This window comes from Trichoderma evansii (genome assembly GCF_050947405.1).
Source record: "Trichoderma evansii strain SZMC 28006 chromosome Unknown GGI43scaffold_2, whole genome shotgun sequence".
In the NCBI taxonomy this organism is placed as follows: domain Eukaryota; kingdom Fungi; phylum Ascomycota; class Sordariomycetes; order Hypocreales; family Hypocreaceae; genus Trichoderma; species Trichoderma evansii.
Window position 1 is genome coordinate 3306341 of NW_028145204.1, and position 56291 is coordinate 3362631.

Sequence of the window (56291 nt, forward strand, 5' to 3'; positions counted from 1 at the left end):
AGGGAAATATAAAAGATCGAGACACAGTACCAAGCTCTCTATAATGGGTAGCTGGAATAATATACAATACATAAAAGGGTGCCATGTATTCTATGGAAATATAAGCCCAACACTGGCAGAGGGGTCAATATAAGGATATCTAATAACCAATATAACAATAATAGGGCTCTAGGGTAATTTGAGAAAGGTTGAAGTTCTTTTTTATTACTTTTAATAGGCTCAGTGATAGAGAGAGATTTACCAAGGGGTCCTAGAGTGGGGCACATGGGAAATGGTGCTTGCGATAATAGTACTGATGAACAAGCCATTTTAAGTATTTCAACGAGATTAATATTTTCCAGTACGAATTTGGGTTAGCTAAATATAAATACATTATTTATATTTATCCTCCTCACTTCTCTAGTATATACTATAATTGATATATATATATGTAAAAAGCTATTAAATGCTAACAATTGGTTCCGATGTTTACCTAATCAAGGCACTGGGAGTAGTAGTCGTTTTGCTGTTTACAGGTGGCTGGGGGCTGACAAGCTGTAGGCCCTGTCCACCCAACGCCTCCACACTGGCCATAGAGCGATTGTGTCCCACTGCCGGTTGGTGCTGACGATGTTGATGTGGATGGTGGCCGGCTTGAGCTGCTACCAGGTGGCGGAGCCGAGCCAGAGTCGCCCAGACCAACAGGCGTGGGATCCGTCTCTTGCTGTCCGACACAGAGGCAGGTTCCCCAGTCGGAATTGGCCTGACCTGGGCAAGCGACTGGCTCGAAATCAACAACCACATTGTCTCCAAAAATTTCACTCTGTGCCATAATGTCGAAATGGTAGCTATAGCCGTATTGGTTGGTACCTCCGACTGTTGGGCACCACTGCGCGTTTCCATTGTTAGGACACAGGTTTGTCACCATTACAATGATGCTTTGGCCCGCAACGCCACCCGTACCGCAAGAGGAGCAGGGCGCCTGTCCCGTCGAGGTCAAGTTATAGCATTTGCCGCAGCCCGCGCCACACCACGACGCACCAGCCGTGTCGTAGAGAGCCTGGGAGCCGGCAGCCGTGTAGACCCCGCTACTAATGCCAAGCTACCGACAGAATGCAAATTAGAAACACAAGGATTATTACGGAGTAGTGTAGGCCTAGATAGGGCGAAGTCTCACCTGCCAGGGGAAATTGGCGCCATTCGCAACGCCGCAGCCGCATGCACCCTCCTGCCCATCGAAATAGCGCTAGACTTCCAGTTAGTTGTTGTTAGACATGACTTATAAAAAAGTGTACTTGCAGTGGTCGTAGCCTTAAACGCGGCAGCAGAGCCCGCTATAATGGAGCCGGCAAGCAGAGAGGCCTTCATGTTCAATAGCTGGAACTAAACTGCAATTGAGAGACAGAATGTATTATTAGAGCGTATGGTCTTGCAACATTCGAGACAGGCAACATTAACAAAAGGTTGCTCAATAATTTATATAGATCAATTGATAAATAGGGGCCATGCACACCACCCCTTTTCTAATTTCCCGAGAGTGCTGGCTCCGGGCGGTAATTTATATATAGCATAATATTCCGGCTGCAATATACTCAAAACTACTTGCATCCTTTATATATTTAAATATAATTGAAAATAGTAAAAAGCTCTACTTCTTTTTTTACTCTATGTAAGAAGTATAAATTAGGTACTAGAATAAATGGAACTACCTTGTTGAACATGCGGAGGAATACTACCAGTTATCTACTGAAGAGATTAGCGGTGTAAGGGTATTTCACCGCTAGTCACAGAATCATAAGGTATATGCGCTCATTTTCATCTATTTCGAATGAATATACGGAGTATTTAGTATAATATATTGAGTAGGCCGCTCCCTCTCATTTTCTTAATTGTAAACACCAAACCAAAAATTTAATATATTTAAGTTATATATCGAATCTTACTACTCCTTAATTTGTTCAGTTATAGCTTATTTTTTTTTTAGAGGTTTTATGTAAATACATCTTAGCCTGTAATCCTTCGGCTGTATTGTGGCAGGCTGTATTGTGTCAGCCGGTACGGAGATTTGCCGCGGCTGTATGCTCTCAGGCTATATAAACCCCGGCTATATATATTTTAAGGATTGCAGGTTCTTAAGCGGCTCTAATAAATCATACGCTTCATACCTATATTATTTAATACGTAGTCCTAGCATTACTATGCCATTTACACCAAGAGAACTCGATGCGTAAAATATTAAGTTTTCTATACTTAATAATAGTTTGAGCATATCGTTTGACAGCCATTAAAGTTTAGGAACACACTAACATGTTGGTAAATCTTTAGCCACCGAAATAGTGCAATGAAATACCGAGTAAATGCTTGGATAATTAATGATGCGCTTCAGTATCTGCATCCTTGCATGTTATCTATGGAAATGTGCTATATAACTAAATAATAACTCGCAACTCCGAAGAAATAACTACTTCTACCGATTTGACAGCGATTTCATGAATTAGATCCCTAATATTGACGTGCAAACTCCGTCAAGAAATTCTCTAAGCTGTTTCAAGTCATAAGAATCCGACCCGGAAATTTCGAGAGACCAGTGATCCTTTGCGGGCTTAACAATGATAAAAATGTCATTTGTATGTACCAGGCCAGGTTTAGCAACGACATTGAGCTGCGGCCCATGACCGGAGAAGAGAGCAGGGCTTTCATCGATATTCTGAAACTGAACAATGCAGTTGTATCGCCGTAAGCTTGGGGTCCAATCTGTGCAGTTCTGTAGAAGATTTTTAGACCCTGCAGCTTCATATGCAACACTGCGATGACGTTGGCTCTGAACCTGACTGATGATATCTTCCAGCAATGTGTCTTGCTGGATCTTTGCCCTAATGGGAACTATATTCAAGCATGGCCCCATAATATCTTTTAGCTCTGCGCTGAGAGATGAGCGACCTGAAACAATAAGCCCAAATATCAGATCCATTGAATGTGTAAATTTAGCTAGAGCATGTGCACATGCAGCGATGAATACCGTAGCGGAAGTCGTACGATCAATTCTCCCTGGTGCTGGGATAGTCCGGCTCAGCCGCAACACCTTTCCCGTGGAATGTTCTAAATTACGGGGCGTGGGCATTTGTAAGGGCTGGGAATTTTCGAGAAAGCTTTTCCAAAATGGGAAAGACTTCTCCTCTAGGTATTGGATATGCTTGATGTATCGCGAGAATTGTGGAATCAACGGTGGAAGTTGATGAGACAAGAGAGCTGAGAGGGCGGCGAGTAGCGGACCAAGACTCAGTCCGTCGTATTGTGCGTGGGCTATTCTTATTGTCAGTCGAACAGGACCATGAGCCGATCTCTGGACATGAAACATAGTGAAAGGTCTTCCGAGTTGCAATGGTTGCGAGAGTATTCTTGAATGAAGCTGTGAAGATTCGAGGTCTTTTTCTATTGGATGGATACACATAGGGACTTCTATCGCATCTGAGATGACGTGGAAGAAGGCGCCCTCATGCCGAATAAAAATGGCGCGGAGAATATCGAATCTGTCCCATAGTATTGAACACGCCGTGACTAGCTCCACATCTGTCATATCGCCGGGGAGATTAAAATACATCGCTGCACAGCTCAGGGGATTTTTTCGCATTGCCATTTCGATGAAGTCCGCTTGAACAGTAGTGACGGGATATACATCCGTAAATGATATGATATCAGGGTCTAAAAGTTTCGGAACAGTTTCTAGCAGGGTACTGATAGAAGGTGAGCTGCCATCACCGAGAAGTGAAAATGGTAATGGGGCTGTATCATTAGCAATACTGCTATCATCCTCTTCATCCGAACTTTCCAAATGGATAAGCTCAGAGAGGCTCGATGACGCCAAGATGTCTGTAATAGTAAGCGACAGACCCTGTTCTCGTGCCGCCACCACCAGCCTCATTGCCTGGATAGAATCGCCGCCGACTGTATAAAAACTGTCATCGAGGTATATATTAGATGCATCGACATCTAAAATTGACGCCCATAGGTTTTGCATTTGCTTTTCTGCAACTGTGGTAGGTAGACGCTGTTGTTGGCTCCTCTTTGGGTCAAGTGCTGCCAGCTCTTCCGTTGTGAGAGCACTCCCGACTGTTTTGAGCGCCTTGCGGTCTATTTTCCCTGTTACGGTTGTAGGGATGGCATCAATAGGTATAAAGACCGAAGGAATCATATATGACGGAACTAGTTTAGCCAAACTTTGCCTTATTTTGCTTGCTATATCGGCAGCTTGTGCTTGCGGTTGATTAGTCTCAGGTATGCTGATAAATATCGCTAGTATAGCGCTGCTTTCGCGTGGATTTATTATCTCAGCGACAATTCGAACGTCTTGATCTTTAGGAAGCAATTGTTGAACGTGATGCTCAACCTCACCAAGTTCCAGTCGCTGGCCGTGGATTTTTGCTTGTGAGTCCTTACGGCCAACAAAAGTTAGAGTACCATCTGGCTGATAGCGTACTATATCCCCTGTCTTGTAAAGGCGCCCCCTTCGACCAGATATTCCCAATTCTGGTAACCCCTTGAGTAGCCAAGATGGGTCATGAATAAAGGCAGCCGAAGTGCGTTCCTCATCATTGAGATAACCTTGACCAACCAATGGACCCTCTAACCATAACTCTCCTTCGACCCCAATAGGAACAAGGTAGCTGCCATTGCTGGGATCGACCACCCAAGTTCTTTGCCCGATACCTTTGCCAATTGGAACGGCAGAGCCTGAAATAAACTGATTAACGTTGGCAGCTGTCGCACAAATAGAACACTCTGAGGGTCCATATGCATTCAATAGCGTGGGTATCCCCTTAAAAAGGCTGATATCGGACGGAGACATTGCTTCACCAGCCAATAACAAAACATCTAGTCCTGACATTGCTACTGGATCTATAGTCCGAGCAACTGAAGGGGTCAAAGAGACGTGTGAAATTTGATATCGACGGAAACAGCCTGCCAAATCGTTTCGCATTTCTGCCTGAGAGCCTACACAAAGACAGCCTCCATTGCAAAGAGCGAACAGCATACAGGACCAAGACATGTCGAACGCATAAGACGCGAAATCCAGTACTCGACTTGTCGGGTTAAAGCCCAGGCCTTCCGTCTGATGTCGTATTGCACTAGCGAAATTTTGGTGCGATACTGTAGCTCCCTTAGGTGTTCCGGTACTACCAGAGGTGAATACAACATAGAGTAAATCCGTTGGTTTTGTTTTTGTTGTTGCATGCGGTAGTTGAAGGTTATTGTTACCAAGAATGTCATCAAAAAATCTTGTGACATCTAATAGCTGTATTCCAGCAACAGCTTCCTGCAGTCGGTAGGCCAGTGCTTTATTCGCAGCAGATGAGAGTATCGCCTTTGGCCGTATCTGTCGTACAATCGACTGAAGCCGGTCTTCTGGCTGGTTGGTATCTACCAAGAAGCAAGCTGCGCCTGTCTTCCAGACGGCGTACGCAGTAACTGCTGTCCACATTGACTTTTCAAAACAAAGAGGCACTATTACATTTGGCCCAATGCCCATTATTGTTAAACGGAGGGATAGACTGTATGCCAATGACTCCAATTCCATATAAGTAAGTTCACCATCCCAAGCGCATATTGCCGGCGCGTATGGCTGTTTTTGCGCTATATCTGAAATTATGTCATGTATACAGACTTTGACTGTTTCTGGCACAGATGCGTTCCAATTCCAAACAGTTTCCAGATCGCTTTGGTCAATTAAACTCAAATCTCGAAACAAAGTCTTTTTGTGGGCTTCCTCGCATAAAAGTCGGAGGATATGCTCAAACTGGTCTTGCATTCTTGCAATTTTTTTATTGTCTATCACGTTGGAATCATAGATGAGCTTTATAGATAGTCCGTGAGGATTGAGGTCGCAGACCACCTCTAGAGCATAGGTGGATGACACGTCAGCTTCTTGCTGGGTCCGAGGATTTTCAAGGGATTTGAAGATGCTGGCCTGACCATCTAAGTTTGCTGGCTGCACAACGAGCAAAGTTTGAAATTCGCAGCTGTTCTCTGCATCTTTGTTCATTCTGCGGATATTTTGAAGACCCATTTGCTCAAAAGGTATCGAATCTATACTCTGTTGCTGTATTTGTGCTTGCAACTCTTCGACAGTCATGTCTGATTCCTCTGGAAACTTTATCCGTACTGGCACTGTAGCTACGGTTGGACCAGCAATATGTTCTGCTCCTGGTATTGCGGCTTGTCGGCCAGTAACAGTGCAACCAAAGACGACGTCATTTGAGCTCGTGTGTAATGCTTGCAGTAGTGCCCACGCAGTCCGAATGAGTGTGGCTGGCGTTATGTCCGTATCTGGCCACGTTATATTATTGATTGCTGCGTAATGTATTTTATCCGTTGAAGGAGCATATCTTGGCAAGGGCAGCTGAGGAAAGACAGCTGCTTGGGATCCATCAAAGTATTCTTTCCAGAAATCGATAGCAGCTGATCTACCTATATCATGAATATACGAGATAAATCGTTGGAATGGAACATATTTTGCTCTTTGTTCATCACGATATGCCTTGTCAATTGCATCTAGTACCATTGAAACAAGGATGTTATCGTATAATGCGTGATGTATGGTCCACGAAAAGAGAACGCCATATTTATCATCTCTCAATAATCTGAACCGGCTGAGTCTTGTTCCTAGTCCCATGATACCTGAAGCTGAGAATCCGGATAAGTCATCCAAACTGTTTTCATCTTCCCATTGTACTGGCTCGTCGACGATGGACTGAACAAGCCCCTGCCCAGGAAGGTTAATAACTCGTGTCCGAAGTATCGACATTTCTGTTGATATAGCTTCACAAGCCTGAATAAATCTTCCTAGATCTATGTCAGATTGAAGTATAAACTGAATATGTGCAATGTAATTGCCACTTCGCTTCTGTGCCATTGCCAAGAGCCCTTCTTGCAGCGGCGTGCATGGTAATACATCCTCGATTTGACTACTTGAAACGTCACATAGCGACGCTGCTTGTAGCTGAACAAACTCAGCCGTCATTCCATCTTTGAGAAGAGAAAAAGGAGCTATTATTTCCTCCTTAAAGGTTTTGTTATTCCACTTCAAATGCTTGGCTTGGTCACATAATCGGGGGTGCTTAAAAATATCAGCTACAGTCAGAAGCATGCCCTGTTCTCTTGCTATTGCGACAAGCCTCATAGCTTGAATTGAATCGCCAATACGGAGAAAGCTGGTGTTTGCATCAATAAGAATAGAATCAATACTTAATACCGATGCCCATAGTTGACGCAGACGTCTTTCTCCGGAAGTAAGCGGCGCTTTTGTCTCTTCCGGCTGTTGTGATATGTGTAATGCCGCGATATCTTCCATAGACAGTCTGTTTCCCATTTCGCGCAGTGCCTTTCTATCAGTTTTCCCAGTTGCTGTCATAGGAATAGCAGTAAGTGGCATAAATGCAGCTGGGATCATATAAGACGGAATCTTATCTGCAAGTCGGCTGTCCAAATTCGCTAATGTTGTTGGTAGATCTATAATTTCTTGGCTAGAAGACTTTAGATGGATAAATGCAATCAATATCTTCCCGGTCGAATTATAAGGAGTAACCACTTCAGCTATAACATGAATATCGTCATCGCTTGGAAGTAGCTTCTTAACGTGGTACTCAACCTCTGTAAGTTCCACGCGCTGGCCTCGGATTTTCGCCTGAGAGTCTTTTCGTCCAATAAAAATAAGCTCTCCGCTTGCGTTATATCGCACTAAATCCCTTGTTTTATATAGACGGCCGCGCCTCCCCGGTACTCTTCCCGAGCCTTGTAATAGCCAAGTAGGATCTTCAATGAATGCCGATGAGGTCTGTCCGCTCTGATCATTAAAATACCCACGACCCACTAGTGGACCTTCAAGCCATAGCTCTCCTTCAATACCGATAGGCACTAAGCGGCTTCCTGTTTCTTGGTCGACAACCCATGTTCTTAATCCACGGCCCCTACCAATTGGGGGCTCGGTCTTGTTGTCAGCAGTTATAAGTGAAACTGTACTACAGGGAGTACATTCTGCAGGTCCATAAATATTCACAATCTGCACGTTATCCAGTGAACAGAAATACTCGGCATCAGTCAGACTCAGAGCTTCTCCAGCTAGAGCAAGCACGCTAAGGTTTGACAGGCTTCGTAAGTCAACCGACCGTGCAAGAGATGGAGTTAGCTGGACATAGCTAACTTTGTATTTCTGAATACAAGCTGTAAGGTCATTATGCATCTCTTCTTGTGAGCCAATACAGAGGCATCCACCAGTATAAAGAGTGAATATGAAGTTGAACCAAGACATATCGAAAGCATAAGAGGCAAAATCAAGTACCCTACTGCGAGGCTTGAAGCCGAGTGTCTCTACTTCTTCTTTTATGGTAGAAGCAATATTTTGATGAGATATCAAGACACCTTTTGGTAAGCCTGTACTGCCTGATGTGAATACAGCATATAACAAGTTAGAGGGCCGGATAGCCGTATGTTCTAAACTCTGAGGCTGAGAGGTTTTTGTGTTCATCAAATCATTTAGGAATGCTGTGGTGATGATCTCTACTTTGGTAGATGGTTCAGCTAGCTCCAAAGCGATCTCTTTATTTGTTGCAGATGCGAGAATAACTTTGGCTTGGACCTGCTGTACTATGCTTCGTAGTCGATCCTTTGGTTGATTGATATCCAAAGCAACAGAAGCAGCTCCAAGCTTCATAACCGCAAGCATAGCAACTGGTGTGAGGACCGATTTCTCGAAGCAAAGTGGTATTACAGTACTAGGTGTAACGCCCTCTCTCATTAGGTGCGCTGCAAATCGCGATGACAGTAAATCAAGCTCTCCGTATGAAAGCTGCCCATCCCACGCATGTATGGCAGGCGCATTAGGCTGTTTGCGCGCTGTTTCAACCAACAGGTCATGAACACACATCTCATTTGGAGACGAAACAACAGAATTCCACTTCCAAATATCTTCCATGTCTTGCTCACTGGTAATTTGAATCTCGTTCAATTTTATCTCCTGCTGGCTTGAAGTGCACACTAAGCGCAATATGTGCTCAAATTGATTCAGTATTCGCTTAGCTTCTTGCGTTTTGACTATTCTTGAATCAAAATTTAACATAATAGCAAGGCCTTCATCCTGTAAGATGCAAACAAGTTCCAGTGCATATGTAGAAAATGCACTGGCTTGTCTGCCGCCTTGTTCGGTCATGTCAACAGGCTTGAATATCGCATTCGAAATCTGCTCTATTTCCGATGGTTGGATGACAAGCAACGTTTGGAAGTCACATCCTTGCTGTGCTTCTGGGCTGACCTTGCGTATCTCTTGAAGGCCAATATGCTCATATGGTGTGGAATCAATCGACTGTCTCTGCATCTCTTCTAAAAGACGTGATACATGGACATTCTGATCTAGCACAGCGCGCACAGGCACTGTTGCAATGAGGGGCGCTGCGATTTGCTCCACGCCTGCAACTGGTATTTGCCTTCCCGTTACAGTAGCACCAAACACGACATCATCCGAATTGGTAAAGATTCCCTGGACCAAAGCCCAAGCAGTCTTAATTGCAGTAGAAGCTGTGATATTAGTTTTAGGAAAGCTCAAATGTGTAATTTCGCGTCGAAGGAGACTATCTGCTCGAGGTATAGTCTCTAGGGATGAGAAATGCGGAAATATAGCTGGGCGAGAACCTTCGAACTGACATCTCCAGAAGTGAATTGCCGCAGTACTATCCGTCTCCTGGATATATTGAATATATCTCTGAAGTGGAACCGTTGTTAGATCTTGTTCTCCATTATATGCCTTCAAGATTGCATTTAACATGATGGCGAATGACCAGCCGTCGTACAAGGCATGGTGAATTGTCCATAAAAATTGCGTATTGGTACCTTCATGATGTAATCCAAATGAATTGAGCTTTGTGCCAAGTCCTATATGATCTTGTTGCGAATTCCATTGTATATGTTCGTCCACTACTACCTGGACAAGTCCCTCTCCTGGTAGGTCGATGATTCGCGTTCGAAGAATCGGCAAGGAATCCACCACACTCTCACAAGCGTTCTTAAATCTTTCTGTATCTATTTCGGGCTCAAGTTTATAAACGTTTTGAGAGATATAGTCCCCCGAATGTTTCTCAGTCATGGCTAGAAGTCCTTCTTGCAACGGCGTGCACGGAAATATGTCTTGAATCTGCTCAGTCTGCACCTTACAAAGAGATGCTGCTTGCTGCGCGAGCGTGAAGCGATTGGCACTTTCACTGAGAAGTGAGAAAGGTGGGACGTCTGTGGTGATAAGTTCGTCTTGTTCCTTCATTAATTGCGCCAAGTCGGATAGCTCAGGCTGTTCGAAAATATCCGCTACTGTCAAGGCCAAACCTTGTTCTCTGGCTGCAGCAACAAGTCGCATTGCTTGGATTGAGTCTCCTCCGATTCTCAGAAAACTATCATCTGCACTGATGCTTGCTGCATCAATTCCAAGAACTATTGACCATAAAGCTTGGAGCCTCTTTTCTGACATCGATTGAGGCTCTCTATACGACTTCCGCCTTTGTGGTTGCAATACCGCAAGCTCTTCAAGAGTTAGCTTACTAGCAATCTCTCGCAATGCCCTTCTATCTGTCTTTCCAGTTCCTGTCATAGGCATCGTTTCAACTGGGATAAAAGCTGATGGAACCATGTATGATGGTATTTTCTTCGATAACTGCTCTTGTAACGGCCCCGCTAAAGCTGAAATTTCTTTTTTTAGTCTTTCATCTGTTCCTACCGCCATGCCAAAGTCTCGAAGGCAGATGAACATGACCAACAGAGCATTGTCACTAAATTTTGGAAATACTATTTCGGCAATAATGCGTATATCCTCACCGTTCTGGAGGAGGTGTTGTTGCGCGTGGTATTCCACTTCACTGAGCTCGACCCGCTGGCCTCTTATTTTAACTTGGGAATCTTTGCGGCCACAAAAGATTAGTGTGCCATCAGAATCGTACCTTACTAGATCTCCAGTCTTGTAGAGCCGTCCTCGCCGGCCAGGTACACCAGGTGCCCCGCTTAATAGCCAAACTGGATCTTCCTCGTATGTAGCTAGTGTTTGTCTGTTATCAAGATACCCTTGGCCGACCAGAGGACCTTCAAGCCAGAGTTCTCCTTCAGCTCCAATAGGAACCAATTTTTGGCCGCTTTTTGGATCAACAATCCAAGTACACTGTCCATGCCCCTTGCCAATCTGTGGCGTTATTTTGTAGTCCGTAATAATAGCCGCTGTGCTGCAGGGAGTACACTCCGAAGGACCGTAGATATTCACGATTCTACTTACACCAGCACAACGGGTAACGTCAGAAAGTAACAACCCTTCCCCCCCAAAGGCCAGAACATCTAATTGAGAAAGGACTGCTGGGTCAATAGTCCTCGCCAGCGAAGGTGTGAGGAACGCGTATGAGATTCGGTATCTTTGCAGACAGCCGGTTAAATCATTTTGTATTTCGCTCTTTGGCCTAATGCAAAGACACCCTCCCGCATAAAAAGTAAAGAGATAGTTTGTCCATAGCATATCAAAGGCATATGATGCAAAGTCAATTACGCGGCTTGTCGAGTTGAAACCAAAAACTTTCATTTGGTGTTTCATGGCGCTTGCAAAGCTTTTATGCGACACTCTCGCCCCTTTAGGTACGCCTGTGCTACCTGAAGTAAATATAATATATAGTGAATGAAATGGACGCACTAAGCTTTTCCAAGCTTGTAAGTCTGCAGTGCTTCCCGCAGTAGGATATAAAAGTTCAATCATCTCTTTGCAGACAATGGTTACTTGTATTGCCATTTCACCTAGCTGAGATGCTAGTGTTGCATTAGAGGTCGAAGAAAGGATAATTTTTGGCTGAACTTGGCGGATGATAGCTTTAAGTCTCTCTTCTGGCTGACTGCTGTCCAATGCAACTGAAGTTGCCCCAGCTTTCAAAACACCAAGGATGCTCACGGGCATCCACATAGATTTCTCGAATAATAGAGGTACGGGCATATTTGGCTCAATTCCAGCCTGGATGAGCTTAATCGCTACCAAATTAGAGAAGTGGTCAAGCTCTTTATATGTTAATGTTCCATCCCATGCGTCGACTGCTAAAGAGTTGGGATGTTTAGCTATTGTTTCAGCTACAAGGTCGTGGACACATGCTTCCAGAGTCTCCGGAACTGTTGCGTTCCACTTCCAGATGTCTTGTAAATCTTGTTTAGTTATAAAATCGATGGCATCGAGCTTTGTTTTTGTTTGCTCTTCCGCGCATACCAGCCGTAAGACATGTTCAAACTGCTCTGCTATCCTCTGCACACGATCGGCCCCCACGACTGTTGAATCGAAACTCAGGCGTATTTTAACACCTTGGTCGTGAAGCTCACAGATAATGAGCAGAGGGTATGTACTCAAATTATTTAACCAAGCTTCATTATCATGTATTGTCTCAAACAGTTTGGTCTGTAATTGACTTTGACCTTCTGGCTGGATAACAAGTAAGGTGGAAAAGTCGCAGGCATATTGTGATTCCTGACTCACTCGACGAATTTCTTGGAGGCCCATTTGCTCATAAGACAAGTAATCTATTGCCTGCTGTTGTACTTGGCGTAGAAATTCGCCCACTGTCTGTACACTGGGGTTTAGGGCTATTCGCACTGGAACTGTAGCAATAGTTGGTCCTGCTATCTGTTCAATACCAAGGACTGGAAGCTGTCGGCCAAGAGCAATAGTACCGAATAAAATGTCGTTTGAACCTGAGCAATAGCCTTGTACGAGAGCCCAAGCCGCACGAATTGCTGTAGGCGCTGTGATATTAGTGTCAGGCCACTGAATGTCAATGATTTCTTGGTCAATAACAGCAGCGATTCGAGGTTGCCGTACTGAAGGGCGAGGTGGGAAAGGTGATGAACGAAGGCCCTTAAACTGAGCTTGCCAGAAATCACTCGCTGCTCTTCTGTCTGTATTTTGGAGATGGCGGATAAATGCTTGAAATGGCGTAGTCGAGAATTGCGTTTTGCCCTCATATGCACTGGCGATAGCGTTGAGCAAAATGGGGAATGTCCAGCCATCATAAAGAGCATGATGAATCTCCCACGAAAAGCGGATGAAAAAGTCTTCGTCGATGGTTAGATGAAATTGCGTGAGCTTCTTCCCCAGCCCAGTGTTTCTCATTTTATTAGTCTGCCACTCCATAGTTTCTTCAACAATTACTTGTACTAGCCCTTGGTCAGGTAAATCCACGATACGAGTTCGTAAAATAGGAAATGCACCAAAAACAGTTTCGCATGCCTTCTTAAATCTGTCTATATCTGTGCCTGGTCGTAAAATATATTCGTTTTGAGAGACATAGTCACCGAATTCCTTTTCAGTTAAAGCTAAAAGCCCCTCTTGCAGTGGTGTACAGGGGAACACGTCTTGGATTCGAACCGATTCAACTCCACATAATAATGCTGCAGCGTGTCGAATTTCATCCTCGCGGAGCCCCGTGCTGAGCAAGGAGAATGGAATTATTTGGTCCTCTACCTCGGCATGCTTTGCTGCTGTTGCCACTTGAGCAAGCTCCAAAAGTTGGGGATGCTTGAAAATGTCGGCAACTGTAATAGATAGGCCTTGTTCTCGTGCTGCTCTGACAAGCTTGATAGCTTGAATCGAATCGCCGATGCGAAGAAAGCTATCGTCAATACTGATCTGAGAACTATTAATTTCAAGTATTTCTGCCCATAGACGCTGCATTTTCTTTTCCGTTAGTGTGCGTGGTTCTCGTTTTTGTTGCTGTGCTTGTTGAGCAAAGGCGAATACTTCTTCTATTGTTAGGCTGCTTCCAATTTCGCGAAACCTTTTCCTGTCTGTCTTTCCGGTTGTAGTCATTGGAAAATTATCCAATGGTATAAACGCTGATGGAATCATATACGAAGGGATGGTATTGCTAAGAGCGCCTCGTAATCTCGCTATCTCGCTCATTATTTTACCTTCTTCATTCTTATTTCCTACCATTAGGAATGCAATCAGCACCTGATTTGAGCCGTCGCGTGGAGTTACAATCTCAGCCACAACTTGTAAATCTTGAAATTCTTGCAAAGACTTTTGGATATGAAGCTCAACTTCACCAAGCTCCAGGCGTTGGCCACGAATCTTGGCTTGCGAATCCTTACGGCCGATAAAGATCAATGATCCGTCAGAGTTATATCTCACCAAGTCACCTGTTTTATAGAGGCGACCTTGCCTGCCACGCTGCCCTGGTGCTCCGTTCAATAGCCAAGGCGGATCAATGATGAATGAAGCTGCGGTTCGCTCATCATCAAGATATCCGAGGCCTACTAATGGGCCTTCTAACCAAAGCTCTCCCTCAACACCGACAGGCACAAGGTGGCTTGAATCCTTAGGATCAACAATCCATGTACACTGCCCAACTCCTTTCCCAATTATCGGCAAACCTGAATTATTTTGCCTAAGATTTGCCGCTGTAGCGCAAACACTACATTCTGCAGGGCCATAAGCATTGATTAGATTTCTAACTTTAGCACAACGCTCGATATCGGAGGCTTGTAATCCTTCACCAGCAAGGATTAGGGTATCTAGGGCAGATAAAACTTCCACATCAACTGTACGAGCAAGTGAGGGCGTGAGCTGAGCAAAAGAGATATTGTACCGCTGTAGACAGCCTGCGAGATCATTTTGCATCTCATTATAAGAGCCAATGCAAAGACATCCTCCTATACATAAAGTGAAAAGGAAGTTTGACCAGGCCATGTCAAAAGCGTAAGATGCAAAATCAAGCACTCTGCTTACTGGAGTAAACCCAAGGTGATGACTCTGGTGCTTGATAGCGCTAGCAAAGTTTTGGTGAGAGATCTGTGCTCCTTTTGGGATGCCGGTACTGCCGGATGTAAAAACTATATAAAGCAAGCTAGAGGGCCCTGAAGCTAATACAGGTGGATGAATCGCTATTCCAACACGACCAGCATTCAATTTCTCTAACGTCGACTTGCTCACACCTTCGATATGCGCTATTTCACTAAGATGAGATGCCATTGTCTCATTTTGGGCAGATGAGAGGATTATTGTCGGTTTAATTTGACCTATAATAGTCCTCAGCCGTTCTTCAGGCTGATTTATGTCCATGGCAATGCAGCAGCCGCCGGCTTTCATGACAGATAACATGGCAAGGGGCATGAACATCGATTTCTCAAAGAGCAGTGGCACTGGTACATTCCGGCCAACTCCAAGCTCTATCAGCCGCTCGGATAAAAGCGTTGAAAGCTCATCTAACTCTTTATAGGAAAGCTCGCCATCCCAGGCGCATATTGCTGGCGCAGATGGTTGCTTTTTTGTAGTTTCTGCAATTATATCGTGTATACACATCTCCACAGCGTCGGGCACTGCGCTATTCCACGCCCAGATATCTTGAAGGTCCTGCTTACAGGCGCTTTCAAGATCGCCAATTGTTCTTTGAAGCTGATTTTTAGAACAAACTAGCCGTAGAAAATGCTCAAATTGTTCAGCTATCCTCTGTATTCGTTTAGCTCCAATCACTGCGGAGTCGAAATTTAAGGCTAGTGAGACTCCTGAATCTTTTAGATCAAAGATCATCTCCAACGCATACGTGGAGAATACATCTGCTTGGCCTTGAAGCTCACTGTTTGCTGTAGATGTGACAGCTTTGAGAATTGTATTCCGAGGAGTATTTAGTTCGGCAGGCTGTATCACCAGCAAAGCTTGGAAGTTACAACCAAGTTCCGCCTCTTGGCTAAGTTTTCGAATCTCTTGAAGACCAAAATGCTCGTACATCATAGATTCGGCGGCCTGTATCTGTATTTTTTGAAGCTGTTCTTCAATTTGGAGACTGGGATCTAGCACTATCCGTACGGGGATGGTCGCGATTGTCGGTCCAGCTACCCTCTCGATTCCTGTCAGTGCAGCCTGCCTGCCTGTAACTGTTGCTCCAAAGACAATGTCATTTGCTGTTGTATATTTTGCTTGTAAAAGAGACCATGCCGTGCGAATAACTGTAGAAGGCGTGATATCGTTTGACGGCCATGTAAGATTCGTAATTACATGTTCCAATATACTGTCCACCCGAGGGACATACGAAGGGGTAGGGCACACCGGAAATATAGCCGCCTCACATCCTTGGAAGTGCGTTTGCCAGTACTCCTGAGATGCTGCAACGTCGATATTTTGGATATGACGAATGAACGGCCGAAGTGAAATTGGCCAAGAATGTGGTTCATTTCGTAATAGCAATTCTTTAAGTGCGTCCAACAGCAAGTGAAACGACCACCCGTCGTACAGAGCGTGGTGTATTAGCCAGGTAAGGGTTGTTTTACCGTCGCGTTTTGTGGTAACACTTATAGTATTAAGTCTTGTACCAAGTCCCATGTTAGCGTTTGAGCGCTCTTCAGTCCAGTGTGCTGGCTCGTCGACGATAATTTGGACAAAGCCTTGACCAGGCAGGTGCACGACCCGAGTTCGCAGGATAGGAATATTTGTAGCCATCTCCTCGAACGCCCCTCTAATAGTACTTGGATCTATCGACTGTGGGAGCTCGAATTCATTGCGTGAGATGTATTGTCCTGATTGTTTCTCGGTCATAGCTATCAAACCTTCCTGCAGTGGTGAGCAGGGGAAGATATCTTGTATTGCCTCAGGCTGGATACCACAGAGAGACGCCGCTAGCTTTATAGCCGCTCCTAAATCAATTTCTGACTGGAGTAGAGAAAAAGGCAGAATCTCGTCGACTGGGGACTCAATGTCGTTAAAATTGGCCTTTGCTACCTTAGCAAGATCACAAAGACGTGGCTGTTTGAAGACGTCTTCAACGGAGAACAATAAGCACTGGCTTCTTGCCATGCTAACTAGTCTCATAGCCTGAATTGAGTCGCCTCCAATGCGTAGGAAGCTATCATCAGCGCTGATTTCTATAGGATCAACGCCAAGCACAGTCGCCCACAGGTTACACATCTGCTCTTCAGCCTTTGTCACGGGCGACTTTCTCTCGGCTTGTTGGTTTGGTTGGAACTCCAATAACTTTTTAAAAGTCATCTCACTACCAATTCTTTTCAAGACTTTTCTATCAATTTTTCCCGTGGTAGTCAAAGGTAAAATTGCAATTGGAACAAAAGCTGAGGGTATCATATATGACGGAAGTATCTCAATCAAGTGTTGGTCAATTTCTTTCTTAATTTTCGAAATAAAGGGCTTTAGTTCGTCGAGGCGTGCATTATCCTTGACATCAGAAGCGCAAACAAACAATGCCATTACTTCGCCATTTCCGTCAAGAGGGACAACCACCTCAGCCTTTATCTGTATGTTACCATATGAATCGGGCAGTAGCTTGGTAATATGATACTCCACTTCGCCGAGCTCAATTCTTTGTCCTCTAATTTTGACCTGGCTATCTTTACGCCCAGTAAAAATAAGCGCGCCATCAGCAGTATACCGTACAAGATCTCCTGTCTTATAAAGACGTCCTTTTCTGCCAGGTTTAGCCGGAGATCCTCTTAGAAGCCAGGCGGGGTCTTGAATAAACGCGGCCGCAGTATGCTCCTCGTTGTGAAAATAGCCTTGACCAACTAACGGGCCTTCCAGCCATAGTTCACCTTCGACGCCAATAGGCACAAGTTTTGTGTTGTCTTCTGGATCTACTACCCACGTGCACTGGCCAATACCTTTTCCTATGGGTGGCGGACCTCTTGTATGAGTTTTTAGATTTGACGCAGTTCCACATACAGAACATTCCGCAGGGCCGTATGCGTTCAGAAGCTTTTTTGCAACAGAGGCGTGGTCAACGTCTGTCATGGAGAGTCCTTCTCCAGCGAGAAGAAGAACATCCAAGCGCGAAAGCATAACAGCATCGATAGTCCTGGCAAGTGATGGGGTTAATTGTATAAAAGTAATATGATACCGTTGCAAACAACCTGCGAGGTCATCCCTCATTTCGCTCTGCGATCCTACGCAGAGACAGCCGCCAGTACACAAAGTAAATATAAAATTCGACCATGCCATGTCAAAGGCGTAAGAGGCAAAGTCCAGCACCTGACTCGATGAATTAAAGCCAAGCTCAGCTTGCTGGTGCTTTACAGCACTTGAGAAATTCTGATGCGAAATCTTGACACCTTTGGGGATACCAGTGCTACCCGACGTAAAAACAACATATAATAAGTCCAACGGTGACTGTGGTACCACGTTATTTTTCATAATGTCTTGTGACATAATTTGCGAATCAGCACTCAGAGCGTCTAGCGCTGCTCTACTTATGACTTCTACCTCGGCAGAGGTATCGCTCAAACGAGTAGCCAAGGATTCATTATCGGCGGACGAGAGGATAATGTGCGGATTAACTTGCCGTATTATCGTCCGCAGTCGTTCTTCTGGCTGGTTGATGTCAAGAAGTAGCGAAGCTGCGCCTGCCTTCATAACGGAAAGCATTGCGACTGCTGTCCACATGGACTTTTCGAAACATAAAGGGACCAGTACGTTTCCATGCACGCCATTCTTTGCAAGATATAGTGCAAATCTTGATGCAATGCAGTCAAGCTCCGCGTAGGTCAGCACTCCATCCCAGGCCCGTATTGCTATCGAATTCGGCTGTTGGGTCGCCATCTTTTCGATAATTCTGTGAATCAGGTCGTCTACCGTTTCTGGCAGCCTTGCATTCCAATTCCAAATGTCCTGTAAGTCTTCATTACTAAGGATGTTGATTTCGTGCAGCTTCCTCGCTCGTAATCTTTCATCGCAAATAATTCGTACGATATGCTCAAATTGGCTGACAATTCTCTCTAACTCTGCCCTACCAATAGCGGCCGAGTCAAAGCTGATGCTTACATGTAAGCCATCTTCTAAGAGGGTGCATATAAGCTGTAGAGCATATGAATTGAAGCCATTTAATGCACCCATATGCTCAGATATAAATTCGAAAACTTTACTTTGATCTGTTTCCAGTCCAGGCGGCTGTACCACGAGGAGAGCTTGGAAGTTACAGCCATGTTCTGCATCTTGGCTAACTTTACGGATTTCTCGCAGGCCAATCTGTTCGTATGGGATACTGTCTATTGACTGTTGCTGTACCAGCTGCAATAGCTCATTCAAAGTTTGATTTGGCTCCCAAACAACTCGTACAGGGACAGTGGCGATAGCAGGTGCCGCCATTTGCTCAACGCCTAAAACCGCTGCTTGCCGGCCAGTGACAGTCGCACCGAAAGCAACGTCACTTGAACCTGTATAAGCTCCCTGGAGCATTGCCCAGGCCGTGCGAATAACAGTAGATGCCGTGATATTTGTTTTCGCCCATGCTATGTTTGTGAAGCGATGTTCGATGATTTCATCAACATTCGACGTATATGCTGGTGAAGGAGTCGCGGGGAAAATTGTGGCTTGCGACAGCTCATAGTATTTATACCAGTAATCATGAGCTGCTTTTTTGTCTATGCTTCGAATGTAGTGGACGAATCTCTGAAACGGCACTGCTTCTATTTTTCCTCCTTGGTATGCCGTTTCAATAGCATCAAGCATTAAAGGCACCGACCATCCATCATAAAGCGCATGATGCATCTTCCACTTGAAGATGGTTCTAAGATCACGATCAACACTCAAATTAAATCGAGTTAGTTTATCACCAAACTTTATATATCTACCTGGTATTTTATCCTCATCAGTTGATTCCCATGATATAGTTTCATTTAGAATCGCCTGTACGAGTCCTATACCAGGCAAGTCAAAGATTCGTGTCCGGAGGATGGGGAGGATGGCGACAACATGTTCGCAGGCTTTTTTAAACCTTTCTATATCTAATCCCGTTCGAAGAATGAAATTCCTCTCCGATATATAGTCGCCTGGCCGTTTTACTGTCATAGCAAGTAGCCCTTCTTGTAGCGGGGTGCAGGGAAAGATGTCTTGGATTTGACCGGCATCAAGGCCACATTGGGACGCCACTTGCTGTCGAGCATCATATAGGTGTATTCCATTTCCAACGAGAGAAAAGGGAGTCAATGGCTCATTGGTCGGTGTAGAAACGTGATTGGAATGGTTCAAGAGCTGAGCAAGCTCATATAGGCAAGGCTGTTTAAATATATCAGCTACAGTCAGAGCCAATCCTTGCTGACGTGCAATTCCAACAAGCTTCATTGCTTGGATAGAATCGCCCCCGATATGGAGAAAATTATCATCGAGGCTAATCATAGAGGCCTCAATTCCTAGCACTGTAGCCCACCAACTTTGCATCTTCTCTTCAGCTTCTGTTCTGGGCGCCTGAAATTCGGTCTGTCGTCTAGGATCAAGCGCAGCCAGCTCAAAAGTAGTCAAATGGCTGCCTATTTCATGTAAGGCTTTCCGATCTGTTTTCCCTGTTGCAGTCATTGGGATTTCCTTCGTGGGAATGTACGCGGAGGGCACCATATAGGATGGCACCACCTGAGCAAGAAGTTCATCTATTCCTTGCGTTAGAGTCGCCACTGATGCCTTCAGAGCATCTTTATCTTTATTTTCAAATTCATCGATGCAGATAAATATGACAAGAATCGTACTACTGGCGTTGCGTGGTTTTATCACTTCCGCTACCAGCTGAGAACTTCCGCGCAGTAAGCGTCTGACATGATATTCCACTTCACCAAGCTCCACGCGCTGGCCGTTAATCTTTACTTGGGCGTCCTTTCTGCGGGTAAACATAAATGTACCATCTTCATTCTGTCGCACAATATCTCCAGTCTTATATAGACGGCCCTGGCGGCCGTCCATGGCTGGTGCACCAGTCAGAAGCCATGGAGGGTCAACCACAAAGACAGATGAAGTTTTCTCTTCATCGTTGAGATATCCTTCACCTACGAGCGGGCCTTCAAGCCATAATTCGCCCTCTTCTCCTATAGGTACAAGACGACTCTCATCATCCAAGTCAACTACCCAAGTGCACGCTCCATAGCCTCTGCCGATTGGCGGATACATCATTTCTGTCTGTGTGATGACTGAAGCGGTAGCATGTGGAGTGCACTCCGCAGGACCGTAAGCATTAATAATTTTTTTAGGTAGTGAAACCTTTTCAGCGTGAGATGCAGTAAGAATCTCGCCACTAGTTACTAGAATATCTAGTTGAGATAAAGCCTCTGGAGAAACAATATGTGTAAGAGAAGGTGTAAGATGAGCAAAATTGACTTTATACTGTTGTATACAAGCCGCTGGGTCATTGCGCATCTCTTCATGCGACCCTATACATAGGCAGCCTCCACAGCATAATGTGAAGATGAAGTTAAACCAAGCTATATCAAAGGCATAGGAGGCAAAATCTAGTACTCGGCTTGTTGAACTGAAGCATAGTTTTTCGCTCTGGTAGTGTAAAGCACTGGCAAAGTTCTGATGACTTATTTTTGCTCCTTTGGGTACTCCAGTGCTGCCAGACGTAAACACTACATAGAGTAGATCCGAAGGATTTACGGCCGGCAATACTGACTTATTGTTCGTTCCAAAATCCATTTGTGTGAGATCAGCGTTGAGAATGCTGGATTTATCCACCACTTTGAGCGAAATGTTCTTTCCAGCTATTCGCGAGGCTTTACTCCTGTTTTCGAATGATGAAAGGATGACTTTTGGCTGAACTTGCTGGACAATCCCTCGGAGCCTCTCCTCTGGTAAGGTAACATCAAGGGCAGCGCATGCTCCTCCGGCTTTAAAAATTGCAATCATCGCCACGGGCATCCATACTGATTTCTCAAAGCAGAGGGGAACAATCCCCTGTCCAAGGTCGAGGGCGTTTAACTGGCATGACAGGCTCGTTGAGAGCTCATCTAGCTCTCTATACGTCAACTCGCCATCCCAGGCACAAATAGCTGGCTCATTCGGCTGCTCTCGGGCTACCTTCGCAATAATATCGTGTATGCATATCTGTATTGATATTGGGACGATGGCATTCCACTCCCAAATTTTCTGTAAATCATCGTTGCCTGCCATGATATGATAAGAGGTGTAGGGCTCTATGGTATGCAAGCAATATGATAGATATGTTCTATCGAATGAATAGGGGAAAATTGAAAAGATAGTGTTAAAATTTGCTGTAGACTACTCCTATTTTTCTCGTAGCAATTGGATTAACTAATAGATCATATATTTTCGACGGTCAAGTTTGCAGCACACCATTTCTGTAATACTAACCGTTACTAGCCGCAGGAAACAGCACCACATTAGTTCATCTTACCAAGTGGCCGGCAACCCCAAAACTATCGATCTTTGGCACGTTGCGTCTTGTGCATCCTTGTCCGAATCAAGCAGGGAGCACCCGGATACATTTAGGGTCGGCATGAGAAACGGATAAACATGGCATACGAAGTATGGGCTAGAGACCAACCCTGAGGGGTTAATACGCGATATATTGGAATATATCACAATGTCCAATCCGTGTTTGTTACATGTAAGCAATGACTGATTGTCCCACTTTTGCTGGCTGGCTGTCTCGCCTTGAAGTTACCTAGTAGTAATAGTTATATGAAAAATGAAATCCGCAGGTACTTATTTAAGTATCTAAGTGGGTACAACAAACTGCTAAAAGCAATCTACGGATAATAATATATTTGACAGTACACTATAAGTGCTAAAAAAAAGCTCTAATTAGTACCATTAACATTTTTAATGTTATAATACTTATATTAATAGCAACTATGATAAATTTTCTGAGTCGACCATATTTAAATTGTATTTATTTATCATATTAATTAACATTATAATACGTTGAAACATGTACCTTTAATTACTATATGAATTGTTAAGACAAATATTGTATAAATAAATTAACTTTACAGTGTTAATATTAAACTTTAAAATAGAAGGTAATACAATTTCATATTTTTTTTAAATATATAATATAATTTTCTTTTCAATTTAATCCTGTAATATTTTCACAGTCTTTTATACATGTTAGTACTATTATTTTGCAGGGTAGCATACAGTATTGTTATTTTATCTGCACCGTATCATCTCTCAATGCCCATGAAGGAGAGTATACAAAGTAGTATCCGAACCTAGTTCTCCGTACGAAGAAGAATAAGGATTATACTGTATTCGATATTTGCTCCCAAAAATTAGTATAGAGCACAAGGATGTGTTTGGATCCTTTGCCGGGGTCAATTCTACTGCCCAATGACAACCAAGAATGCAACATGTAATATGAAGGATGGCCCAGTTTGTAATAAGCACTACTTTTCTGGGCCAACTTAGGCTACAAACAGTTCTTCTGCAGCCCACTTACTAGTTATACTGTACTAGAATTAATTACATGTGCTCCGTACTCCATACAAGTATTTTGATAGATTTTACGACAGTTTCAAGCGCTGCGTTACGCCACACTTTATGTATCGATGAGTAAGAACTCCTATTTAGTCATTGTTTGAAGGATTTCATATGTGCTGTGGCCTAGATAGCAATGTAAAGGTCATATCTACATACATTGTCGCTAATTGTTTACTAAGAAGATGCTTCAGACGCTCACTGTTTATCTAAGGTAAAAGGAAATCCGCCAAGGGTATTAGAGGGAGTATCCCTTGCACCTGCAGGTGCCAAAGTAAGCGCTCCTGGATTTCGTGATGGTAAGGGAAGATGTAGTATATACTTCGTACGGAGTAAGCAATACCGTATTCTTCTCGAAAAATTGGCCAGTGGGTTTTTGTTGCTATCTCATCAAAATTGCCCTAATATTTACCAGAATAGTAGATAGCTACTTTGCTATAGTTAGCAACAGACAGGCCTGCCTCTAAATTTTTCGAGAGAATATACGGTATAGAGCAATACAGAGCAATAGGCGGGTTCAATATTCCGAGCTTACCGCTAACAGCCTGCGTTGGGGAAGCTCAGCCGAATACGGCGCAACTAGCTTCAAGGATGCACTAGTACACGCATTACAAGGTCCACAGCCAAAGAAACGTTACCAAACTCAAGTTCAATGCATTTGTGAAAAATCTCAATCGGGTTGAAAGATTTAGATCAAGACGCCCGAGTGATGGCGTTGGCATGCTGCTTCAGGTCTAAGTCTTCTTCAGCTTTTGTCTCCCAATTTCATTCGCAGTTTAGAATTCACACCTTCCAACAATTCCATATCTATACTTGCTACTCGACTTCAGAATGAATGCCAGCGCAAATATTGACACTAGCTCTTCTGCAGAAGAGACGTATATGGCACAATCTGATTTACCCCAAGGTGTCAGATTAGTAGCCTCGGAAAAGCTTGATCAGCGTTCCGACCAAGAGATAGCTTCATGGTTACAAAAGAGACACACCGTTACGTCCCAAAAAAACGTATGGACATTCTGGAATAAGGGCTGGAAAGCCATGCAGCCATGGGCGCAGCGAAATATAATTAATTGGGTTCGAAAGCTTGGTCCAGAATGGACAATTCACGTCCTTGATGCTGTTCCTGAATCAGAAACACACGTCAATCACTTCGTCGAATCATCATTTTTCCCAGAAGCTTTCAATGAAGGAACCATGGATGGATTATTCGTGGGTCCTCATCAAGGGGATCTAGTCCGTCTACCTCTCCTATGGAAGTATGGAGGTGCATGGATGGACGTTGGAACCCTTCTTTTTCGGCACCTGGACGAGATATGGTGGAATCGCATCATCGATCCAGCTTCACCCTGTGAGCTAGGTGGCTTTGCAGTCGAATTTCGTGAAAAATATTACACAATGCTTAACGGATTTCTTGTTTGCCAATCTGGAAACCCATTCATCAAAAGATGGCATGACATTTATCTCAGCCTCTGGGGTCCGAATACGACGAATGCCAACGGATTCCACAAGCATCCTTTGCTAGCTCACATCAAGGCTATAGAAACACCATCCGACAGGGTGATTGAGGATCCAGAGATGATTACTGCAGTGGATGTCATGCTTGATTATCTTGCACACTTTCTGTGCCTTGAGAGACTGAGGAGTCTAAGTGATCCTAACGATGGGTTTGATGGCGCAGAATACTTTGCAACTAAAATTTTCCTTGCGCCTGCGATGCAAGAATTATTTGCTCTACAGCCGCTTACACAATGGTCTGGAATCGAGCAGAATAATCTCCTCAGAGCACGTCTTGATGGCCCTAAAGATGAGATCTGGCAGAAAGCGAATGCTTATGTGTGCGATGCTCTTGCAAATCAATCTGCCATTAAGGTGAGCCGCGGACCTAAAAATCCCAAATTAGTGTGCTTGGCAGAGCTATGGGATGAAGAGGAGTTTGTAGACGCTGATCACGAAGAGGGAACGTTTGCATCCTATCTGAGATATGGTAGCATACACTGCGACCAAACAAGAGACTTGGTTCCAATGGTACTGGAGCGGAATGAGAACACCTTAAAAATGGGACTTTTAGAGCCCCTGAAAGACCGTGTCTAGTTAGAAAAGAGAATACTTGTTCAAATTACATCTCCTGTGAAACGATAGTCGTGATCGAAAATGGCTGTAGGAAAAACGAATTGCTGCATCATGGTCTACTGCTCGTACAAAAGGTACAGAGTACATGTAGATACTCCGAAACTTCAGTCTTGGATACGCAATTGGCGGAGAAAAATCTACAACTCAAAACCTAACGAACCACGGATAATTTACGCCGTAGGCCAGCCGTCGTTTAACGACGGATAGCCTATATGGGTAATACTAAAGCCAATAATTCTAATCCATTATTACCTATCACTTATTACGGATACTGGCAAGCAGGAGATACGATACTAGCGTCGCTGATCGTGGAGCCTGGTCTGGTAAACGGGAGTGGAATAATCCATACTGTGTGAACAGTGTGGCTGCGCGTGAATGAGGATGCAAGACGAGTGCACTGTGTAGAAGTATCAGCCCATGGATAGGAACACTACGCTTATTTAGTAAAAACGAAGGCATTGTGATATGAGCACCATTTCGATGTAGGTCTATTTTTTATCGTGCCTGATTCGGGGTGGGTATCGTCGCGTGGAGTATGTGTACGAAGTAATTCTAAACATTGAGATACTACTACCTAGTCGAATACGAGTCAGCGTCTAGTACTAATCGACACGGAACGAGACCGGCTAGTAGTGCCCGTGCATCCATCAAGTATGAAGTGCATAATCGCCCCGAACAGATTGACAGTAAATTCGAAATGCAACGATGCATGTGGGGTGGGGTGCCATTTGTGGGATTTAGAATAGGGACTGCAAAGAACGTCTCGGTACCGACTTTCTCGCGAAAGGTGCTGGTATCTGGATGCTAGGCTACTTGATACCGCGCTTCTGCTGTTACACATGCCCAGATGATTTTGTACGTTTCATACCTTGTTACCCAAGTAGGAATTCGCCCTACGATGTGCGATTATTGAAAAAAAAAAAAAAAATGGATGAAAAGTCGATAGGACAGCAGCAAGAGGGCCAAACATCGCTTATGAGCAGTACAGTATTGCCTTCGGTCGCTGCGGATCCTGTTGACCATCGGTCAATTCAAGATGGCTCACTAGGACAGATAGAGCAGAAGCCTCAGCTCAAAGATTATTTTGTTTGTTCTGCTCTTTTCATCTCTATGAGGTCCTGTCTAATAGTGATTAGCGTATTTTCAGCTATGCAGCCAAGATTGACATTTTTGCCTACGCTGTGGGTATCCTTTCGTCCATGGCGACGGGAGTTACTTTACCATTGATGAATGTTGTTTTCGGTATGGCTCTCGCACGTTCTTCTTTGCAATTAAAGGTTATGATGAACCAACAAACTGAACTATTCAGGTAGCTTTGTTGGTAACCTAAGCGGCTTTTCTCAGTCGTCTGGTGATGGCGATGCCAGTAGGCTGAGACATCAAATAGACAAATTATCGTAAGCCTTCCACGTGAAATCTCCATATTGTTCTTGTTGTTTGAGTATACTAAGTAAATGAAGACTGTACATGTTCTTCCTCTTCATCGCTCGCCTGGTATTGAACTATGCCAATAAAGTAGGTTCCATGTCCACCCAAGGCGTATAATCTATTAGATAGTCTAACAGGTGAGAGCAGTTCACTTTTCGTATGGCGGGAATTCGACTGTCATCCTCTATTCGACTGCACTATCTGCAAAAGCTCTTCGGACAGAGTGTTCATGTACTTGACTCGATGTCTCCTGGCTACGCCATAAATACCATTACATCAACAAGTAATACTCTGCAACTAGGTATTTCCGAGAAGCTGGGAGTGTTTTTCGAATACAACGCCACTATAATCGCCGCACTTGTAGTGGCTTTTCATGCAAATTGGAAATTATCTTTCGTCGTCGTTTCAGTGGTTGCATTTATTATTCTGACAGTCTCCATCTTAATGCCCTTCACTGCCAAAGCAAATAGCCAAATGAGCCAAGTGAGTGTTCCCTTCATTTGCGAGGAACTTAACCATCTATCATTATTTAATTGACCCCGCTGTGTCTAGGCGGACGCAAAAGCTTCTTCAATTGCAAGCGATGCTCTGGCTGGCGTGCGAATGATCGCGGCCTGCGGCGCTGAGAATCGTATTGCTAAAAAATATGCCTTCTTTGTAGACGAGATGAAAAAACATGGTCACAAAATGACACCACTAATCGCTCTTCAATTTGCATTGACGGTATATGTCCATGATATCTACAATATTTCGAAATGCTAATTTGGAATACAGTTTTTTGCCGTTTTTGGTTGCTTTGGTCTTGCTTTCTGGTTCGGTACGAAACTCTATCTTGAAGGTCACTTGGACAATGTTGGCACAATTACAGTGTAATGACGGCGCGCCTATTATAATTTTTGTTTCTGCTAAACTAACAATCATTAGTGTTTTGCTTTCAATGACTATGATAGTCTTTTCATTAGAACGTGTAGCTACACCTTTGCTAGCTCTCAGTAAAGCCAGGTTCGACTATCACCCATTTGTATGGACATATTAACTGCGGCTAACTCAAAAAAGTGCTGCAGCTCGCCAATTTCTTAACATAATTGACGCCCCTCAGTCAAGCCAAGGCCAACTTAAAAGTCCCGAGGTTAATCCCAAACAAGATATTCTTCTCAAGCAAGTCACATTTGCTTATCCAAGTCGACCACATGTTAAAATCTTGGACAGCCTGGACCTACGAATAGAAGCTGGTAAGACGACCGCTATTGTTGGACCTTCTGGATCTGGTAAAAGTACCATCGTTGGGCTTATAGAACAATGGTATTCTCTTACCGAATCAACCAGTCCAATGCTCGAAGAACATGGAGGGGTAACAAAGCCAAGCGGAACCATCTTTATTGGAGACCACTCTCTAGATGATGTAGATTTGAAGTGGTGGAGATCTCAAATTGGCTTAGTCCAACAAGAGCCCTTCCTCTTCAATGGGACAATTTACACAAATGTTGCTAATGGTCTTATTGGAACCCAATGGGAAAGCAGTTCCGAAGATCAAAAGAGGCAATTAGTTACAAAGGCATGCGAAGAGGCATTTGCAGATGAGTTTATTAATAAACTGCCAATGGTAAGTCTCTTTATCACCAGATACCGCCTTGATAATTAAAGCCGTTAAGACTGAAGTTCTGATAGGGTTATGAGACGCCTGTCGGAGATGGAGGTACAAAGTTATCTGGTGGACAGCGACAGCGAATTGCCATCGCTCGGGCGATCGTCCGTCAGCCTAACATTTTAATATTTGATGAGGCAACAAGCGCTATAGACGTACGGGGCGAAATAATTGTACAGGCTGCTCTTGATCGAGCTGCTCAGTCGCGCACCACTATCACGATCGCGCATCGCTTATCAACGGTACAGAAAGCCGACCGTATAGTCGTTTTACGAGGAGGCAGTTTGGTAGAATCTGGCACTCATGAGAGTCTTATAGCTATACCTGATGGTATCTATTCTAACCTAGTACAGGCTCAAAACATATCCCTTGGGGATGGGACAAAAGATATCGGCATGGGAACAAGCTCGGAAGAGGATACGCAGACGACCATTGTTCTCCCAAAAAATAAATACGAGTTAGTCATCGAGAATGTTTCGAATCATTCTATTCAGGAACATTCTCGAAGTTTTTGGAAGAGCTTTGGGCGGCTGCTTTATGAGTCCAAAGAGAGCCACTATCTCATGATTCTCATTTTCGCCTTTACAGCTTGTGCAGGGGCAACTGGACCAGTACAAGCACTGCTCTTTGCTCATGTTATTGATGTTTCCAAGTACACGGGATCTAAACTAAGATCAGAGAGCGAATTTTGGAGTGGCATGTTTGGAGTGCTTGCGGCAGGGGCTGGCATTTCCTACTTCGGATCATTATCAACCTCATTACGCAATGGACTCATTATCCTCTCAAAATATCAGAAAGAATATTTTGAGTCTACTCTCTGGCAGAGAATGGCATTTTTCGACCAAGAAGATCATTCTCAAGGTGCTATTGTTGCTCGAGTAGCGTCTGACCCGCAACGGCTGGATGAGCTCTTGGGTGCAAGCATGGCGAGCGTCTACATTGCCATCTTTAGCATCATCGGCTCTATATCAATAGCATTTGCTTTTGGCTGGAAGCTGGCCGTTGTTTCATGCTGCGTCGTTCTCCCAATTAGCATCGTGGCATCATTTTTTCGATTCAAATACGAGCTGCAGTTTGAGAGAATGAACAATGAAGTTTTCGCTGAAAGCTCTAAATTTGCTTCCGAGTCAATCGCCGCTTTCAGGACTGTGAGCGCCTTTACGTTAGAAGAGACTATATGTAAACGGTTCGAGACCCTTTGCCGAAATCATGTGGCTGCAGCGTATAAAAAAGCCCGATGGGCAACATTCCTCGTCGGTCTATCTGATAGCGCAACTATACCCTGCCAAGCTTTGCTTTTATATTATGGAGGCCGCTTGCTTGCTAATGGAGAGCTTACGGTACTAAACTTCTTCGTATCCTTTATGGTTGCATTGAACGCGGGAGAAGCTGCAGGACAAAGCCTGAGTTATGGGCCTAGTGCAGCACAAGTTACAACTGCGTCAAATAGAATTTTAGATATGCGGGAGTCTCGTTTTCAGGATAACGTTGGATTAAACAAAGAAATTCCGGGATCCGAAGAGGGTGTTAGAATTGAACTTCAAAACATTCACTTCAAATATCCTACTCGAGACGTACCCGTCTTTGAAGGGCTGAATCTGACGATTGAAAAGGGACAATTTGCTGCTTTAGTTGGGGCATCTGGCAGCGGGAAGACGAGTATTATATCGCTCTTAGAAAGGTAGGCCGCCAATTATTATTTTGTCAACGAAGCTAATTCAATTATAGATTCTATGATCCTGCAGAAGGAAAGATATTGTACAACGGAACCGATATTGCTGAACTTAGTGTGAAAGAATATCGCAGACAGTTATCATTAGTTGCTCAAGAATCTTCATTATTTCATGGTCTGTGGCCTCTGAAATTCTATAAACATTGTAGACTAACCAAGCTTATCTTAGGTTCGATCAAAGAAAACATACTTCTAGGTGTAGACCCATCTACAGTATCCGATGAAGAACTTCATCAAGCTTGTCGTGACGCATCAATTCACGATTTCATTGTGTCTTTGCCCGACGGATTCAGTACTGCTGTTGGATCCCGTGGTGTATCACTTTCTGGTGGGCAAAAACAGCGAATTTCTATTGCCCGCGCCCTTATCCGACGGCCTAAAGTTTTGTTGTTGGACGAAGCAACCAGCTCCCTAGATCCTGAGAACGAGAAGCTCGTACAAGAAGCTCTTGAGCGCGCCTCAAAAGGTAGGACAATGGTTGTTGTAGCACACAAACTTTCTACCGTGAGAAATGCAGATGTTATTTTTGTATTTGGAGATGGAAAGATATTAGAAAAGGGAAGCCATTCTGAGTTACTTGAAGAGAATGGAGTTTATTGGAGAATGTGCAAAAGTCAAGCATTGGACGCATAGAATACAGACATTAGTGGCGGAGTCAAGACACAAATTATTCCATACTACACCGCGTATATGTTCTACAGCGCCTAGAGCATCTGCAACAAATTGTTTTTAAATACCATATAAGCATAATACGTCGACCTGATAAATTTTCATGTGCCTTCAAGCCACAGTAGAAAGGGAAACGCTATATCATGATCCAAAGGCTAAAAAGAAGTACTGAGAAAGCGGTATGTCCCATGAAAATATTAACATTATTGATATCCTCTTGAAAGTCGTTGGAAAGGCGTAGAACATCGTTGATATTCTTCGCTATGCAATAAAATATTAAAAATATTGTTTTTATGCTTTTGTATTATATCAATTCTATCCTATAGCTAATGCCATAATGCCATAATTTTATCTTTCCAATATTTCATCATACGTGTACAATTTACGACTGCGTAGGTCCGTTTGTCCGGTAGAAGGTTTCAGTAGTATTCCGAAACGGACTGTGGACAAAAAGACTGTTACACTTTGAAGACAAAACTGTAAAATAATTCGAGTTCTATGATGGCGATACCGGTAACCTAAGAATGATGTCCGAATCCGATCTGCGTATGTCTCAAAGCCTTGGCATGTTTAGCAGTTCGTATTATGTATTAGAGTTTGATAAGTATGATGGATTTCTAGTTTCAGTAATAGTATGTGTACAATGTACATAATAGAGATCGCGATTACGGGATCAGAATAAAGTAGGAATGGTGATCATGAGGTCAGAATAGAGTAGGAGCGGCGATCATGAGGTCAGAATGGGGTCAAGCGACAAACGCCGAGTAAGCACAGCAAAAGTTCATAGTGTAAGTTTGTAGTGAATATCTGACTCAAATTGGCATATTATCTACTGATATAGGTTCTGTAAAAGATATACCATATCTTTTATTGTTATGTAATTATTGGAGACTATTGGAGACTTGTCGGGTGATAAGAGTAGCACAAGCGAACTAGTGATACTTCTTCATACTGTTGCATCCTACAGCAATGAAAGTTAGCAGTTGTAGCAGCCGTTCCGACGGAAATAGCTGAATGCAATAGATCATCTCGTTACGAGGGACCAATTTGTAGTATCAATTCCCCTACCCCCATGCTTGACTTCTCGCACTTATTCTTGAGCGAGTGAATCTTGCTCTTTTATCTTTGAGTCTTACTGTATCGAGAGCGAGCTTTTGTGGCAATTGTATGCATTGCATCTTGCTGCCTTTGCACCACCAAATTTGGGGTAATGTAACAAATTTCAGGGTATGTCATTTTGACATCAAAATGTGCCTTTGCAGAGAACATATATGTATCATTCTGAGATAATCCCGATTCCTTCTTTAGGAGAACTATTCAAGTTGGTAGCGCGGGCAGCTAAGTAAGATGCCAACAGCACAGCGGACTATCGGCGACGTAGCGGACCATCGGCCGATTTGCAAGACCCTGGCGATGCTTGACAGCCCCGTTAGACTAGCACTAGCCTCTATAGGAGACAAGAATATACTCACCAGGCTGAATCGGCGACCATGTCATTGCCCGGCGACCATATCGCTTGCTTCAGAGACGGGTAGTCGGCATCAGTGGTAGCGCGCCAAGCATGGAGCATTGCATCCGCTAGTTTCATGATTACTCTGGTAATCACTAACCAGAGTTATAATTGCTAACTAGCACAATTTCCATGCTATAGAGATTTACTCCTATCCGCTTATCCAAAATAAAGTAGACGACTTTTACTGGTTCACACAATATCAAGATTAAATACATGTTTAAAACATCCATATTACTTACTCACCATATAACTACTGTTAACTAAAGCCACTACGTGTCTTTTCCATTTATACTAGCGTTTTCTGGAGTTATTACATTGACAGCCTGTTTATATTGGGAGTATAAATCGAAATCTCGTAGATTTACCCATCGAGGAAGCAGCTCAGCTGCAGCAGCATATCAATAATAATAATAATAATAATAATAATAATAATAATAATAATAATAATAATAAATAATAAATAATAATATAGATGGCTAAGACCTTCAAACTATTTTCCTGCCTTTTCCTGGCGCTGATTTAAGATTCCTACCTGTGAGAAAACAGCCAATAAAATACTTCTATAAGCTTTTTCGCATACTGATGGAAAATATACGTGTGGGGTATAATTTAATCCTATAGGTTTATTTTCCCACTCTATTATTTTATGTTCTAGTAAGCAAGAAGAAAGAAATACCAGGGAACAGCAGCTCCACCCTCTCCTATGGGGTTCAAAATGCCTTAGCATAATAAAGAATCCTTCCAGGCAGCAGCAATAAATGCTTCTATTTCTTTAAAAAATTGTAAATATACCTTCCTAATTGACGGAAGAGAAAATATGGAGTAGTGACGCTAAAACCCACAATTTCTTGGAGATTGGCCCCGACCACATTCACGTCGGCCGCTTTTTTTTTTTTTTTTAAAACATCTCTGCCAGTTGCTAGTGTCACGCCTGATATTACAAGTTTCTAGATCCTGATCTACCTTCTCTATGCCTATAAATATTTGGCATCTTCAATGTCATGCCATCATGGCACAGGCGTGATCTCAGGGTTTCTTTCACTTTGCCATTTTGCTCTTTCCTATGAGTCCTTGAAGACCCAGCATCCAACATGGTCATCACATTTCTTGCTAAACTTGCAACCTTTGCACTTGTTACACAAGTGTGGGCGGCTGATATACCTGTCTCTCCCGTAACGAACGTCAATCAAGGAACGGGCTATTTCTCTGACCCGTTTCACGTTGTTTACCAGAGTGCCAAAGACCTTTATATTTCAGGCACCACGCACAAGTATTTGAAGTGTGGCAATAGTGACCTCACTTCCGGATGCGCTTCTATTGACAAGAATAAATACACGACCGGCTCAGCATTGAATCAAACAGCGAATGCCGCGGGCACGAAAATCTGTGGCGCTGCTGGGATTCACCCTTTCCAGAGCAAGGATCGCTCATGGGATGCACTGGTAACGCTGCACGTACAGAGCAAGCCTAAAAAATGCGATGGAATATCTGGATGGAGTGTTATTGTTCACGCGCGTTCGGAGAACCCAGGCCCTACGGATTTGCCGCCAACGTCCCGGGTTAGGGACAAGGTGATGGTCGGGTCCTTCTCGGAAAACGTCGACGCTAACTACGATGGCAAGTACTTCCAGACACCAGACGGGCAGCTATACCTCTTATACCAGAAGCAGAAGTCTAAGAAACCAAAACGTGATGGTGTGGCTGCATGGCCAATTAACAGCCCTACGAGATTGACACCTGGAAGCAATCCTACCTTTTTATTGCTCCCTGGCGAAAATTTGAAATCGGAGAATTATGTCTCTGGCAAGGGACATTTCAAGCTCATTGAAACGGGTAACATCCATGCCATTAATGGTAAATTCCTCATGGCTTATTCGGTAGGGGCGTACAATCGGAATACGTACAAAATTGGCATCGCGTACTCAGATACGTTCCTGCCCGCCCCTGGCCAACAGTACCGCAAAGTGATGAAGAATAACCCGGATCATCTCTGGGGTTCTAAGGGCAAGAAAGAGGTCTACTACCTTCTCCAAGGCGAGGAGAAGCACAATGGCTGGCACTACATCGGCGATCAGGTCCTTGCCCCAGGTGTGCCGACTGTCGCTCAGATCGGTCCAAATAACAGCTGGGTTTTGCTATTTGCTGGATACAACCCAAGCGATGCTCCCCTTAAGCAAGGCACGGATAAATACCAGGCTAGTCACCGTCGCCCATACTTTGCTAAGATTAACGTGAATATACCCAACAATCTTTCAGTTAAACAGGCGACCGACGAACAACTCCAAGGCTGGATTACACCAAGCCATTGATATGCAGCCAAGAGACTAATTTATTTTTATTACTTTTCTTATTTTTATAATTTCATTAGAGACTGAGGCTGAGCTAAATATATTCTTATTACTTTACGCACGATGCTTGAGCGCCGAGCCGTTTGCTACAGGCCCTTCTCCTCTCTTATACTTCTAGAAATATCATTCCAATTGATCATTCCTTTGTATCCTCGCTGCAAAAATGCTTCTCCCATCATGCTTGCCCAATAGCCCTTAGATGCCCCTGTTCCCACCCATAACCATTCTCTCATTGCCCCAAATCTCCAAGGACCCAACCCCCAGCCTCGTCCTTTCTGCACTTCGTTTACTACTAGCTTTGCATATTCTGCACCTTCCATCTGCTTTGCTGGAAACCACAAGTCCATCTTTCCAGCCATGACTTTGTACAAACTGTTTTCCGGTACTTGATCCGTCCCATTGGCTTCTAGTTTGCTCTCTATATAGCCAGTAGGGCATGTCAAGACATGCACGTCGAAAGGCGAAAGCTCAATAGCGAGAGTACGACCATATGAATTCAAGGCTGCCTTAGTCATTGCATAGGGTCCTTTGAAAGGGAATGGCGTCACAGATGACGCTGATGAAATATTGATAATCGTGCCTTTGGTTGCGATAAGCAGCGGTAAGAGACTAGATACAACAGCCATGATACCGAAGACGTTTGTGTTGAATATAGAGTAGACTTGCTCTGGTGAGACATCGGCTAATGCACCACGGGTAAGAATTCCCCTAGGTTTTAGTTAGCAATCTTCAAGCTTAATCAGTACTCAGATGAACCAAATATAACTTCACTTACGCATTATTGACCAAAACGTCTAGCTTACCGCCAGTAATTCTTTCCACTTCTACCTTGGTTGCCTTAACACTCTCCGGTTTGGTAACATCAAGAGCCAAAGTAGTCATTCCAATTTCCACAAGGTGACATATGCTTTCTAATTTTCGAGCGGTAGCGATGACATGATAACCTAACAAGAGGTGGAGAAGGATGTGTAAGCATTTTGGTTGTTGAATGCCGACTTGTATGCATCTAACGGGTAATAACATACCTCTGGCTTGAAATTCTTTCGCCAATGCTTCGCCAATTCCGCTTGAACATCTAAATTATATGTTTTGTTAAAAGTGGTTTTGAGGTTTTGTATCGTTAAATACATACCCTGTAATAAGCACTGTTTTTCGCTGGCTGTTTGACGCCATGATCGAGTATTAAACGCACACCCTCAAAACCGCTCTGTATGGCTTGGTATAATAGCTTCTATATGCAAAAAATATTGTCAAGTATCCAAAGGAAAAAGGCCACCGTTAAATATATATTACATACCAACGACGAGGATTTCGACATCAAGATACTTGTATGGTCTGATTTCCTAGGTAGGATATTGGAGCTGCTTACTTGCCCTGTCTTCCTGCTTACTTGCCCTGTCTTCGCTTAGTTTGAGCTTGGCTACCAGCCAGTTTTGCGACAGTTAGACCAATCCCAATTAGGTATTTGGAGCTGCTTATGCTTGGGGCTGAAAAATGGGTCATGGAATGGGTGGCTTGGATACTCCGATTCACGTGCTCCATAAGCCCGGAAAGCATCACTTACTGAGTCTCTAATTCGAAACTCCGTACTTCATAATCCGCATTCATGGCAAATTCATTGATTCTATGAATATTCTCTACTGCAGGGTTATGGGTCAAGACAAAGGCGCCATAAAAAGTGAGGACCACAAAACCCACTGAAAGGATGTCTGAGCAACTGCCGGAACGGGGAAGGCAGAATGTCAAGATCCTTCGCCCTGATGATATGCAACCGCTCACGCTGCACTTTATCACTGCCACTTTGCCACAAGAAATGAACAATACTCGTGCGCTAAGCCAGATCAGATCGCATGTTTCCAAGGAATCTCACGCTCGCCGCCGGCGAGCTCTTACTGAGAAGCTAGCGCTGTATCACGCGAGCAGTATGAGCGCCGCGCAACAGCTGCAGGCTCGTATTAGTGATAGTGGTAAAGAAGCTCGTAGTACCTGCTTTCCCTGGCCCCTCTCTGGGAATGAGTTATTCCTCTTCAATTTCTGTACGTAAAATTACTAAAACCTCTTTTTGTGACGTCCTAACTTCTTATATAGTCTTGGAATGGGTAATACCGAACGGTTGGACCGAGTGCATTACCGAAGAATCCCAGCAGTCATTCCAAAGGGGCATGAAATCAATTTTTGTGCCTGTTGCCATGACAGACATGAGCTTGTTTACTGCCGTGATGTACGTTTCAGCACGAAGATACAGCCTCATTTCAAACAACCCTGGTGAAGCTGAAAAGTATCACAAGCTTATGATACATTACCTTCTCTTATGCTTACGGAAAATTAAATCCATTATCAGCACGGGAAGCTACCCAACAGATGCCGCTATGGCTCTGGTACTTTGTATGGCTACTGAAGCAGTACGTATTAATTCTAAACAAAGTTCATATGCATTTTGGGCTGGTTTAGCGCACCCAAAGCCAATATGCTGACCAAACTTCTCTCATAGTATTGGGAAGGGCAAGTAGAAGCATTTCACATTCATGGGGTGGCCTTCACCGAGATGGCCGAGACTCGTAGAGCATTTCCACAAAGAGAGAAAGTTTCTCCTTTCTTGTTGGAGTTGGCTTCGAAGTCAATATACGACCCAAGATATAATATTGTGATGGGACCTTACGATACAAGTTAGCTGGGCAATAGGTATTAAAGACTGCAATCTTCTAGATGTCGCAATCAAGATGCTTAAGTACCATATTAACTTGAACAGGATTAAGTCTTGAATCCCTAAGATAAGAAAGCATTAATGGTTTATTTGCTGTGAGAAAATAGTAAAAGTTTACGCGTTGCTGTTTACTGGTTGGTGGATGCGAGTTACATTCTTCCCATTTACCTATATTGTTATTAATAAAGTTGTACTTAGGAATTTTTTCTCATGTCATTTTCTTAGTCACTGGCGTTATCACATACAAAAAACATATTAAAGTTTACACATCTACGCTCAATATCATCTTAATATCCTTTATGGAAGCCTATTTCAATATCTGAGTCCTGGTTCCGGCCAGGAGCATACATATCATGCTGGCTAACCAACTCCACATCCATAGATCCTTTGCGGTCACGTTTATTCCGCCATGATTCTCCTTCACCTCGAGGGCTAGAGGAAACATCAACTCTCTTAGTAATAGTTATTTTCCTTCCAAGTCCAGTGTTATTGATCCTTTCGTCAGAGCCAGAGCCAAGTCTCTGGGATGATGATATAGTGCTGAAAAGCCGCATCCGTTTCAATAGGGGTTTGAGTGTTGCAAGAGACGAGGTGGTTAGGGCAACTCCGATCTCAACTGTACTCCAAATACCCAGATCGACGGTTGTATAGAGATAATCTGGATTATCAAGATAGCCTTTTGCAAAGGGAATGCGAACGATCGTAGCGATAGAGGCACTGTATATAATTAGCGCGTGTGCATAACCTCACGACAAAGAAGTGGCTGCTTACACAGATCCCAAAGCAAGCAAGGCAATGATAGAGATTTTCTCTCGTTGTGGTATCTGTGCTTTCCATACAAGAGTGGCTGGTAGTGCGGGCAATATCCAGTCAGCGACAACATTGATAAAAGCTGAGATATATGTCGTGACTGTGGCGAATGTTGTTGCGTTGCAGCTACCCTCGGTCGGTGGGATTGGATTATATCTCGTCCATTGTAACTCAATTGGGTCGCAAGTCCGGATAGCGAAAACCTCATATATAACACTGAATATGGTAATAACGGCCAAAATGGTCCAGATTGTAATTTGTCGCCAGCGCTTACGTGGGCAGATTCGTAGGAGAAATATACCCACAATCCATTTAGTCAGCATTGAAAGAATAACGTATATGAAAGTGAGAATCCATCTATAAAAAATAGCCTTTGGGCGATTATCAGGTGGTACATCAACCACGTGTGTGCCTACGCCATATCTGATAGAGAGAGATGCGCATATTGTGTAAGCAGTATATAATATCTGCGAGGGTCTATCAGTATTTGAACCATATTTATTCCACTGTATACATTATCTCTTACCAAGGCAACTAATGATATATAATCTTCAGCAAAGAAGTGCTTCAGAATAAAGCCATGAGTGTAGAATCGAAGGCTTATGGCTATAAAGCTTGTGATATACAGTGTTATAACAACTGCTAACGCTTCAGGGCCCCGACTTCCAGACATAATTTAGTGCTGGATAATACTAAAATATAGGAAAGAATTGATTCAAAGTCGAGCATAAATGTAATGCAGCCAAGGCCCACCACATATATAAACTATTGTCAAAAGGAGCCTCAAAGATTATTATAGACAGCCACTACCTAAAGAGATGCTGCTATTTTCGCAGATTAAAAACCTGTCTCAGGGGTTATACAAGCGATGCTCAATTTGGACACCAGAGCGAGATATGTGCCTCCATGTTTAGACAAAGCCACATATGTAGCAAGTGCCTCAGCCGCTTTTTTATGAAGTAATAGTACTCCGTGTAAGTGACATGTCTATTTGTCGCGCAGACTGATCTCTCCATCAGGGGCTATAAAGGTTAAAATAGTCAAAGCAGCCACACAACATAACTATATACCTCGGCTTCACCAGCGCACGACGAAGAAAGTGATAGGCCGCTATTGTTTCAGCAATAGTCAGGTTCGGTCTCAGCTTAAGCTTTTGTCAAAAGTTCCCCGCGATAAGTGGAGATTTACTTACCAAAACCCACATGTCAGGTATCACATGGCTGCAGCAGCCAGTTCCAAATCATTGTTCTAAGGATTTGTAAACTCGCTATTTTCCTTTTTGGCGATGGTTATTTTTTTTTTAATATGGAAGAGGAATATTCCTGTTTCAAATTAATATTATATCAGTCATTCGCTTTTTAACACACACCTACCTCTGCTTGTAATGTCCAGTAGTATGCGTTCAGAGTTGGTGCACTCAATTGAGCAAGCGCAAAGCATTCGTCAAAATGTAAGTGGAGATACGTTATCTCATAAATCCAAGTTTATTTTACTAACGTTCATGATCTTCGGCGTGAAATTGCCTCTAGACAACATAGAGATGCTATTTGGAGAACGTACCGTACAGTACTCCGTATTCCCTGGAAAATTTAGCCAGTGGACTAACTATAGGTAGTTAAATTCCACCTAAATGTGATGGGTCGATTGCGATCAGGTAGAGACAGAATCCCCTGGCTAAGCTTTAGAAGGAATAGTATGTCTAATATTATCAATCTAATCCACCATGCTCCATTGTTAGGTCCCGACAAAAGCCGTTTCCGAACTTTCTTGAATTTGTTCCTACGGCTTAAAGAGACTAGGGCATTCCGACGTACTATATAGAGTACGGGTATTATCGCTCCGCAAATGCTCTAATTTTTCTTCTTCTTTTCCTTTTTAAAATTTTATTTTGCCATTGCTTGCATCACATGTTTCAATGTTGATTGAAGGTGTTCCAACAATGATAACTGGGATCCTGCGGTCGCCTGAGAGCGTTACAATTGGAAAAGTATTATCATACGTATATAGCATTTTGCTTTTACTCCTTGTAGGTCTTCGGCATTATTTATTCTTATTTGAATCTATGTGAGCGTAAGAATTGTACAAAGTTACTGCTTTGGAATATGAAGGAAAAATGAATAATGAAATGTAGTAGTATAAAGAGTTTACAGCTTAAAGGGGGCAGATTCACTGAATGAGATTGTTGGTATATTTGTGTAAGAATATATCGCTGTCGGTGTCGCACGTGTTCCGCAATCACGCTATACTCCATCTATTTCTAGGTGTCCTTCGTGAACATATATAACAGCTAGTTGCCATGTAGGGCGACGTTTGACACGGCATTTTTTTGGTACACGGAAATTAGTACGATCTCATATTGAAGATACTAAAGGAATGTAGCCGCTTACTAAAAGGTAAGCTTAATTTTATACCATGAAGTGAATGCATCTGGTTAATTAACTAACGCAATACGAGACGGCCATCCGCAAATATTTCTTCTTGTTCTAGTTCAACTACCTAGTAATTGAATAATATTGAAGATATTTCTGGAGAGTTCACCCTTTCTGGTAATTTATGGATTTACGAATTTTGGACTTATGCCACAAATTGGTACCCCTGCAAAGCAGATTATTGTACAATGAGTTTGACTATCTTCTGTTTATGTGACGTTCAGGTCTATACTAGGTCTAATACCAAGGTATAGGGTAAGTGATTCCCAAGTAATAAACCTAAGTCAGGTTTATATTAGCAGAGAGATAAGTTTAAATCTTAAAAGCAGGTATAATCATATAACTATAACTTTAAATATAAGGTAATTAATCTAGTTATTATATTAATACTATAATAATAATTAATTATTTAAATTATTTAAATTATTTAAAAAGTATATTTAATAAAGTTTTATATAAAAAATTTATAATATATAATTATAACTTTAATTAGTAATTATATAAGTAATTACTAAGTTAATAATTATAAGCGCTGTAATAGTTACTAGTAATATAGTAATTACTTTTTTTTTATTAGTTAAAGTAAATTATAATATATTTTTTTAAGGCTTTAATATAAGCAGTTAAGTATTATTAAGTTATAATATAATACTTTTTTTTTATTAGTTTTATTTTTAAAGCTAATATAATTAAATTATTTTATTTTTATAATATATATATATATATATTTTTTTTTTAAATTTTATTAATATTATATTTAATTTAACTTTTTTAATTTTTATATTAATTTTATATTATTATTATTTAATATATTTTATTACTATTAAAAGTTTTAATATTATATCTTATTTTTATTATTTATTTTAAGGTTTTTATTATTAAATAACTAAGTATTATTTTTTAAAATATAATAAATATATAAAAGCTAGTTATTTTTATAATAATTAAAAAATAATAATAAACTTATATAAGTTATTTATTATTATTTTTATTATTTTATATTAATTTTATAATATTATATATTATTTCTAAGTTTTATTATTTAAATTCTATTAAAAAATTAATAAAATTATTATTATAGTATTATAAAGCTTTTTATAAAATTTAAATTAAAATAAATAAAATTTTAAATTATTTATAGTATTAAAAGTATTAGCTTTATATTAAAAGTAAAAAAATAATATAATATAATTTAAGCTTATTAAATAAGTTTAAAAAAATTAAATAGCAGGAATTAAAAGTTTTTTTTATAATATAAAATTTTTAAAAAATAAATCTTTTTAATTTTAATTTTTTATTTAACTTTTTTTTATTATTCTTAGAAATTAAAAAAAAATTTTTATTAATATTTAAAAGTTAAAATACTTTTTTAATTTTTATAAAATTTTTATTTTAAAATATTTTTTTTATTTAATAAAATATTTAATTTTTTATATTTTTAAGTTTTAATATATAATAAATATTTTATTAATTTTATATATTTTTTTTTAATTTTTTATAATAATTTTATTTAAAATAAGCTATCTTATATTTTTATTTACTAGAATTTTTTTTAATTATAATATATAAAATATTAAATTATAAATTTTTATTATATTTAATAAAATTAATTTATAATTAATTTCTTTAATTTATTTAAAAATCTTATAAGGTTTTATTTTTTTAATATTTAATTTATTACTTAGCTTATTTATTTTAATATTTAAAAGTTTATAATTTTATAAGTATTATAATAAATAAATTATATTTTTTTTTTAAAAAATTAATTTTATAATTTTATTTTAATTTATATATTTTTTTATATAATTTTAAATAAATTTAAGTTATATATATATATTTTTATATAAATTAATTATTAATTTAATTTATAATTATATTTTTTTTATATTAAATTTATTTTATAATAATTTAAATACTTTTAAAATAAATTTATAATTTATATAAAAAATATAAGCTTTATAAATTTTATAAAAGTATTATTATAATATAATTATATTATTAATATTTTTTTAACTTAATTATTTTATATAAAATTAATATATACTTATAAGTAAATTTTAATAATTTAATTTATATATTTAATTTATATATTTATTTAAAAATAATATATAATATTAAATTTATAATTTATTTTTAATTTAATTATAAATTTTTATTAAAATTTAAAAATAAATATTTATTTTTTATTTAATATTATTTCTTTTAATAATTTATATTTAATAGTAATTTTATTTATATAAGTATAAGTAAATTTTTTTAAAATATATAATTCTTTATATAATAAAAAATATACTTATTTTATAAAATAATAAATTATTATAAATATATTATTATATTATATTTTAATAAGTAATTTTTTTAATAAAAATAAATTAAGTAATATAATTAAATATTATTAATTTTTAAAATCTTTTAATAACTAGCAGTAGTTATAATTTTTTATATAATTTATATTTTTTATTTTTTATTTATTAATATATATTATAATATAAAATAATATATTATATATATTATTTTAATTTTTTAATATTATAATAATTAAAAATTAAATTATATATTTTTTTTATATTTTTATATTTATATAATAAGCATTTATAAATATATTTAATTATTCTTTTTTATAATTTTTTAAATATTTATATTTTATAATTTTTTTTTTTAATATTTTTAATTTTAAATAATATTTTTAAAATATTTTTTAAAATTTTAAATATTATATAAAATTTAACTTATTTTATATTTTTTTTTATTATATTAAAATACTTATATTAAATAATTAAATATTTCTTATTTATAATTAATTTTTTTATTTAATATATTAATTTTTTTTATTTTTTATTTTTTTATAATAAATAATTTTAATATTAAATTATAATACGAATTTAAAATATTTTATTTAATAATTAAAAAGTTTTTTAATTAAAATATAATAAAAAAAGTTTTTATAATTAATTAAAATAATAATTTTATATTTATTTTTATAATAATAATATTATATTTATTTTTATAATAATAATATTTTTATTTTTTAAAAGCTTTAATAATAATAAATATTTTTTAATTATATATTAAATAATATATTTTTATATTTTTTAACTTATAAAAAAAAATATTATTAGTTTTAATTTTTTATTATTTTTTAATTAATTAAATATTTTTTTTATTATATATAAAAAAATATTTATTTTAATAATAATAAGTTTTTTTAAATTAAATATAATAAGTATTAGTTTAAATATAATTATTTTTTTAAAAGTTTTAAATATTTCTTATTTTTTTTTTATTTAAAAATAATATTTTTTCTTATTAAATTTATTAATAAAATAACTTTTTATATAAAATTTTTAATAAATTTATAATAATAATTAGTAAATTTAAAAAAAAACTTATAATTTTTTAATTATTATTAATATAAGTTAATTTTTAATTATAATAATTTTTTATAAATTTATATAAATTTTTTTTAAAGTAATAATATATTTTAAAAAGTTTACTTTTTATAAATAAAAAACATATTTTTTAAAATTAATTAAAAGTTTTATTTTTTTTAATTTTTATAATATAAAATAAATATATTTTTTATATTTTTTAAAAGTATTTAAAAAATTTTTAATATTATTAATATAAACTATTATAAAATTATTTAAATATTATTTTAATATATAATTTATTTATTTTTAAAAAAAAATAAGTATATTAATTAATTTTAAAATATAATTATATATTTATATAATTTATACTAGGTAATAAATATTATTTTTTACTTATTTTCTTTTTTTATTTTTATAAGTATATAAGCTTTTATAAAGTTAAAAGTTATAAATTACTTTTTCTTATATAATTAATTTTTAATTTATAAAATTAAAAATAAAAAAACTTTATTTTTAATAATTATTTTATTTAACTTTTAATAATTAATAATTAATTAAAATTTATTATTTTTTTTAATATAAATATAATAAAATATTTAATAAATAATTTTAATATTTAAATATATTTTTTATTTAATTATATTTATATTTAACTTTTTAAAATATAAAAAATTTTTTTATTAAAATTATATATTTTATAATATTTAAGTATTTTTTTATTTTTTAAAATAATTTTATAATTTTATATTAAATATAATAATAACTTTTTTTTAAATTAATTATTAAAAATTTAATTTATATTTTTTATATTATTTAAAAATTATTAAGTAATAAAAAAGCTAGGATATAACTAGCTAGAAATTAGCTATTATTCTTTAAGCTTAAATAAATATTTTATATTATATTAATAAATTTTATATCTTTAACTAAGAATAAAAAAAAGAAAATCTAATATAACTAGCTAAAAAGTAATTATTATAAAAAAAAAAAATATAAAAAAAAAGGATTTTTTTTTAAAAAAAAAAAAAAAAGTAAAAATAAATATAATCTTTTAATAATACCTAGCAGTTATTTAATAATAAAAAAGTACCTAGCCTTTATTTAATATTTTATTATTTTTTTTATAAGACTTAATTATAATAGTTTTATTGCTTTTAATAAAAAAAAGAAAAAGATTAATAAAAATTAAAATAAGAGCTTAAAGTAAAAGTGCTTTATATATGCTGTAATTTACTAATTTAAAACCTGTTATTTTTAATATATAAGTAAATTTTAATATATAAAAACTTTTTTTTATTTTAAGAGCTAATAAAGAAAAAAAAGCTTTGTAAAAGTAATTTAATATAAAAGTTAACTAGCTGTAAAAATATAAATTATAAGTTATAAGAGATTTTATAAAATAAAAAAAAAACTTGTTTTTTTATATTTAAAAAAATATTAAAGCTTTTATATTAAAAAAATAAGTTACTAGTAAGTTAATAAAAAGCTTTTTATTAAAAAGCTTTTATAATATTTTTATATTCAAATTTAATAAGGCCTTATAATAAAAATTTATAAGTTATTAAATTTAATTAAAATTTATGTTTTATTTATATTTAAAGAAATATTTAAATAATATAAAAAAGGTTTAATTTATTAATTATAAATTTACAAGTAATATATAATAATATTAAAATATAAAATAAGTAAATAATAAGAATTTAAAATTATTTTTTTTTAAATATATAAAATAATATATTTTTTATATTAAAAATAAAAGAATTTAAATAATAGCTGTATTTTTAAAATTAAAATATTTTAAATAAATACTAGGGGAAAAGTTTTTTATATTTATAAATTAGTTTAATATAATTTTAATAAAAGCTTTTTTTATTATTTTAAAATTTATAAAAATTAAATAATCTTTTATTAAATATTTATTAAAAATAAGAAAAAATTTAATTATTTAAAAAAAAAAAATATTTAAATAAAATTATATAATAAAAATATAAAAGTAAAAGCCTAGAGCTAGGATAAGATTAAAAATATTAAATTTAATTTAAACCTTATATATTATAGTATATTATAAGTATTTATTAAAGTAAAAAAGCTAAAATAAAAAAAGATTAGTAATTATTTTATTATAAAATAATAAATATTTTAAAAAAATATTTAAGTGCTAGAAATATAAGAGAGTTTACTATTATATTAATTATAAGGTACTAGATTATATATTATATTAAAATAGCAAGTATATTATTAAAAAATATAAAAACCTAGTAAATACTTTTATTATTAAACTTAATATAAAACTAGTTTAATATATTTATTAAGCCTAGGAAAAAAAAAGTTATTTAAATCTGTTATAAAATTTTTTTATATAAAAACTAGTAAAATTTTAATTAAGTAATAAGTAAAGAAATATAAATATTATATTTAATTTTAAAAATAATATTTATTTATTAAATATAAAATTTATTAAAAAACTTTTTTTTTTATTACTTGTAATATAATAAATAAAAAGTATTTTTTTTAATAATATTAAAAAAATATATAAAAAAGTAATAAAAATAATAAAACTTATTAATAATTAAGAAATTATAAAAAAATAATTAATTAGCTTTTATATAATTAATATAATAAATAATATATTATTAGAAAAATTATAATTTAAGAAAATAAATTTTATTATTTTATAAGTTATAAACTATTAGTATTATTTTCTTATAAAAGACACTTTTTAATTAATAATATTAAAAAAGTAAATTAAAAAATAAAATTAAACTATTTAAATATATATAATTATAAGCTTACTAGGAATAATAATAAATTATAATAATAAAATAAGCTATTAATTATAATAAAATATCTTATAAAAAGCTAATAATAAAAATAAACTTGTTATATTATTATTTAAATATAAATAATTTAAAAATATATTCTTATTAAAAAAAGCAGTTAAATTAGCTTTTATTTAAAAACTAGTATACTTAATTAATTTAAAATTAAAAAAGCTGCTTTTTTAAAAACTTATTTATATTTTAATAAAATTTAAACTATAAAAACTTTATAAATATATATAAACAGTTTTATTTAAAAAATAAATAAAAAGGTTTATTAGTTTTTTTAATATTTTAATATTATTTATATTTAAAAAAAATAATAAGCTGTAATTTTATATTAATTATTATATTTTAAATAAAATAACTTATAAACACTAAATACTTTTTTTTTTTATTTATAAAATCTTAAATTAATTTAAAAAAATAATTATTTATATAAAATTAAATTTAAAAAATATATATTATTAAATATATATTTATAAAAAAAATAAGTATAAAATAATATTTTATTATAAATATAATTATTATAAATATTAAATTTTTTTTTTAAATTTATAAATACTTTTATAATTTTTTAAAATTATATTAATTTAATTTTATAAAAGTTTATTAATTTTATTTATATAATATATTTAAATAATATTTTTATATATAATAATAGCCTAGTAAAATATAAAAAATATATATTTATAATTTTAAAATAATTATAATAATATAAATTATATATAAACTTATAAAAATATAAATTTTATATAATTTTAATATTTTATTTTAAATTTATTATTTAATTTAATAAAATATATATAAAATACATTTGTATTAAAAATATTACTAGGTAGCTGTAATTTTATAATATTAATAAAATACTTTTATTTTTAAAATTTATAAATTTTTATTAAAAATTTATTAAAAATTATAATAAAATTTTAACTTTTCTAATTAATATAATAAAAAATAAAATAAAAATAATATTTAAATTAAATTTTAATAAATTAGTTATATTTAATTAGCTAAAATAGAAATTCCTAGAAAAACTAGTTTTAACTTATTATAATTTAAAAGCACTAATATAAATTAAAACTAATATATTTAAATTTACTATTAGCATAGTATTTATATAATTATAATAAAGTATTTAATACTTAGTTACTTATTTATTATATAAATTATAAAATTATAAATTAAATTATATAATACTAAATATAAAAATATTAGTTATAATATATATATTTTTAATTTAAAAGTATTATTTTTTTTATATAAAAAATAAAATATATATTATTATAAATTACTTAAATTATAATTATTTAACTAGTAAAAAAAAGCTAATATTTAAGTAAATTTATATTTTATAATACTTAGTATTATTTAATTTTATAAATAAATTACTTTAAAAATATAATTTATTAAATAAAAAAGTAAAGTAAAAAATAGCTTTTAATTACTTACTTGCTTTTTTATAATAATTTAAAAATAAAAAAACTTATATAACTATTATAAATATATTATAAAAAGTATTAAAAATTTAAATACTAGTAAATAAAAATTATTTAAATATTAAATTATAATTAGTATTAGCTTTTTTAATTAAAAAAATTTTAATTATAAATAAGCAAGTAGTTTTTTTTTAATAGGCTACTTAAAAAATTAAAATAAATAACTAGAATTTAATTTAATAAGAAAATACTAGAATATTATTAAAAACTAGTTATATACTTTTATAAGTTTTATAAAAAGTTTAAAAAAAGAATACCTAGATTATAAAACTTATAAATATAAAAGTTAATAAGCTTAATTTTATAAATAAATTATAAAAATAATACTAGTATATAAATAATAATAAATTATTATATTATTAAAATAAAATATTTATTTCTTATAAAATAAAAATAAAAATACTTATATTATTTTATAATAATTTAATTATTAAATACCAGGGAGTTAATAAAATACTTAAAAAAATTATTAATATATTTTTTTAATAAAGTATAAAATAAAATATAAAAATATATATTAATACTTTTATAATTTATTAAATTATAAAAATTAAATATTATTTATTATATAATAAATTAATATTTTTATTATAATTAACTTAATTATAACAGGAGATTTTTATAAATTTTATTATAAACCTATAAAAAATTTAATATAAAAAATATAATTATAATATTATTTTATAATTATAAACTAGTTTATTAAATATTTTTTATATATTTTATATATAAAAAAATAATTAATAATATACTTATTAATAAATTTTTTTAATATATATATATATTTTATAAAATATTATAAAATATAATTATAAATTAAGAAATTATATTTATAAGTGTATTTTAATAAAGTTTTTATTATTTTTTTAATTATAAAAAGTAATTTAATATTATTTTTTATTTTTAAACTAATAATTAAATAAAAAAATAAAATTAAAACTTAAAATATTATTTATAAATATATTATAATAAAAATTAATTAAATTAAATTAAAAAGCTTTTATTTATTTAATTTATATATAATATATATATATTTAATTTACAATTCCTTTTTTATATTTTTACTTTTAAAATATTATTTAAATCCCTTGTTTATTATAAAAATTATATTTTTATATATAAATAAAAAGGTAATTAAAAAAATAAAATTATTAAAAAATATATATAAACTAGCTTTTATAATATTATAAGAATTTAATAAAACATATTAAAAATAATATAATAATAAATATTAAAATAAGAAATTTAATATTAATAACTAGGTTTTTATTTTTATAAAATATTTTAATTTATAATAATTTACTTATAAATTAATAAAAAAATATATTAAATTTTATTAAATTTAAAAAATTATTAATTCTAGTAGCTTTGCTTATAAGCTATTATTATTATTTTTAATTAAAATATATAATATATTTAATATAATTAATTTTAAATAATATAATAATAAAAAACTAGAACCTAGCTTACTATTAAATAATTTTTTTATAATTAAAAAAATATATAAAATTAAAAAAATTATAAATTATAAATATAATAGTAAAAAATACCTTTATTATATTAAATAAAAAAGTTATTTAAATACAAAAAATATTTAAATTAAAAAATTTAACTTTATTAATTATAAAATTTAAAAAAAATATAAGAATTAATTAATTTTTAACTAGCTAGCAAGAAATTACTATTAAAATAATAACTCTTAACCTTATATTAAAAATTTAAAAAATTATAATTTTTAAAATATAAAAGTAAATTTTTAAAATTATAATTTAAATTTTAAAAAATATAATAACTAAGCTTTAACTAGCTACTAGCTAATTAAAATAATTTACTAGTTTGTCGACAAGTAGGGAACGCACCTCTGAACTGGCTCACACTCCTATAAACTCATCCACGGAAAACCCAGCTTGCCGTACCGCTATTATGACCACAGAGCGAGAACACGTTACGGAACCATTTGATCTAGCTGATGCCGGCCTGTTCTCCTTGGAACAAGGCCGCGGCAGCAGCTAGGGGTCATTTTGACTAGAGAACGTGTGTTGTTTTTCCTATCTAACAAGAGAAATCTCATTCCCTTTATATCTGATCGATCCGGGCAAAGCCCGGATCAACTATCTTCCTTCCATTTCCCTTTCCACCCGGCAGGTGCGTTGCAAAGGTCTGTCAAACTATTATTATTATTTTTAATATATATATAAATAATATATTTATTACTATTACTTAAGTTATAGTTAATTAAAAATAACTTTTACAAAAAGTAATATTAAATAAACTTATAATATAAATATAAGCTAGTTTTATTATACCTGGCTTTTAATATTAATAATAATATATATAATAGTAATAAGAGCTTTTTTTAAAAGCTAGTTAATATTAAAGTTATAAGAATATTTAAGTAAATATATATTAATATATTAATTATAAGATTTTTAAAAAGCTCTGCTTATATATTTTACTTGCTTTTATTTTTAATAATAGTATTTTATATTTTAATTATAATAAAAAAAATATTTAATAAAAACTTAAATAAATAATAAAAAAAGAAAAATTATAAAAAAAAATAAAAAAATTTTATTTTATTTTATATTTTTAAAAATTAAAAAAAGTAAATATTAAAGAAAATTATTATTAAATTATATTTAAATTTAATTTATTTATTTATAAAATATTACTTAATAAAATATTTTTTATTTATAAATTTAAAAAATTATATAAGTTATTTTTAAATAATACTAGGTTAGTATTATAAAAAAAAATAATATATTAAATAATAAAAAAGCTAAGATATAACTAGCTAAAAATTAGCTATTATCTTTTAAGCTTAAATAAATATTTTATATTATACTAATAAACTTTATATTTTTAGCTAAAAATAAAAAAAAAAAAATTTAATATAACTAGCTAAAAAGTAATTATTATAAAAGAAAAAAGTATAAAAAAAAAAGATTTTTTTTTAAAAAAAAAAAAGAAGAGCAGAGATAAATATAATCCTTTAATAATACCTAGCAGCTATTTAATAATAAAAAAACACCTAGCCCCTACTTAATACCTTATCACTTTTCTTACAAAACCTAATTATAATAAAAATTTATTTAAATTTATTTATTATAAATTTATTTATTTTTATAATTTTATATAATTTTTTATTTAATATTAATAATTTTTTATATAAAAAAATTATATATTTTTTTATATAATTTTATTTTACTTTTTTTTTTTTTAATAATATTAAAATAGTATTTTTAATAAGCTAAGGAAAATTTTAAATTTTTAATAATTAAATTTTTTTACTTATATTTCTTTATTAGTTTTTAAAGTTTTTTTATTATTATATTAATAAATTTAATTTTTATTTTATATTATATTAAAGTTATATTTATATAATTTAAATATTTTTAAAATAAAATTATATTTTAAAATATTAATTATATTATATATTATATTTATAATATAATTTTTAAATTATATTAATAAAAAATTAATTTACTATTTAATTTATTTTTTATTATATTTAAAAGCATACCTTTTAATATAATAAAATTAATATAATTTTTTTTTATATACTAGTAATTATAAGTATATTATAATTAATACTAATATAAAATTACTTATTAAATTATTATTTATTAAAATTATAAATAGTTTTTATTTAATAATACTATTTATATAATTTTTTAATTAAAATATTTTAATTTTTTCTTTTTATTATTATATTTTTTATTAATAATATATAAGTATTTTATATTTTTTTATTACTTTTTTATAATAAACTCTAATAGTTTTTTAAAAATATATATTAGTTTTATAATTTTTCTTTTATATATTATTAATATTTAATTTAATTATAGTTTATATTTTGACGGACCTTTGCAACGCACCTGCCGGGTGGAAAGGGAAATGGAAGGAAGATAGTTGATCCGGGCTTTGCCCGGATCGATCAGATATAAAGGGAATGAGATTTCTCTTGTTAGATAGGAAAAAACAACACACGTTCTCTAGTTAAAATGACCCCTAGCTGGTGCCGCGGCCTTGTTCCAAGGAGAACAGGCCGGCAGCAGCTAGATCAAATGGTTCCGTAACGTGTTCTCGCTTTGTGGTCATAATAGCGGTACGGCAAGCTAGGTTTTCGTCGTTGTGTTTGTATGAGTGTGAGCCAGTTCAAAGGTGCGTTTCCTACTTGTCGACAAAATATATTTTTTTTACTAGCAGTTAATTTTAAATTTTTTATTTATTTTTTATTTCTATTAATCTTATATTTTTTATTAGTTATAATATTTATAAAATTAGTTAATACACTAGGAGTAATTAATATCTTTTATATATTTAAATAATTCTAGTATTATAATTTTAAAAAATTAATATTATTAAATTACTTTTTAAATAAAATAGTATTATTAGTTATAAGATATAAATATAATATAAAAAAAAATATAAGTTAAAAATATATTCTTATTAAATTTTTATTTAAAATATTTTATATATTTATAAGTAATATAATTTATTTAATTAATATAATAATATACAAGGTATATTAAATTAATATAATTATATTTTCTAATAATATATTAGTAATTAAAATTTTATACTAATACTTAATTAATTATTACTACTTAAATAATATATTAATTTTTTAATATTTATTTATAAGTATTATTTAAATATATATAATATTATTAATATAAATTTTATATTTTTATTTATTTTTTTTATAATATTTTATTAAAATTAATTAAATATTTTAATTTTAAAAGTAAAACTTTTATAATATTATATAATAATTTAATTATTTTTTAAGTTTTAATTATAATTATATTATTTATATTTTTTATTATAATTTATAATTATTTTTTTAAATAAATTTACTATATATATAAAATTAATTTATTTATTAAATTATTAGTTAAGGATTTTAATATTAAAATTCTTATTTAATATTTTAAAATTATTTAAAAATTTAAAGTTTTTCTTATAAAATTTATAATTATTATTATTTTTAAATAATTTTAATTATTTTAATAAGAAAATAAACTTTTTTTTTTATTTATAATATAAGTTATTTTAAGCTTAGGTATTAAAGATTTTTTTTTTTTTAATAATTTATAATTTCTTATTATATAATTAAATTTGTTATAATTATAATATTTAAAAAAAAATTTTATTATTACTTTTTTATATTATATTTTATTTATAAGTCCTGGGGTTTTATTATTATTTTTAATAACTAGTTTTTATTATTTTTTATTTTAATTTACTTAAAATTCTTATTTTTTTTTTTATTTAAAAAAATTTATTTTTAATTTTTATAATAAATTATTAGCTTTTATATATTTTTTTATAAAAAATATAAAATTATATTATTTTTAATTAATTTAATAAACTTTTTTTTTTAATTTTAAGTTTAAATTTATTATAAAATTATTTAATAAATATAAATTTTCTTTAATTAATATATATTATTAAGTTTTAAAATAATATAATATAATTTAAATATTTTATTTTTTAATAAATAATAATAAGTTTATTTTTAATTATTTTAATTTTTTTAATATTTTTAAAAGCTTTTTTAAAATTTTTTTTAAACTTATTAAAACTTTTAAAAATAGCTTTATAATATTTTTAATAATAATATTATATTTAACATAATTATTTTAAATATATTTAAATTATTTAAAAGTAAATTTTAAAAAATAAAATATTATAAAAAATATTTTTTTTTTTTTTTTAAAAATAATAAAAAATTTTTAAAAATAAGTTTTAAATTATATAATAAATATTTAAAATTTAATAAGCTTATTATTATATATAAATAAAAATTAAAATTTAAAAGTAATTTTAATATTTTTTTTAAAACTAATATTTTTTATTATTTCTTATATAATTTTTTAATAAAATTTTTGAATTAGTTAATAGTAAACTTATTTTAATTAAATTTATTAGTAAAAATAATATTTTTATTTTTATCTTTAATAAAATTAAAAGTAAAAGTACTAGAGTTATTTAAAATTACTTGTAACATTCAGGTCTATACTAGGTCTAATACTAAGGTATAGGGTAAGTAATTTTTAAATAATAAACCTAAGTTAGGTTTATATTAATAAAGAAATAGGTTTAAATTTTAAAAGCAGGTGTAATTATATAATTATAATATTAAATACAAGGTAATTAATTTAATTATTATATTAATATTATAATAATAACTATTTAATGTTTTTATTTAATAAGTATAATAAATAATCTTATATACTAAGTTATTTTTTATAGCTTATAATTTTAATTATAATTCTTATAAAGGGCTTACTTTTTTAATAATAAGCTATCTAAGCTAGCTTATATATAAACTAGTAATTCTTTTTTTATTAGCTAGTTAATTTATAATATATTTGTTAGTATATATTTTATAATAATTAAGTTATAATATAATACCTTTTCTTTATTAGTTTTATTTTTAAAGCTATTTATATAATAACATATATTTTATAAGTATATTATAATTCTTATATATACTATTCTAGTAATTTTTTCTTTTTAATAATATTATTATAATTAATAAAATATTTAAATTAGTTTTTTATAAAACTTACAAGTATAATATTCTTATATTATATATTTTATTTTATAATTTTAATTTAAATATATTATATATTTATTATTTTAAAAAAAAGGTTTCTTATTATATAATTAAAGATTTTTTTTAATATTATAAATGTATTAAATGTAGTTATTCTTATAATAGTATTTTAATATTATTTTCTTATAAGTAAATATTTTTTTATAATAGATTTATATTAACTATCCTTTTAATAATAAAAGTATTAGATTAATATAAAAAATTAAAAGCTAAAAAAAAAGTAATAGATAAAACTCTTAAATCTTTTTTAAATATAACTTATTAAATTACAGTTAAAATTATTTAAAACTATAAATTAATTATTTTAAATTTATTATATTAAAAATTAAATAAGGGAATATAATATTAAGCTAGTTTATTATAAAATATATAAATTAAATATGAAAAATAAAGTAGTAAATAATTTTTAATAATTAGAGGTTTTTAATAATATTAATTAGTTTTTTTTTAATATTAAATTAAAATTTATTTATTTAAGCCTGTTAATTTTATAAAGTAAAGAAATTTTTTAATAAGTTTTTAAAAATTAAAATATTTTTTTAATTTTTATAAGTTTTTTATTTTAAAATATTTTTTTTATTTAATAAAATACTTAATTTTTTATATTTCTAGATTTTAATATATAATAAGTACTTTATTAATTTTATATTTTTTTTTTTTAATTTTTTATAATAATTTAATTTAAAATAAGCTATCTTATATTTTTATTAACTAGTATTTTTTTTAATTATAATATATAAAATATTAAATTATAAATTTTTATTATATTTAATAAGGCTAGTTTATAATTAACTTTTTTAATTTATTTAAGAATTTTATAAGGTTTTATTTTTTTAATATTTAGTTTATTACTTAACTTATTTATTTTAATATTTAAAAGTTTATAATTTTGTAAGTATTATAATAAGTAAATTATATTTTTTTTTTAAAAAATTAATTTTATAATTTTATTTTAATTTATATATTTTTTTATATATTTTTAAATAAATTTAAGCTATATATATATTTTTGTATATAAGTTAATTATTAATTTAGCTTATAATTATATTTTTTTAATATTAAATTTATTTTAAAATAATTTATATATTTCCAGGGTAAATTTATAATTAATATAAAAAAATATAATTTTTATAAATTTTAAAAGTATTTTATTATAGTAAAATTATATTACTAGTAATTTTTTAATTTAATTATTTTATATAAAATTAATATAAATATATAAATAAGCTTTAATAATTTAATTTATATATTTAATTTATTTATTTATTTAAAAGTAATATATAATATTAAATTTATAATTTATTTTTAATTTAATTATAAGTTTTTATTAAAATTT

General features: G+C 34.0%; 7 protein-coding genes across 7 annotated transcripts; 4 read left to right on the top strand and 3 right to left on the bottom strand.

The window, feature by feature from the left end:
- Positions 1-472: 472 nt before the first annotated feature.
- Positions 473-21901, bottom strand: GGI43DRAFT_380103 (non-ribosomal peptide synthetase; the record flags this gene model as incomplete). The annotated part of the gene is made up of 5 exons (XM_083202934.1): positions 473-1081; positions 1157-1225; positions 2501-11188; positions 11279-20023; positions 20081-21901. 5 exons carry the CDS (start codon positions 21899-21901, stop codon positions 473-475), a joined length of 19932 nt encoding a protein of 6643 aa, XP_083065603.1.
- Positions 21902-23943: 2042 nt separating this feature from the next.
- GGI43DRAFT_429880 (uncharacterized protein) lies at positions 23944-25321 on the top strand (the record flags this gene model as incomplete). The annotated part of the gene is made up of 1 exon (XM_083209186.1): positions 23944-25321. Exon 1 carries the CDS (start codon positions 24062-24064, stop codon positions 25319-25321), a length of 1260 nt encoding a protein of 419 aa, XP_083065604.1. The 5' UTR covers positions 23944-24061.
- A 966-nt stretch (positions 25322-26287) lies between these two features.
- Positions 26288-30798, top strand: GGI43DRAFT_429882 (ABC transporter ATP-binding protein; the record flags this gene model as incomplete). Its single annotated transcript, XM_083209187.1, has 12 exons — positions 26288-26446; positions 26497-26602; positions 26670-26757; positions 26821-26875; positions 26936-27271; positions 27341-27511; positions 27563-27657; positions 27713-27790; positions 27845-28391; positions 28457-30114; positions 30162-30280; positions 30335-30798. The coding sequence occupies 12 exons, from the start codon at positions 26288-26290 to the stop codon at positions 30796-30798; spliced, it is 3876 nt and encodes a 1291-aa protein (XP_083065605.1).
- A 2442-nt stretch (positions 30799-33240) lies between these two features.
- GGI43DRAFT_395103 (uncharacterized protein) lies at positions 33241-34772 on the top strand. Its single transcript, XM_083204840.1, has one exon. It carries the CDS (start codon positions 33439-33441, stop codon positions 34654-34656), a length of 1218 nt encoding a protein of 405 aa, XP_083065606.1. The 5' UTR covers positions 33241-33438; the 3' UTR covers positions 34657-34772.
- Positions 34773-34781: 9 nt separating this feature from the next.
- Positions 34782-35868, bottom strand: GGI43DRAFT_429884 (SDR family oxidoreductase; the record flags this gene model as incomplete). The annotated part of the gene is made up of 4 exons (XM_083209188.1): positions 34782-35403; positions 35471-35639; positions 35721-35770; positions 35828-35868. The coding sequence occupies 4 exons, from the start codon at positions 35866-35868 to the stop codon at positions 34782-34784; spliced, it is 882 nt and encodes a 293-aa protein (XP_083065607.1).
- A 381-nt stretch (positions 35869-36249) lies between these two features.
- Positions 36250-37470, top strand: GGI43DRAFT_174050 (uncharacterized protein). The gene is made up of 3 exons (XM_083199754.1): positions 36250-36731; positions 36784-37097; positions 37187-37470. The coding sequence occupies exons 1-3, from the start codon at positions 36401-36403 to the stop codon at positions 37364-37366; spliced, it is 825 nt and encodes a 274-aa protein (XP_083065608.1). The 5' UTR covers positions 36250-36400; the 3' UTR covers positions 37367-37470.
- A 1-nt stretch (position 37471) lies between these two features.
- On the bottom strand, positions 37472-39084 carry GGI43DRAFT_174047 (uncharacterized protein). Its single transcript, XM_083199753.1, has 3 exons — positions 38736-39084; positions 38171-38676; positions 37472-38116 (listed from the first exon to the last, which is right to left on the bottom strand). Exons 1-3 carry the CDS (start codon positions 38880-38882, stop codon positions 37687-37689), a joined length of 1083 nt encoding a protein of 360 aa, XP_083065609.1. The 5' UTR covers positions 38883-39084; the 3' UTR covers positions 37472-37686.
- Between the last annotated feature and the right edge of the window lie 17207 nt (positions 39085-56291).

Bases quoted from the DNA above. Each gene is read 5' to 3' on its own strand.
- GGI43DRAFT_395103 (XM_083204840.1), top strand. From the start codon at position 33,439: ATGGTCATCACATTTCTTGCTAAACTTGCAACCTTTGCACTTGTTACA.
- GGI43DRAFT_174047 (XM_083199753.1), bottom strand. From the start codon at position 38,882: ATGTCTGGAAGTCGGGGCCCTGAAGCGTTAGCAGTTGTTATAACACTG. The intron at 38,677-38,735 runs GTAAGAGATAAT...AGACCCTCGCAG, and splicing joins ATATATCATTAGTTGCCTTG to ATATTATATACTGCTTACAC. The intron at 38,117-38,170 runs GTAAGCAGCCAC...AATTATATACAG, and splicing joins TTGCTTGCTTTGGGATCTGT to TGCCTCTATCGCTACGATCG.
- GGI43DRAFT_174050 (XM_083199754.1), top strand. From the start codon at position 36,401: ATGTCTGAGCAACTGCCGGAACGGGGAAGGCAGAATGTCAAGATCCTT. The intron at 36,732-36,783 runs GTACGTAAAATT...CTTCTTATATAG, and splicing joins GTTATTCCTCTTCAATTTCT to TCTTGGAATGGGTAATACCG. The intron at 37,098-37,186 runs GTACGTATTAAT...CTTCTCTCATAG, and splicing joins TTTGTATGGCTACTGAAGCA to TATTGGGAAGGGCAAGTAGA.